The sequence below is a fragment of the Brassica rapa genome, chromosome A03, assembly GCF_000309985.2.
Source record: "Brassica rapa cultivar Chiifu-401-42 chromosome A03, CAAS_Brap_v3.01, whole genome shotgun sequence".
Classification (NCBI taxonomy): Eukaryota; Viridiplantae; Streptophyta; class Magnoliopsida; order Brassicales; family Brassicaceae; genus Brassica; species Brassica rapa.
In genome coordinates, this window is record NC_024797.2 from 33630098 (window position 1) to 33702186 (window position 72089).

At 38.1% G+C, this 72089-nt stretch overlaps 7 protein-coding genes across 7 annotated transcripts; 2 read left to right on the top strand and 5 right to left on the bottom strand.

The window, feature by feature from the left end:
• Positions 1–12263: 12263 nt before the first annotated feature.
• LOC103862712 lies at positions 12264–29624 on the top strand. Its single transcript, XM_033287973.1, has 2 exons — positions 12264–19536; positions 19681–29624. Exon 2 carries the CDS (start codon positions 25050–25052, stop codon positions 26913–26915), a length of 1866 nt encoding a protein of 621 aa, XP_033143864.1. The 5' UTR covers positions 12264–19536; positions 19681–25049; the 3' UTR covers positions 26916–29624.
• LOC117132802 lies at positions 27526–38820 on the bottom strand. Its single transcript, XM_033287972.1, has 2 exons — positions 33712–38820; positions 27526–33611 (listed from the first exon to the last, which is right to left on the bottom strand). The coding sequence occupies exons 1-2, from the start codon at positions 33794–33796 to the stop codon at positions 31576–31578; spliced, it is 2121 nt and encodes a 706-aa protein (XP_033143863.1). The 5' UTR covers positions 33797–38820; the 3' UTR covers positions 27526–31575.
• On the bottom strand, positions 27712–28239 carry LOC103849471 (uncharacterized protein At4g04775-like). Its single transcript, XM_009126223.2, has 2 exons — positions 28066–28239; positions 27712–27990 (listed from the first exon to the last, which is right to left on the bottom strand). Exons 1-2 carry the CDS (start codon positions 28237–28239, stop codon positions 27712–27714), a joined length of 453 nt encoding a protein of 150 aa, XP_009124471.1.
• LOC117132683 lies at positions 30278–31136 on the bottom strand. The gene is made up of 2 exons (XM_033287498.1): positions 30495–31136; positions 30278–30391 (listed from the first exon to the last, which is right to left on the bottom strand). Exons 1-2 carry the CDS (start codon positions 31134–31136, stop codon positions 30278–30280), a joined length of 756 nt encoding a protein of 251 aa, XP_033143389.1.
• A 1121-nt stretch (positions 38821–39941) lies between the features above and the next one.
• On the top strand, positions 39942–41290 carry LOC117132684 (protein FAR-RED ELONGATED HYPOCOTYL 3-like). The gene is made up of 2 exons (XM_033287499.1): positions 39942–40592; positions 40673–41290. Exons 1-2 carry the CDS (start codon positions 39942–39944, stop codon positions 41288–41290), a joined length of 1269 nt encoding a protein of 422 aa, XP_033143390.1.
• Positions 41291–49818: 8528 nt separating this feature from the next.
• LOC103849461 (CSC1-like protein RXW8) lies at positions 49819–54795 on the bottom strand. Its single transcript, XM_033287971.1, has 11 exons — positions 53849–54795; positions 53606–53752; positions 53391–53454; positions 53098–53307; positions 52374–52562; positions 51972–52270; positions 51573–51849; positions 51030–51305; positions 50673–50906; positions 50418–50595; positions 49819–50332 (listed from the first exon to the last, which is right to left on the bottom strand). The coding sequence occupies exons 1-11, from the start codon at positions 54127–54129 to the stop codon at positions 50190–50192; spliced, it is 2298 nt and encodes a 765-aa protein (XP_033143862.1). The 5' UTR covers positions 54130–54795; the 3' UTR covers positions 49819–50189.
• Positions 54796–63324: 8529 nt separating this feature from the next.
• LOC103849474 lies at positions 63325–65355 on the bottom strand. Its single transcript, XM_009126227.1, has 3 exons — positions 64324–65355; positions 63841–64255; positions 63325–63707 (listed from the first exon to the last, which is right to left on the bottom strand). Exons 1-3 carry the CDS (start codon positions 65353–65355, stop codon positions 63325–63327), a joined length of 1830 nt encoding a protein of 609 aa, XP_009124475.1.
• Between the last annotated feature and the right edge of the window lie 6734 nt (positions 65356–72089).

The following is a 72089-nucleotide window of genomic DNA, read 5'->3' on the forward strand; positions in this document are numbered from 1 at the left end:
TCGCGGCTATGCTTCCTCGCAGAACACAAGTTAAGGCAAATCACGACTTCTGCAGCTGTAAACGGCAAGCGCACGAAGATAGATCGATCTTCGACCAAAAGCGCCCCGGGAAAAGATGAATTGAAATCGTCTACCAACGCAAACGCATCGGACGTCGAAGCTCGACACAAGGCGGACATCGCGACATCTACCGCTGAGTAAGAACACTCGCGGCATGAAACAGAACTACGAGATGGCTTGATCCTCGAAAGGGGTACGTAGGCAGTTCGTCGAAAGACGAATTCAGCTATCCCCCTCTCTAAAGGGGGGGGGGGGGGAGTGGGTGCGTATACTCATATACTCCCACTTAGAAAAATCTTCATTATTGTAATCGAGTTTTTAGAAACTTCATAAACTTTTACTACAATATACGTTGTCCTTTTTATCAAAAACGTTTACGCTTCAGTAAAACAAAAAAGAAACTTTCAGGACACGCCTGAAAACGTTAAGACTCTTGTCTGCGGTCCCATCCGGCCCAAAAATCGTAAAGATTATCATCTTTCAAACACACAAAGATACACGTATAATCCCCGAACTAACTGCGAGACGTCGCAAAAGTTTAAATTCGAGGATAATACTAACAAATTGTCCGAATGCGACTACCAAACATCTTACACCCCGTTCGTCGATTGGCCCCAACGAACATGCTAGCCGTCTTAAACAAACGCAATTCGATCACTCTTTTGATCTTCAAAACGTCCAGCACAAGGGCAAAAGCGCGCTACAACAAAAATCCGAAATTTTGGTTTAGCACTTCCAGTTGACTCTGAGAAGATGCTCGATTCGTACCATACAAGTCATATAAGCCGAGAACCTATCGCGGACTTTAAATCGGTACGAGTCAGGAAGAAATCGCAACAGGAAAAACGATAGCCGGCTAGTTACCGCACAAACCTTAACCGAAAGTAAACCTAGGTCTTGCCCTAAACCCAACGCTCTGGTCTCAAACATCTCAAGGCATGATATCTTAAAGATACGAGATCCTAAACCATGTCTCTCCGTTCGTATCTCAATGTTCTCAAAAATCGTAAAGATGGGTAATTCTTACGAAAATCACGAACGAACCAACAGATTGGACGTCTCATCGGAATTGAATATGAGACGACAACTCATATTTACTTCGAACCTACTCGGGAAAAACTCGAAAAACGAAACATTCATCATCTAAATAAACCGCGTAAAGCGGCAAGGGGATTCAAAGCCACCAACGGCCAGTCCCGATAAGCAATAAAAACGGCCAAAAAGGGCCCATACAAATCTCTCGGCCACACTCGGCCATAAACATAAAACAGAAAGACGAACATCTTTCTTTCGATAACTACTCCACCGCTCATAACCCAAAGTCAAAGTCCCCGGACAACGAAGCACCGAACGCAACCGCGGGACGATCCACTTCCTCGCCACCATAGGGAAACCCGGTCGAAACCTCCTCGGTATCAGGGGAAACCGGGATGGAATCCCAGAACCCTTGAATCCGCTCGTCGATCGGAGGGATAAGCGCCTCAGCGTGGGCGTGTTCATTCATCCCACTCTTCATCAAGCTCATTTCGTCCTTGAACGCATAGTCATCGGCTTGCGTCCTCCAAAGACTTCCGACCGAACCGCGGCACTCACGAAAGTCACCCACCGAGGTAAAGGCATTCTTGAGGTTCCCATACTCAACCTGGAATTGAGAGGCACGAGTCTTCATCACCTCGACGATTTCCCTTTTGCCCTACCTTTCCGCCTTGCGGATAGCCCACGCATGATCACGAGTAAGTTGCGCCTCTCGCTCCAACATCTCGCCTTGCACGCGAGCGCGATCCTGCTTTCTCCGCTTTCTCCGCTTTGAAGCAGTAGACCATGGCTTCTCTATGGCCCGCCTCAATGGCCGAGCCCAGCAAGCTCAGGCCCTGCAAAATCGATTGACATGTTATAAATATATACATAGGACAATCACCAAAAAATTCTCAAAAAAAAACTAACCCCATTGATGATGCGAGATCCTTCCGCAATGACTCTCGGCCTCGCCGATTCCTTCGTAGGAGGAGGAGCATCGAAACCTGGTGGCAGATCAGCAAAGAAATCATCGAAATCCAGAATAGGGACCTCGCTCGAACCACTCCCATCGCCGTAAGCAAGGTTTGGATCCCATCCTGGAAGCATAGAGTCATCCATCGAAAATTCTATGTCGCCAAGATCGACATCTTTTCCCTTCCAAGAGCTCGACTCCGGCACAGCTCTTGGAGCTTCGACGGGATTCTGGTCGTCAGGTTCGGAGTCACTTCCCGTGTTCGCAGCCGAAGCAGGTCCGGGTTGCACGAATCTCAATGCCCTCTGAACCCTCTTCGGCGTAAAAGAAGTCCAGAAGAAAGGACCGTTCCTGAGAAGATCTCTCACCGCAATGATGTCCTCAGGGAACGGAGCAAGAGGGTTGATGAAGGGACGATCATTCGGCAACCTCCGGAACAGTGGAATGCAACTCTCTTCGACGGACGCAGCGTCTATACGAACAAAGAAAAAGAACTTCTTCCACGAGTTGAAGTTCGAAATGAACTTCTTAACCACTGACATAAATTTCTGAGGGACCAACCTATGCTTATCCGTATCTGTGACAAGTTGGAGCCTCAAAAGCGCTTCATAATGATCGACGGAAAGGGAAAGACCATGCTCGTAGCTTAGGATCAGGATCCCAATGAGATGCTGAATGGCGAGGGGAGTCAACTGACTTATCGCAACTTCGAAACGGTCCAACACTCGGACGAGAATTTCGGGTATTGGGAACCATAGACGACAACGCATGACGAACACCTCATAGCAAGTGAAGTAACCCTCTGGGGGGCTGTTAGCGCATTCCCCGCGGCAGGGAACCCGGAACTCCACAGCATCCGAGATATGGTAGAACGATCGCATGATCGAGAGAAACTCGTCGGTACTCCTGCTTGCATCCCCTTTCTCGACTCCACGATGGATCAGGACCGGGAACGACTTCTCCTTGGGAGGAGTCATCGAACCGTAATGAGCAACCCACCATGCCTCGTTCTCGGCGGGATGTACCGAGTGAGGCACGAACTCCATCTTCGGAACAATGAGCTCTTCATAAGCACTCGCGGACGAAGACCCTTTTTCGCAACATTTTTCTTGCTCGACATCTTTACACTTCTCTTGAGAAAATAGAGGAAAAGGATGGATAGAAAAGAAGATTTTCTTAAGAAAGATCTTAGACAAGAAAGTGAAAAAATTGTGAAACAAGTTACCTCCCTTCTTATAGGCATGAGGATTTACTATTCAAGCTCGGACTTTCGGATATTAATTCCATCCATCACGCCTAACTTACCAAACATGCCTAACCGCACGCTAGGATCCTACGGTGCATGATCCTAACGGGCTGGGGGGCTAACTGTTGGGGTCAAAAACGGTCACGACGGAATTACCACCCGAAAATCCTCGGAGATCGTATTTCCGAAAGAGATAGTAAAAAGATGATACAAATTTCGTAAAGTATAACCAATACAAAGTTTTTACGAAGAAGTATCCTTTGAGATTCAAACCGAACAAACCAAGCTCGATCACCACGCATACACGCCGTCCGGTCGCTATACAGCAACCAAACCCGAGCCAAGCTCGGTCGCTACGTAGCGACCGAGCGTCCGTCTCGCTCGGTCGCTACGTAGCGACCGAGCTCGAGCCAAAGCTCGGTCGCTACGTAGCGACCGAGCGATCGTCCCGCTCGGTCGCTACGTAGCGTCCGTGTTCGAGCCAAAGCTCTGTCGCTACGTAGCGACCGAGCCATCGTCTAACGACCGAGCTCGAGCCAAAGCTCAGTCGCTACGTAGCGACCGAGCGATCGTCCCGCTCGGTCGCTACGTAGCGACCGAGCGATCGTCCCATTCGGTCGCTACGAAGCGACCGAGCTCAAGCCAAAGCTCGGTCGCTACGTAGCGACCGAGCACTCGTCCCGCTCGGTTGCTACGTAGCGACCGGGCTCGAGCCGAAGTTCAGTCGCTGTGTAGCGATTGAACTCTTCCGCACATCGACAGACATCAATCCATTCATTCTAGTCAAATCTTCGAACGCTATCTCCCGAAGACTGTAGCAAGCTCAGTCCATGTTTTCCGCTATTCCAACTCATCGATCAAACTTCGCGGATGAGAAACCGCGGAAAATTCGTAGTAAACATGTCGAGTCGGAAGACGGTCCAAAGGGACCTAAAACACGACTCGAGGCCCATCCTACGATTTCCTAACCCAAAGCCCGTAAACTGCAGCACGGTTTACGCTTGGCCCACAAGGAAGGATAAATGTCAAGTTTCCGCGGATAAATAAGGAAGTTTTGAAGATAATTGTGAAGATCGGGAAAAATGGAATATCTCCATTTTTATGCTATGACGGCTTAAGGGCAGAAGAGTAAAAGCGTAAACCGACCTTGGAGCTAGTATATAAGGAGTCCTAGGCGAGGAGCATGGAAGAGAACTTTTTCAGAGCAAACTTAGCACTTAGAGCAATTTAGGCAATTTTCTGTTTTTGTTATTTCGAGCTGCGACTCAATTAGGTTTAGCCGTCTTAGGGTTTTCCTAGTTTCCTTATTTAAACGGAAATCGACGGTGTAAATTTCGGTTCCCACAAGAGCTTTGGCCGCAAAGGCTGTCAGCGAGTTACTTAGTTCTAGCGGCCTAAAAGCTCAAACCTAGTTGAGTCGCAGCTCGATAACAAAAGACGAAAAAGATACGTAAAAGGTTTTTGATTGATTTCGGACTGAACCTTGTTAAAGGCTGCCTACGTACCCCTTTCGAGGATCAAGCCGAACGTAGTTCAGTTGATAGAACTGGACAAGAGATCGAACTGCCTGGGCGAGTTTGTCTAGTAATTGAGTGCCAGTCATGGAAACCTAACTTGTTGAGAATAAAGCCTAAAGTTTCTAAGTGCAGAGAATTCCGAGTCTAAAAAGTTCTCTCCCCATGCCTCTCGCCTAGGACTCCTTATATACTCGCTCCTAGGTCGGTTTACGCTTTTACTCTTCTGCCCTTAAGCCGTCATAGCATAAAAATGGAGATATTCAATTTTTTCCGATCTTTGTAATTATCTTCAAAATTCTGTATTTATCCGCAGAAACTTGATTACTATCTTCCCTTGCGAATCAAGCGTAAACCGTCCTATAGTTTACGGGATTTTGGTTAAGAAATCGTATGATGGGCCTCGAGTCGTGTCTTAGGTACCTTTGGGCCGTCTTCCGACTCGAAGCGTTTACTGCGACTTCTTTCGATAAAGAACGAACTTTCGGCGGTTTTATCCGCAAAGTTTGATTGAAGATTTAGAATGGCGGAAAACATGAACTAAGTTTGCTACGGTCTTCGGGAGATAACATCAAAGGATAGACGAGAGTGCATCGACTGGTGTCGAATCGACGTTTTGGAAGAGCTCGGTCGCTAGGTAGCGACCAAGCGAAATAGAGACGCTTGGTCGCTACATAGCGACCGAGCGGGACGGACGCTTGGTCGCTACGTAGCGACCGAGCTTGGCTCGAGCTCGGTCGCTACGTAGCGACTGAGCGGAACGGACGCTCGGTCGCTACGTAGCGACCGAGCGGAATGGACACTCGGTCGCTATGTAGCGACCGAGCTTGGCTCGAGCTCGGTCGCTACGTAGCGACCAAGCGGAATGGACGCTCGGTCGCTACGTAGCGACCGAGCTTGGCTCGAGCTCGGTCGCTGCATAGCGACTGAGCGGGACGGACTCTCGGTCACTACGTAGCGACCGAGCTAGGTTCGGGCTCGGTCGCTATGTAGCGACCGAGCTGTGTGCATGCTTGGTCGCCGCGTATCGATCGAGCTTGGCTTGTCCGTGGTCCGATTTCCATACCCGAGCTTGTCCGTGGCCGATTTGGATACATGTCCGTTGCCCTCGGACAATGGGTATTTAGTGATTCGATTGAGATTTGAACAAGATTTTACCGCAAGGCTCTTCGTAAAGATATCTTTACGAAGATTAGTTTTCGTAAAAACGTTCATGCTGATTTTTACGGACTTTCAGACATTGATTCCGTTGTGCCGATTTTGACCCCAAGAAATCACATGGGACTGCGATAAAGAAAGTGCTGCGTTACCTACAAGGGAGCATCTCAAATGGGTTAGTGTTCGATAATTCGGCAACAAAGCTACCAAAGATCGTGGGATATAGCGACAACAGCTATAATGTTGATCCAGACGATGGTAAGAGCACAACCGGTCACATATTTTATCTAGGAGAAAGTCCCATTACGTGGTGCTCTCAGAAACAAGAGACATTCGCCTTGTCATCATGTGAAGCTGAATTCATGGCGGGCACAGAAGCGGCAAGACAAGCAATATGGCTTCAAGACCTATTAAGTGAAGTAACCGGCCAGCAAAGTGAAAAGGTGGTGATTCATATTGATAATCAAAGTGCAATTGCTTTAACAAGAAATCCAGTGTTTCATGGGAAAAGTAAGCACATACATAGAAGATATCATTTTATTAGAGAATGTGTGGAGAACGGGCAAGTGGAAGTTGAGTATGTACAAGGAGATAAGCAGAAGGCTGACATACTAACAAAAAGCTTTAGGTCGAGTTCGGTTCAAGGAGATGAGAGACTACATTGGCATGAAGAATATGGCGATGAAGAACTTTGAGCTTAAAGGGGAGAATGTTGGATTAAGCTCAAAGATAGCTTGAGAGCTAAGCTACCTAATCCTATAGAGTTATATATAAGGAGATGCAAAGTACGTTGCATAACTTATGAGTTTGAGAGCTTAAGGTTTTTGAGATAGTTTTCCTTAAGAGATTAATAAGAAGAGTATCTTATACAAGTTGAGTTCATAGCTTGTGTTCGTGAGGCATTGATATCGTGTGACTTGATTTTTATAGGCTGGAGTAGGTTAAAATCTTCCATATTCAGAAATATGGAAGGTTCTCCTTATCGGAAGATTTCTTTTTTCTCGTGGGAAGGGGGCGGTCCCTGGGACCGGACCCAGAATACTTCATAGCGGGGAACCGGGGTGCCTCCTAGCGGGGACCCAGAGGCCGGTGTCTTGTCTGGGGTCTGGAGAAATTCAATACCTGAGTATTTTTCCCCAACATTTTTCCATTAAGGAAAGTTGTTTTCACATCCATTTGCCAAATCTCATAGTCATAATGAGTGGCAATTGCTAGGAGAATCCGAATGGATTTAAGCATTGCAACTGGTGAATAGGTTTCATCATAGTCAATACCATGAATTTGTTTGTAACCTTTAGCCACCAATCTAGCTTTCTATATCCGTATATATCCATGTCAGTTTTCTTCTTGAAAATCCATTTACACTCAATGGTTTTAACACCATCAGGTAAATCAACCAAAGTCCACACTTTATTTACTGACATAGAGTCCATTTCGGATTCTGCGGCTTCTAGCCATTTATCGGAGTCTGGGCCCATCATAGTTTCCTCAAAGGACGTAGGTTCATCACTCTCTATTATCAATAAATCACGATGATCTGTCACCCAAACCCCATATCTAACAGGTTCGTGACGTGTCCTTTCAGACCTACGTACTTCAGGTTCCATAGGTGTAGATTCAACGACTCTTCGTAATTCTAATTGATCATCTTCCTGAGAGGATGAAACATTTTTCTATGTTTTTCGAACTTCTTCGAGTTGTACTTTACTCCCATTGTTCTTCTTAGAAAGAAACTTTCTCTCAAGAAAAACGCCACTACGAGCAACAAACACTTTGTTCAGTGGATTTGTAAAAGTAATAACATTTGGTTTCGTTGGGATAACCAACGAAGAAGCATTTTTCAGATTTTGGTCCAAGCTTATCTGTAAACATACGTTTGACATAAGTATCAACCCCAAATTCTTAGAAAAGACAAATTTGGAACCTTTTGTCCACATCTCATATGGAGTCTTTTCAACTGATTTTGATGGACATCTATTCAGCGTAAACGCAGACGTTTCTAGAGCGTATCCCCAAAAGGATGGTGGAAGATCTTCATGACTCATCATAGATCGAACCATATCTAATAAAGTTCAATTTCTCCTTTCTAACACACCATTCCATTGTGGTGTTCCTGGAGGAGTGAGTTTTGAAACAATTCCACATTCTCTCAGATGAACATTAAACGCTTGACTCAAATATTCTCGACCTCGATCAGATCGAAGAGCTTTTACTTTCTTGTCAAGCTGATTTTGTACTTCATTCTGAAATTCTTTGAACTTTTCAAAAGATTCAGACTTATGGTTCATTAGATAAACATAACCATATCTACTGAAGTCGTCAGTAAATGTAATGAAGTACTGATAGTTTCCTCTAGCATGTATACTCATTGGTCCACATACATCAGTATGTATAAGTTCTAACAAGTCTTTGGCTCTTTCACCGTGTCCAGTAAAAGGAGTCTTAGCCATTTTACCCAATAAACAAGATTCACATTTTTCATATGATTCATAATCAAATGAGCTCAAAAGTCCATCACTATGAAACTTTTGAATGCGTCTATCATTTATGTGGCCCAAACGACAATGCCAAAGAAAAGTCTGATTCGTGTCGTTAGACTTGAATCTTTTGGTACTGATATTATAGACATGCATGCTTTGGTCTAGAATATAAAGTTCATTCTCTAATGGATCGTTACCATAAAAGATATCATTACGATCAAAGGAACAACACTTGTTTTTGATCGAAAACTGAAATCCTTCCAAATACAAACAAGGAATGAAAATAATATTCCTACTTATAGCAGGTACATAGTAGCAATTCTTAAGTTCTAAAACCAAGCCTGAAGGTAAAGACAAGTCAAATATTCTCACGGCTAATGTAGCAACTCTTGCTCCATTTCCAACTCTATTGTTGCTTAGGCGATTCATATTCATACATATATGAGCACCACAGCCGGTATCCAATACCCATGAAATAGACCCAGAAATAGTAACATTTACTTCTATAACATAAAATATCTCTAGACGATGTTTCAAAAGTCTTTTTCTTTTTCAGATCTTCCAAGTAGGGTTTAAACTCTTGTTTGAGAACAATTCTCGGGTTTCGATACCAGTGGAGGAAATTTGATCCATTTAATTTGTCTTTCTGAAGGGCATATTGGAATGAAAATGGGTTGTTAGGAGTTAACATTGCTGGAATAGAAGAATAGCGAATATTAATATGATGTTCAAGATTAGAGAAATCTCAACAGTTAAGAAAACTCATATTATATTCAAACAATTTCTTCAAATGAATATAATAATCCAAGATCCATATTTCACTAAAATTCGAGTGAGCTTTGGCTCATCGCCCAAATGTTTAGCTATTTAGGTAAGCAACATTTTGCTAACTATATCAAATATAATTTTTTGTTGTCAGACGACATCTTATGTCTTATCCAACCTATGTCTCTAAGCCCAAAACCGTTTTGATAGCCTAGTCAAGTAAACCAATCTTATATTCATATGGTAACTGTTACCATCTACCTCCCTTATGTAATTGCAGACACCTTACTTTGGCAAGCCCATCTTACAACAAAACAAGCCTTGATAATTGATAAGATTGGGTAGACATCAAAAGTACTTGAAATTAATTAGGAACAAATTTTAATTTAATTTTAACTTATATTTAAAATTTATATCTAATATAAATATAAATATAACTAATACATATCTTATATGTATTTTAATTGAATTAAATAATTAATTTAATCTAATTAATATAATTAATTATTTATATATTTGATTTTATAATTTAATCTAATTAAAATCTGATCAAACGACCAAACCAATTGTATTAAACAACCTAAACCAACCGTTGGTTCAATTGGTAATATACACATCTCATATGTGTTTTAGGTTAATTTAGAAACACGCATTCAAATATTACAATAACTAGGTGTTTTGTCCGCACACGCATGCTTAATTATTTTACAAATATTTATTAGTTTATTTTATATTAATTCGAAAACCAGCATAATAACTTTATACAAATTTAGTTGATTAATATTTAATTATGAATTTTTTATATGTTATTTTCCTAAATTTTATAATTGAAAACAAAAATTAAGATAACAACACAATATATAAGAATTATCTTATTTAAAAAAAATCTAATATTATGAATAAGATTTTGTTTTTAATATGTAATTAAGATAACAACAAAATATATAAGAATTATCTTTTTAAACATTAATAATAATATTATTGATAGAAATTCATTTTTGATTATATAGTTAATTATATATAAAATTCATTAAGGGTCTTAAATTTTATAATTAAAAATATGTTTTAAGATAACAACAAAATATATAAAAATTATCTTTTTAAAAATTAATAATAATATTATTAATAAAAATTCATTTTTTATTATATAGTTAGTTATATATAAATTCATTAAGGGTAGTATAGATATTAACCACTCTGTCTTTTAATGTGAAACTTTTATAATTGAAAAAAAAAATTAAGATAACAACACAATATATAAGAATTATCTTATTTTTTAAAAAAATCTAATATTCTAAATAAAATTTCGTTTATAATTATGTAATTAATTATATATAAAATTCATTAAGGGTTTTAAATTTTATAATTAAAAATATGTTTTAAGATAACAACAAAATATATAAGAATTATCTTTTTAAAAATTAATAATAATAATATTAATAGAAATTCGCTTTTGATTATATAGTTAATTATATATAAATTCATTAAGCATAGTATAGATATTAATCGCTCTAACTTTTAACGTGAGAGCTCCGTTGTAAAAATAATATGTTTTAAGATAACAACAAAATATATAAGAATTATCTTTTTAAAAATTAATAATAATATTATTAATAGAAATTCGTTTTTGATTATATAGTTAATTATATATAAATTCATTAAGAGTAGTATAGATATTAATCACTCTAACTTTTAATGTGAGAACTCCGTTGTAAAAATTTACTTCGCAAATAATAATATAGACTAGTAATCAATGCAGTAGTTGAGATATTTTGTAGTTGTGTATGCATATGATAATGCGAATTACAGTGATCAGAATTTTAAGAATCTCGTGAGCAGTCATATATCAAACCCATAAAAATACATTTGTAATAATTATTACGAAACAATCAATGTTTAATAAAAAAAATAACACACATATTTTCGAAGTTTAGTTATACTTATATATCTGACGTGTATTATTACTGTGTTATTTATATAGATTTTTTATTTTTGTAAAAAAGATTAAAAAGATGTGGAAAAAGCTGTAGATTGAGATGGATAAATTATCTTAGATCAGATCTCAAGCGCGGGAACATAACTCTAGAAGAAGAAGAACTCGTTGTTAAATTGCATTCCACATTGGGAAACAGGTACAATTCTTATTTAGCTATTTCCAAAAATTTCGAATTTACTTTTGGATTAATAATGATTGAAATCGATCGGTCAAATAAGCAAGGCTTAGTGTTAAACTAACTCTCTTAGTTTAAAGATCTTTATGTGAACAATTTACAGTAGATAATAAAAGTTACAGTGATAAAATAAACTATTCAATGTTGTTGAACCGTCTTTTTAATTGTCCATTGTGGGTCTCCCTCTTGAAGCTTGTATAACCCTTGGTTGATTTCTTGTCAGACTATTCTCTGAACTCCTATTCTCTTTTAGCTGAGGCAAACAACATGTACTCTCTAATAAATGTACACTTCACTTTATCACATACGCCCTAACTGGAACGTATACATATCCATGTGATATTCTAAATATTAGAAAAGGTTTTACTCTCAAGGTTCTAAAATATTTTTAGAATCTTGAAAGTATAACCCCCTAGTTAGCATATTCAAAATCTCCTAAAGTATGTGAATAACTTTTTCAAAAAAAAATAAAATTTAGTTCTTCAGGAAAAAAACTTCTTCAAAAAATATCTGAATAACTTGAGTCACTGTCACCGTTATTGTTGACATTGCTCGAGTGATATTCTCGTATATTATATTATTTTGAAAAACAATTTGTACATCATATTCATAATTTTAGTAACAATTTATTTGATTAATATTTAATTATATAATTTATGTTTTAAATTTTTTACTAAATTACTCTTTCATATAACAATATAATATATATTTAAATTTTTTTTAATTATATTTTTAAATTTTGATTAATTCAATGTTCTATTTTTAATTATATAATTAAGAATTTTGTTTGATTAATATTTAGTTATATAATTAATGTTTTTATCTTTTTACTAAAAGACTTTTTCAGATAACAATACAATATATACAGAAATTATCTCTTTTTAAAATTATATTTTCAGATTTTAGATAATTCTTATTATTATTAATTTTAATCAATTATCTAATCAAATAAATTAATTTTTTTTTTTTAATTTAGTTACACATTTTATTCATTAAGGGTATAAACGATATTAACCACTCTAACTTTTAACGTGAGAGCTCGATTCCAAAAATTTACTTCGCAAATAATAGTATAGATACGATTGCCTCTTGAAATTATATGTATGCAACATGCAACATCTGTACAACATGAACAAGATCATCACATGACAACGCGTATATCTAGATATTCTTAATCGGTTAATTATAATAATTGGATTGATCACATCAAACAAAACTACAATATAACTTCTTTAAATTAATACTCTATAAATTAATATACACTAAAAATATCTATAAAATAATATAATCTTATAGTTCCAAATTGAGTTTTTGGTTCAATTAGTATATCGATAAATTAATATCTTTATAAATTAATTAAAAAAAATTATAGTTTTGGTTTAGTACCAACAATATTAGTTTTTTTTTTTAACTCTTGTGATATTTTATAAAATTAATGATAAATCACACACACTAGTAGAACCAAAACAACAAAAACAAGAACATATTTAATTCCACGCAGCCGACAATCAAACGAGAGTTTCCATAGAACCTGAATAAGCACGAGTTGAAACCATAAGAACCAGAGACTTGAGGAAACCACAAACCATATAGGCCGAAACCACAATCTCACAGGAACCAACCCGGCAGAAACTACAACGCCAAAACTGAAGCAGACACAGAGACAAAAGCCACTAATAACACATCTGCAACAAACCGCCAGCGACCATGAAAAATCAAAGCACAAGATCAAAACTTGAAACTCGAAGAGGGGACAACAACTAAAAGGATCAGCAGCTTATACACGCGGACCCAACAATATTAGTTTATAGAAGTTTAAATGTATTATGAATTAACAAATAACCATGCATCTTTTAATAAAGAGAAGCACTAACGCTTAATGGTTATTTTAACAACATATTGTTCTTACGCACGAATCAGATTACGCTTCTGCGAAATTCATAACTACGCCAATTTAATTATCATTGAAACTATAAGATTATTTATTTATACCAAATTATCGACTAAATAAGATCTGATTTCAGTATTAAGCAAGTAAGCTCTGATACTACTGTAGGAATTCATACAGGTTTATAACGTTTTATAAATCTACTTATGAATTCAGTTTGCCTAGAATCTCATGTCACTAATGAAATAAACTTAGATCTTAGAGTTTCGAATATATCTGGTTATTCTGCAGCGGAAGGACGAATAAACCAAATCGAAATTTCTAGCACTACAAACGTCGTGCCTCTATTGTATCCACACACACAAACTAGATCGATACGGGATGCTAGTACTGTTGAGACTTCTCTCAAGAACTCACGAACACTTCATATATATAATTAAGTTGCAGCCAAGGGAAAAATGTCCACATATCATAATATGTGTTTGGTATATACATGTAACCTAAATCAATTAGGTTTGCTTATGGGCTCAGCCCATACTTAACATTGCTCTTTTAATAATAACTAAATTTTGATCTGTGGTTAAAGCGCGAAATTTGATTCTTTGTAAATATATTATTTTATAGTTTATAAATTTTATATTATATTATGGTTTATGAATCATTATTACTGTTTTAAATTTGTATAAAAAGAAATATAGATGTATTTCATTATGTATTTTATATTATACTCTGATTTTTATTTACTATACTGAATCAATTTTCAATAATATTATAAATTTTTATATAACTGTCTCTCAATATAAAGTTTTTTGGCGGTGTAATATTTTTTATTTATGAAACACCTAATTTATAAAATTCGAATTGGATTTTTTTTTTGCAAGAAAATAAATATATGGATTTAATATATTGATTGGTCTTTGTAACCATTTTATATTTGTAACTCATTTTTAAATTTTATTTGAATACACTTAAAATACAATTTGTATTATGTTATATTTATATATGGGTCATATGTGTATGTATGGTCAATAAAGTAATATAGAATATAGAATTTTCAGAATCATTGATAAGTATTAATTTCAAATTCATTTTACGTGGTAGAATATAGAATATTATTAGAATAATTGATAATCATTAACTTTATAATTTTCTCATATTTTTTGTCAAATATTATCTAGTGTGGAATCAAATCTTTTGAAAGTACAATATCTATATAAATTTTTCTACAGTTTCAAAATATATATGTAATATCTATAAAAAAATACAATATCTATATTAATTTATCTACAGTTTCAAAATATATATGTAATATCTGTTTTCAACACTTTTTAGTGATGTTTTTCTATTACTATGACTATCAAACATGCTATTGTATTTTTTTGATTGATGTCTAATATCAATACTAAAATGAAAACGTTCATATTTATTTATTGACTATATTATGCATATCATGTAGTTGTATATTAATAATAACATCAATAGTTCAGAATATTATAGTCATATATTAATTATAAGTAATATCAACTTACGATTTGAAGCATGTATTAATTTGTTTTGATGTTTGTCTTTTAAGCTAATCAATAAATTTCTAAATTGTCCAACATGAGTATATATTGTGAGATATGAACATTAATAGGGGAAGTTAGGTTTAGTTAGTGTCGTTTGTTAGTTTTAGGAAATTTTGGTTTTTAATTAATTAGGAAAATCGTATATGATATTTCGAATATTTTCCAACTTTTAGTTAAATTTAATTACAGTGGCATTATCTTGTAAATATTTAGAAAAACTCAGAGTTAATTCAAATTTGTACTTTTGTTTTAATAGATTAAACTAGATTTTGACCCGCACGTCCGTGCGGGTGTGAATTTTTCGTTTAGATTCAATATCTTTGGTAAAATATATTTTAAATAGGTATACTTGTTTAATATAATTTTTTTTACGATAAATTTATTCATTTGTTTCTATTCATGAATTGCATAAGTCATTTGTTTATATAGTTTCACAGGATTTTCATTTTTTCCTCATTTTTGATACCATTATTCATGCTTATATTTTCTGAATTTATTGGCAAAGTGGGTCACTTTCAAGTTTGTAATTCAGGCTTTGGGTCGCACGAAGTTTTTATTCGGTAAATGGGTCGCGTGTATTTGTGACCCTATGCAACTTGAAAGCAAAAGACGAAACGATCCTTTCTCCAGCTGCCGAATATCGGAAGTGCCACTCCCCTCCCGAAAAACCCGGGTCATTTACTTCGTCGTCTTACCTACACTGGGCGGTAAACGACCTTCTGGTAAATTCTTTTACTGTGAAAGACTGAGAGGACTGTTCGACTTTCGACCAAGATCCACCTGAATTCCCTAGCCTGTCGCAGCCGTTGGAGAATCTTCCCCGGCGATTATTAGACCCCAGACGACGCCTGCAGTGATGACGAAGTCCAAGCAAAGTGAGACAACCGTTCGTCGCCAGACCAGATCGGCTGGCGAGGAGCTCCCGGAGTGCCCTCCTGCGAAACAGCAGCGCTATCCGGGTATGTGTTTCGTCCACCTCCATTCATGTGGATTCCGTCTTTGCATGTCATCGGAGAGATTCTTTAGTAATGGTTTTATGTCCTCGCTGTGAAAAGCTATTGTCTCTTGATTAGTCGACACCGTTTTGTGTTTGAAGCCATTTATTTGAGTTATCGATTTTTGTTCGATTTGTAGATTCTGGATCTGAGGACGGCCCCGGTGGTGGTGATTCCTCAGGGGGACAATTCTCTGATGGGGTGCCCTCATCTGTGTTTCCCTGGAGACTGTTCACATATGGTGCGTACCCGACAAAGTTGCGAGTAAACATCTACTCAAAATCACACGTCATCGGTTCTGTTGCTGCTGCTCTAAAGGGGACGGATGCGATGGACACTTTGATGGCTTCCCAGTTTCGGGGGGTGTTTGAGCTTCCCGTTGTACGCTGCCAGAACTCTACGAAGCTCATCGGCTGCCTCCTCAGCCGACAGCTAGTTACGGCTCGCAGACACGAGTTCTGGTTCACCTTCGGGCCCCATCCACTCCGTTTCTCGCTGGATGAATTCCGAGACGTTACAGGTTTGAACTGCGGAGCTTTCGATGTTCAGGATTCGGAAGCATCTGAATCTGTTCCTCCGACGATGTGGAACAAGCTCTTTGATACGACTGTCGGTAAGATAACAGTCCTGAGTGTACTGCGCATGTTGGGAAATAAATATCTAGCTGTGGAGAAACGGCTCCGTTTGGCTCTGATCGCGTTGGTTGATGGTGTTCTCTGCCCCAGTAGCAAAGATCTTAAACTAACGCCCAGGTACGTTGAGATGCTGTCCGACGTTGAGAGCTTTTTGGCGTATCCGTGGGGTCGAGAGTCGTTCTTGACGACCGTGCCGCGTTTCCTGCCTCCCCTTGTTGTCGCACCACGTTCGAACCCACTGCAAGTGATGCGTGATCGGCTATCGCAAAAGACAACAGTTTGCTATGGGTTTCCACTTGCTCTGTAGTTGTTTCTTATTTGATGTTGTGCCTCTGTTATTGGAGAAAATTCCCGACGCAGGGAACACCGCCACTTTCATTGATTCCCCCGGAGCTTGCTCTTCGCCGTCGACTATTCTCACAGTCAACGAAATAGTCGCTGTCGAGGAAGACCCAGACGTAAGTTTGTTTTCCCTTTGTTTTAAATACAGCGGATGCAAAAATACAGTGAAGTAAAACGGTTACGGCTTTTGGTGTTAACGTGTCTTCCATTGCTTTTTGCCTGTCTACAGCTCTCTGTCCACTTCACCGTGATTCCTGATGAGGAACGGCTGATGTTGCTGGACCAGAATGAAGATAGGCAACTAACTTCTTTGGTGCAGAAGTTGCTTTGTGGGGAAACATTCAAACCTGAGGATTTTCCAGGTGGTGACGAGTCGTTTTCCCCCAAGTTAAAGGTTCCAGACGCTGCGCAGGAGGAGGGAGCTTGTCCTACTCCCGTACACCAGAGAAATTTGCGACCGCGTAATGCAGTGCCCATTGAAGTTGAAGAGATTTCTTCTTCTGGAAACAGCGGAGAAGGGAATCATCAATGCTCAGAGAGGTGTACGCATGAAAATTTAAAACATTGGATATCCCAGCGGTTTGAGGGGATGGAGAACAATATTGAAGAGTTGCGGACAGTGATTTGCAAGAGTTTGGGTCTGCCCGAGGGGAGCAAACGCAATGCTAGGAAGAGGAAAGCGATCGATGATCCGCAGGTGTGTCGCACTCCGTCTCCTGATGATAGTATTGTGAGTGAAACCAAGGGGCGAAACAGGAAGGGGAAAAAAAGAAAAACGGTTGGCACTCGGCTTGTTGTGAAAAAACGTTGCCTCGGCGTCGATCTGGAGGTGGAAAGGAGGTGACAAAGGTTGTACGCCGAAGTTATTTTTTCACATAATATACAAATTCGTGGTCATTTACTGTCCTGACACCTTTGCCGTTTTCCAGGAAGTGAGAAGAAACAACCCACCCTCATCAGAGAGAGATAGTGGTCACCAGAATGATGATGATCATGCAAACGAAAACGAGTCTGACAATGCTCGTTTTCCACCATCCGGCGGAAACAAAGGCGATCAGGTAATGTGATAGATAGTTTTATTGTTGTGTTATTGCTTAGACTTCTAACCCAACGCTGGGGGGATGGTCAGCAGCAAGAAACACAATCGAATGCCCTCGTCCTGTTTGGAGATGTATTAGATGTTGAGCCTGAGTCCTATGTGTTACCAGCAGAGGTTTGTTTGCATCTTAATTAGTTGTGTAGTGTTTGGCTAAGTAGTGGTAATAACAATAGTTGTGAATATTTGCGGATTCCTACTACCTTCCAGCATGCGGTAACCTCCCCGGGGGCATGGCAGAAAAGAAACCCAACGTACCGGTATGAGCAAGGCTCCCCAGTCGCATGGGAGAAAACAAAGTCGAACTGTTACAGTTCGGTTGGTAGTGTACGCTCCTTTCATCCTTCATGGGATGGAAACCCCTCCTCGAAATCTAAGGTTGCATCCACCGGAATTGAAACGTATCCGCTACGGATTATATCATAGACAGTAGTTATATCTGTCACATTAAGTTTGGTCTGTTAATGTTGTACATTACTTGAAGTGCGTTATTAACGGATTTGATGCAGGAAAGAAGTGCTCCAAAAGGTGGGGAGGGCCTTCAAAAATGGGGAGGTGCTCCACCGGTGGGCTATGAGTCCGGTCAAACATCAAATCAGAATGATGGAGAGAGGCTTGAACAAGTCTCTGGTCCTATGGGGTTTGTTGAGGCACTTGTGAAGGAGATCAACTCTGAAATCCTAGGGACCGACGAGGTAGTTATATCTTAGGAAATGGTTTAGGTCTGTTGTTGTTCGACAATTCTCAGAGAGCGTAATTAACTGATTTGAAATTTCAAGAAATAAGGGCACCGAGGGGTGGGGAGGGTGCACAGCCAAAAGAAAACGAGTCGGTGGCTGCCCGCATGACACCACTGGCCGGGATTGACTTTGCGCAGGTGATGTGCATTTTATTATTGGTGTACACATCCACATTTTATTTTTGGTGTACACATGTTGACATAGGTTACTGACTCCATCTAGAAAACGGGTGCCGACAACGGTGGTGAGTTCGTTGAGGAGGATCCTGACGGTGGTGAAGAAGCGAGGACGGCAGACAAACAGTCTCAATCTGTTGACTTCGTTGAAACATCAAATATGGAGTTTCCAAAGCCTGTGGAGGTGGTTGGAAAAATTGCTCCTCCCAAGGCGGGTGTTGAGGCAAGTGTTAAGGAGATCAACGCTGAATTACAGGGGACGGAGGACGAAGAGAGATATGACAGTTGTAAAGACGACATGTCCACTGATAGCCAGATACAAGAGAACCGACGTGATCTGTGTGCTGAAACGGATGCGGACTCTGAAGATGTGGGCAGTGGTGGTAAACGGTATCGCATGAGATCCAGCAAGATTTCTGGAGTGTACACCCCTGACCCAAGGGTGAAAAAGTTGTTTAAGAGCGAGGAGAAGGTTGAGTATAAGCCCATTGCCAAAACGAATCGAGCACAGTTTAAGAAGTTTGCCAAAATTTTGAGGGAAAACCCTGCGCAGTAAGTTTCTAACTCTTTTTAAGGTTATATACATAAACTCGTGCATAAGTTCATGATTGTTGGTTAAATTTGCAGGATGTGGGATATCGCTACCGGTCACTCTGTGTGTAATCGCTTCTTCCTTGAAATTGCTGAACCGGGGAAATGGATGTCTGACGAGGTCTATTAAGCTCTGCATCATCGTCACATTATACCTTTGACAGTCACCTTATGTAACTAATATTTGTTACATATTTTTTTGGGACAGCACATGCATGTGATAATGAATATGTTGTGGAGGCGTCGCGGGATTTATCTACAGAAGGAGAGGATGGTGATCTTGGATCAGTACTTTATAAAAACCATTCAGTCAAACTGGAGTGCCTTTAGCACAGACAATGATAAGCTACAGTTCGAATGGGGGAAAAACGTAGCACAGTATGTGACAGGAAAGAGCAAGGGGCAGAAAATGAAGTTGGGACTTGGCTGCGATGTCGACACCGTGTACACCCCGATGAATTGGGGTGGAGATCACTGGGTTGGTCTCGGCATTAAGCTGAATGAAGGTCATGTGACGGTATTTGATTCCTATGTTCCTCATACTGAGATCGAGGTTGCGGAAGGACATATGTGTTTGGTTGTACAGTCGTTGCCTTATATATTAGAAAAATATGCAGGGCATAAATGTTATAAGGTGAAGGAAGGTCTTCGAATTTACTCTTGGAGCCGCGCAGAAGGTATTTATCACAACAAAAGGGGTGGCGACTGTGGGCCATGTGCTGCCAAGTTCATAGAGATGCATGTTGCCGGCTTAACGGAGGAAATGAGTCGGATTACCGAAAAAGAAGTTGACAGATTTCGAGAGCAGTATGCAATGGACTGCTATAAAGAATTCGTGGGCGTTGCTAAAGTAAACAATGAGTAAACTTGAAGTTGTTTTCTTTGTCAGAATGTTGTTCGAACCCAATGATACTTATGTTTGTGTGAACCGAATGGAACTTAATGGTATATTTATGGTGTGTTTGTGTGATTATGCGTTTATGATCCTCGAGAAACAAAAAGTTTGACGGTATTGACTTTGCTATTTGTAGATATGTACACCTGAGTTAAAATGCTGCACACCAACTACATGTATTGACTTTGATAGACCTTGTAACCTCGTACACCGTTGTTGTAATGTTGTTGTAACTACGTGAAACGTTTTGCTTGGTTTTTAAACCTCGTACACCGTTGTTGTAATGTTGCACACCAAGTCATAGCTGTTCATGGTAATGGTTTATGTATAGACTGTATAGACCAGTATTAGATTTTGTCTTCTTACTTTCGAAGGTATACATCATTGAACAAAATGATTGCGAATGTTATTGTGTTATAATTAGAATTTTTCGTGATGTTTGTTTGTATTATAAAAAGTCACATCATTGAACAATATGAACTACATGTATTGTCGGTGGTAGACCTTGTAACGTTTTGTGTACAATATAAAGTGAAACGTTTTGTTTGGACTTTAAACATCGTACACCATTGTCGTAATGATGCACACCAAGTCTTACATTTCACACCAACCATATGTATTGAATTTCTTAGACCTTGTAACGTTTTTTGTATTATATTATGTAAAACGCATTGTTTGGTTTTTAAATCTTGTACACCGTTATTGTAATATTGTACACCGAGTCTTATCTTTTCATGATAATTGTATAAGTAAAGAAATGATAGACCGATGTTGGAGTTTGTCTCCTTAGCTTTGAAGGTATACGTCACTTTCCAAAATGACAGCGAATGTTATTCTCGACAACGGAATTAGAGCAATGCTTAATGTGCTAATGCATTACAACAAATAATAATTACTGTCAAGTGTCGAAGGCCGGAAAACTCGTGGTGCAACGAAAATCCCAGAGGAAAAGACCAACCTCTTTGATCCAAAAGCATCGGTTACACATGTCTTCAGTCTTGCTTAACTCCATCTGCCAGAGATCCCAATCGAAATCCAACGTAGGTGCACAGGGGCAATTATAAAAAAGGGTCGATCTGTTGACATGAACACAAACTTCTTTGTTAAGAACCTCTCGTTAACGACCGGCACCCACGGAACATCATCCATTCTAACAAGCCATCCAATTGTACCAACTGCTTCTCTCGTAAAACTAGCGAAGCATTCCTCATCCTCCCAGTAGAGTTTGCGAGTCATTGCATAGGTATACAACGCTCGTTCGTATCCAGCATCCGCTGCTCTCTTTATCAAAGCAAGACCTTCCTCGTGGCGTTGTAGGGCATAGAAATACTCAACACCCTTGATGTAAAGAGTACTTGGGTTTCCGACATCGTAGCATCTTCTCAACAACGTATCACGCAAGCCTGTCCACCAAGGGTATTTATACATATCAAACGAAGAATAGACGTCAGGTGTGTCTGCCAGCGCACGCATTGACTTACAAGTAGATCTGAGTCTATACAGATCTTGAAAGGAATTTTTTGCGACGCAGGAGACAATCAATTGTTGGATTTCTGAAGAGAGATCTAGAAAAGTGGTCTCTGCCATTATAGCCAGATTGTGTTTTCAGCGTTGTGCAAATGATGTCCAAAATTCAGTAATTATAGTGAGTGGACGGAGGCAAACGAAGGGTTGTCTATTTACGACGGTCACGCCCGTATAAGTCATTATAGCTTGGAGACGCATTGACCCTATACCGAGACAAACGAAATAATGGATTTTTTAATTGTTTACAAGTACATTATGGCCGCTTTAAAACATGATTTGACAGTGTTAGGTTTCAAATGTGGGTGGGACAATAAATTCTCGTATTAACCTCACACGTTTTCTTTACAAACCTGTCTATTAAATTTCTATAATCCCTCTCATACCTACCATAAAACAGACCACAAAAAAACTCCAACAAGTGACCCCAATAGTATGGAAGCTCACGTACTCCCAAATCTTCTCCACGAAATTGTGTGCAAAATCATTGAGCTTGTCGGAGAGGAATCATTTTACAATCTTGGCCCTTTTCTGCGAGCTGGAAAACGCGGTTACGCCCTCGCACACGAGCTCTCAGTCTTGAAGAAGTGCGATGTTAGTGAAATGGAGGACAGGTTCGTCACACGTCAAATACGCCAAGGTTGTCAGTTCCGGGAGTTTCATCTCAAGTGTGTCAGTGCTGGCAACAGAAAGGCAATCTACTATGAAGGTCTCCTTACAGCACCGAACATAGGACTTGAGGAGAGTATTAAAATATTGGAACCAAATGTCCCAATGCATGGATTCTCAACCCTAGTTGTCGCCATATTCAATGTTTGTCTTGGCAACGACAAGGAAGCGAGCAAAGTGTTTCAGCTATTCGCAGCATATCACCATGACCTTCGATCGGATGAAACTTCTGAAACGGGAGAATCCATAGAGAACCAATTGAAAGCCTTTGGAGCGGAAGACCTGAACTGCAACAAATATGGGGAATCTTTCAAGTTCCCGGATGATGGCTTAATCAAGACACCCAGGTGCGTGTATGGCCATGATTAGGCAGACAACTTAAAAGGTGTTTGCAAAAACTGCAGGCTATTTTGGATTTGCGTCAACATTTCAAATATCATTTAAATATTATTGACAGGGAAATCTCTCTGGTTTTCTCCTATGTCATTTATGTTTTAACATTTGCCATTTCCTCCCAAATGTAGTTCCTCGATCCCAATACTACATTTAATTTCTGTTGGAACAATACCTTTGCAAATTTAAATAACTAATTCATAGGTTATAACACATTAGTTGTCTTCGTAACCAACATTACAAAACTGCAACACGTTTACAGCAGATGTTGAGATACTAAAATACAAGCTTGCAGGACAAATTAAACATCTCTTCACATATTTAGAAACCCGTTAATGATGTCTTCTTCTATTTCTGCATTTTTGCCCAAATCACTCTGGAGGTGCGAGATGGTCTTCTTCAATTCCATGATAGTCCGCTTTTTTCTGAAATTTCGTCTCTAGCTTCAATCAGAGCTTCCTTTTGCCATCCGAAAGGTTCTTCCTCATCGATCCATTGGAAAAACCCACAATCAAGTGGACTCTACAAGATAAACGAAATGAAAACCCTTTCCATAAATAACAACACAATACTACTATTCTACCTTCCAGCGTTCACACCCGTAGAACCTCCGACCAGGATTTTTGTCTGTCTAAGATTTACATTTCTTCGCCGGCAACGCACAGAAACAACGCACATCGGTTTCATTACCCTTTCCCTTTCCCTTTCCCTTATAGCTCGATCTGCCACCAAATTCCATATCTCTTCCCAGTTGGAGAAAATTAATGAACACCAAAAAAGGACTGAAATCGAATTGGAGAAAATAATTTTGGGAAGAAATGTAAATGGGTCGGGTTTAGGGTTTTGAATGGGCCGGATTTTTGGGCAACCCTGACCGATATTTCAATTTACTTTAATTTGAATTTTGAAATAAAGTGCACAGTGACGAGCACTTTATCCAACTTCGACCTAATAACATCTCCCTTTCTCCTTTCTCCAACTTCGACCTAATAACATCTCTCTTTCTCCTTTACCAGCAAAATTCCCTCGATGTCGACTTCCAACAGCTCGGATGGTGCCTCGTATGTGGACATGCTTTACGCTGTGAACGACTCCAACTTTGGAATCCCGTATCGTTGTCCTTGCGGAAGCGCAATTATCATTCAGATCTCTACAGAAGCGGCAGCCATTCCGAAGAAATATTTTGTATGCAAAGATTTCAAGGTGAGTTGTAATTTTTTATGTAATTGTTGGATTTGCTTCCAAAGATTTAAAGGTAAAATCATATTTCCAGAATGACGGGTTGCACAGAAAGCAAGAATGGACCGCCGCAATCGAAGACGAAACCCGACGTTTGAAGAAAACAGTTGACGATCACGAATCCAGGATACGTAGCTTAGGTCGTGTTGAATATCGGATCGATCGAATTGACCAAAATGCCCAAAAAACGACGGTGAGATTGCACACCTTGGTTATCAGATCCACGAGATGGAGAAAGTCTTGAAGAAAAATGCTGAGGAGATTGCATTATTTAAGAAAATTATTGAGAAACTTGAATATAATATCTTGTTGCATTTATTTTGTATTATCTATTCCGACAGACATATGGTGTGCAACTTTTATATATGGTGTGCAAGTTTTTTATTGGGGAAGACGACGTATTTCCCCACCATAACTATCACATAGTAATAAATGTACACAATCTTTCATCCTCATCCCAATTGCCCACTTTATAAGCATAACAACCTATTTCCACACAATATGAAAGTTCGAAACTCGTTTCCACACAAACTTTGAAAAACGGACTAATACCGACAAATAGCGGTTTAAAATTGGTTAGTGTTCCCTAAACCTAAACTTAAACCAATGGCTAACTTAAGTAAACCCAAAACGACCCGATTACGACCCGATTAGAGATCTAAACCAGATTAAATCAACCTAATACCAATTGGATCTAATAAACCCACCCATGACCCGAAAACGTAAATCTTTTGTTTCTCTCTGGCGAAGAACGTCGCTGCTCTTTCTCATCCACCTCGTTGCTCCTCTGATTGTTCTCTCTGAGGTAATTTCGAGAATTCTATCTCTAAATCTCTCGCTCTCTCTCGCTCTCGCTCTATCTCTCTCTCGTTATTGTATTGTCTCTTTGTCTATGTCTCTTTCTGATACTGACAATGTGTTTCTCTGTTTTGCAGGAATCGAGAATGGAATCATGGACTAACGTGAATGTTGAGTGGAATGATGTACCTGATTTCGACCCAGGGACTACCGATTCTCCTGATGTTGATTCTTATTCTCCTGATGTTGACTCTGATGGTGAAGATCGCAGAGAGCGCAACGACTACAACATTGAGAAAGAAGCTTTCAACTTTGTTGATGAACCTCAAGTGAAGCATAACTTGTATCCAGAGACAGAAGATGATGAAGATGAAGAGGGGGAAGAACTTCAAAGGACTATCTACAGGCGGCGCAATGATATTAGGAGAGGCAGTGGGGAGTTGTATGTAGGGCAAGTGTTCATCAGTGGAATTGCATTTAAGGAAGCAGTGCTCGACTATGCTCTGAAAACGGGTCTGAACATCAAGCAAAATAGATATGACAAGACAAAGATTGCCTTTGTATGTGAAGGCAAAGGTTGCTCTTGGCGCATATACTGCTCATCCTCAGTAAAGTATCCCAACAAATGGCAGGTGAAGATATTGAAGAAGGATCATACCTGTGTTCCTACGGGTACTTGTGAGATGCTCAAAGTTCCACAAATAGCTCGCTTGTTTGTTGACAAGATCAGAGAAGAGCCAGAGTATTTCATGCCCATGAAGATTGAGGAGCTGGTTATGGAGAAGTGGAAGCTCAGTGTTAGTAGGCCGCAATGCCAACATGCTAGGAACAAAGCGCTCAGATGGATTGAAAGAGAGTATGATGAGCAGTTTGGACGGTTGAGGGATTACTGCGCTGAGATAAGAAGCTCGAATGTTAATTCTTCTGTTGAGCTTGACTGCCTGAGAAATGATGATGGGATCAAAGTTTTCAACAGATTTTATGTCTGTTTTGACATTCTGAGGAGGAACTGGAAAGAAACGTGCAGGCCACTAATTGGAGTAGATGGTTGTTTCTTGAAGTCTAGGATGAAAGGACAGCTTCTAGTGGCTTTGGGTCGTGATGCTGATAATGCCATTTACCCTATCGCATGGGCTGTGGTGCAAGTAGAAAACACCAACAATTGGTTGTGGTTTGTGAGAAAGATCAAGGTTGATCTAGGACTTGATGAAGGAGAGGGTTATGTTATGGTTTCAGATCGTCAAAAGGGATTGATTGCAGCTGTGAAGAGAGCACTACCGCGAATTGAGCATAGGATGTGTGTTAGACACATCTATGGCAACTTGAAAAAACGCCATGGGAAGAAACCTGAAATGAAGCTAAAGCTTTGGAACCTTGCTTGGAGCTACAATGATGCTGATTACAAAGCAAATCTCAAAGACATTGAGCGGTATGATCAAGATGTTTATGACGACGTGATGAAGGCAAAGCCAAAGAAGTGGTGTAGGGCATTTTACAAGCTTGGACCTTTTTGTGAAGACGTGGAGAATAACTCAACTAAATCTTTCAACAACTCCATTGGTAAAGCCCGAGACAAGCCCTTTGTACCTATGTTAGAGACAATAGCTCGCTTGGCGATGGTTCTTATAGCGAGAAGAGATGTAATCTGCAGCAGCCACGAAGGGATTTGCACACCGTATGTCATTGAGATGCTTGAGAGTTTGCATGAGAAAGCCTCGAAATGCACGATTCAACCTTCCACCAACCAGACATATGAATCTACTAGTAGTGGCTGTGCGCATAGGGTGAGCTTGGAAAATAGAACATGTAGCTGCAGAAGATGGGAGATTACAGGGATCCCTTGTGAGCATGCCTATGGAGTTATGCTGAAGAAAGGTTTAGAGGCTCAAGAATTTGTGGTTCACTGGTTTAGGACGGCTACGTGGAGGTGTACGTATGCTGAAGGGATTGTACCTTTGCGTGGAGAAAGTTCTGGCCCGTAGGACCGGAACCATCTATAATTGAACCTGAGATCCCAGATCAACCAGGCCGTAAGAAGGTGACTAAAGCAGATAAAAAGAGAAAGAAGGGAGTCAATGAATCACCATCGAAGAAAAAAGAGAAGTTCTTGAAGCGGATCATGCACTGTGGGATATGTGGTGTTGCTAATCATAACTCCAGATTCCATAAGAAGAACCCAAAAAAGGTATGCTTTACTGTGTTTTCGGTTTTGATGTGTTGTGTTTTGGATTGAGTGAAGATTGTTGTGTTTATTGTGATATTTTTTCAGCCTTTTGTGAGTGGTGAATCATCTCAGCCTGAAGCCTCACAAGGTGTTTTCACTCAAGCCACTCAGCCTTAGAAGTGAAGAAGAGAAGATGGATGTCAAGAAGAGAAGATGGATGTGAAGATGTGGTCGAATTTTCAATTGTTTAATGGTCTTTTTTGAGGTTCTAGGACCTTGTTTCTCGGCTTTGATTCCTTTTGCACGTTTTAGGACCTTGAATCTCGGGTTTTTGGACTAGTTTAATGGCTTGTGACTCTATTTTGGTGTGTTCTATGTATGCTTTAGACTCAATGTAAAATATTTTAATGGCTTATGACTCTATTTTGGTGTGTTCTATGTATGCTTTAGACTTTGATTCTCTCTTTTTAAAACAACTGAAACTTTTTAAAATAACATACTTGGAATCATCATCCTAAACAGAACAAACACTTAACAATACAACCATCATCGACTTAAAGACTTAAACATAAACAAACTGAGACAAACATCGGTTTTGAATCAACTGCGACAAGCTATATAATCTTAGACAACACAACCATGGTCAAACATCCTAAAACAACAAGCACAAGCGCTTTCTTCACCTCGCATTTAGCTTCACTCACAACATCTTCCATTCTTGCACAAATCTCAGTCTCTATCTTCAATTCAAGCTCTTCAAACTTCTTCTTCTCTTCTTCACCACGCTCAGCAAGATTTGTTTGTTCAAGTTTCCCTATCCTAAATGACAATGCTTCAACCTCATCCAACAATGCCTCATCAACCCATTTATAAGTGTGATTATCATTACTCAGCTACAAAACACACAAAAATTCGATTTTGACTTCAAACACACAAAAACTCAATCACATTTATAGCAAGAAACTAACCCTTTTCTCTGCTGCAAAAGCACACCGGAAGTATCTTCTGTAAGGATTTGCGGTCGACTTTGACATCAAAGAGACAACCAATTCTCCACACCAACATCTCTTCGGCACACCAACAATGCGACCTCTTGCTCGCGCGCTACTGGCTCCACTCGAATTTCCAGATTCATTGCTCATACTTTCTGGGTTTTTATTCGTTTAATCTCTTCTCTGTTTTTTATTTTATTTTTAGGGTTCTAAGGGAATGAAATCGATTTTGGGGGTTTTAAAAGGGTTTCGGGTCGATCCTAAGTCGGATCTATTTTTGAGTTGGATCGTACCAGTTTCAACCGATACGAACTGGTTTACTACCGGTTAAAGTCGAAAACCATTAAAACCAATTCAAATCTTCGTCTGTGTGGAAACGAGTTTCGAACTTCCATATTGTGTGGAAATAGGTTGTTATACTTATAAAGTGGGCAATTGGGATGAGGATTAAAGATTGTGTACATTTATTACTATGTGATAGTTATGGTGGGGAAATACGTCGTCTTCCCTTTTTATTGACGTAATAGTAACCAACGTTTCAATTGACATAATAGTATCCTACGTTTCAATTGACATAATAGTATTCTCTTCGAAAGATTAGAAATATTAGTTGGTGTGCAACAATTTAAACACAATGTACGTAGGATAAAGTAGTGTGCACGAAGATTACCACCATCCAACAAGTCTTAACGCCACGTTTCAAAGTTTGGATGACCGGTGGATGCCTTGAAGTCGCTTAGAAGAAGACCAACCTCTTTTATCCAGAAGCACCGGTTACACATGTCTTCAGCCTTCCTATTGTCGATGTCCCATAATGCCCAATGTCCGTCCAATAGAGGAGAACAAGGACAGCTGAAAAATATCGGTGCGACTGTTGATATAAAGACGTGCCTCCTTATGTGGAAGTAGTCGTTATGGTCCCAATTCCACAATCCAGCCGAGGATCTTACCAGCAGTCCGATCTTAGCGACGTAGTCTCTTGAAAATCCCCTGAAGTGGTCGCCATCATCATCCCATAATTTGCTTGTCATGGCGTAGGTATACGAGGCTCGCTCAAATCTAGCATCCGCTGCTCTCTTCATCAAATCAAGACCCTCAACATACATATTTCGCCTGTAAAAATACTCAACGCCCTTGATGTAAAGTGTACTTGGGTTTCCCTGGGCATAGCATCTTCTCAATAGGTAACGGAGCCTAAACCCGCGGAGCCTCCACGGATATTTAAACAAATCGAACGAAGCATAAACGTCTTTATCGTCTGTCAATGAACGCATAGCCTTGCAAGTAGCGCGGAGTCTGAAAAGATCTTCGAAGGAGTTATGTGCCACGCGTTTAACGACTAACTCCGGGACCTCTGTCAGGAGGCTGAGTATAGGGAATTGTTCCATTTTTAGGAGATTTCTGCTTATACGTTACGACTAGAATGTGTCACCGCTTCCAAAAATCGAATAGGGTCAACCCTATTTATAATCGAGGTTTACATAACAAACAGAGATGAAATGATGTGACTAGCGAAGGAGTATCATAGGGACGAAACGAAATGATGCAAGATAAAAATACTTAACCGTTTAACGGGTATGAGGACAATTAACTGTTTAACGGGTATGACAATTGTTTACACCAACTTTCATTCTTCAATACCAGTTACATTGGGCCGAATGATGCGTCGGTCTTACCACCGAAAGAGTACAAATACATTATTGTGGACTAAAACTGTGTTTCCGATTGACTTTTGTATTAAAGTCTATCCATGTATACAACATACTTTAAATAGTTAAACGTGTACAACTTATTCTAAACGGTGTACAATTCATTGTGTAACTAAATTGCAGACACTATTTATTTGTGTTTATATATTATATTTATTTCAGTATATGGTTAATTTAGATAGAGGTACGTTATGTAAGGATATAAGCGGCAGGTGTACGGGTTTATGATTGAAATCTATGCAGGTATACCCATCTCGGTAATATGATTAATTATGATTGCTTTTAAAATCTATAGTTAATTATGATTGCTTTTAAAATCTATGCAGGTATACCCATCTCGGTAATATATAATACATAAATTTAGTTAATATTATCAAAGGTGTACATTTTGTTGTTGTTAAAGTGTAGAACATATTGTAGTACACATATAAATCTAATACATAAATTAAGTTGATATAAATCTATTGCCATATTTCTGATCATTTGGATTCTCGACTTGACTCGGACTCGCTCCGGTGATGTTCCTCAAGGTACTCCTTATAGTCTTCAAGATCAACCTTACTATCGGATTCATCATCGCTCCCTCCGACTCCCTGCGGAACAGACCCGTCTCTGTCGTAAAAAGCATCATTGTCATCCGCCTGGCCGGGATCGTCTTCCCTTCGTTCGTTTGGTCGTTGGTGGATAAAGATCAACCGTTAGTATTTCGGCTGGCACTTCAACATCCTTTGGATCCGGAACCGGAAGTATGATACCCCTAACTGTTTTAGCCCATGTCTCTTTGAGATGGTGTTTGCAAACAAACATGCTGTACTGCATATTACGGTAAGAAGCAGCAGCAATGGCATGTCGGCATGGCAAACCAAGCTTTTGGAATTCGAGGCAAGTGCAAGTTCGTTTATCCTGATCAACCGTGAAACCAAAATTAGTTGGCATGTGCGTAACTTCGAATAACCAAGTCGAACATGGCATAACTAGAAGGCCCGTTGACAGCACCAGCTGTTCGACCAGTATCTTTTGAATATTATCTGGAACATTTCCCTTCATCTTACTGATCTCGCTGCGTCTGCTCACAGACCATGTACACAGCTTCCGGCGAATAAACTCGAACAATGCCATTATAAGACTATCATGAGCGGGCAGAAGAGCATTATTCAACGATTCAGCAGCGTTAGAAGTCATCACGTTAAATCTCTCCCCTTCGAAATGTGAACGTGTCCATAGCTTCTTGTCGATCTTCTCCAAATAATCCCAGCATCTCCAATCCGTCAGTTTAATAAGCTCCATTATCTCCTTACACTCCGAAACTCTGAACGCTTCCCCAGCTCTGCCAACCATTGCTTTCTGTTGCAGCCCCTTATACTTATCCTGAACGTTACGATGGAGGTGTACGAGACAAATACCATGGTGTGCACGTGGGTACCGTTTATCTTTCGCTGCGAAAATTGCTGCGCATCTATCTCATATTATACCTAAATCAGAACCATCCTCTACAATAGTAGATAACCTCTCGAAAAACCATGTTCAAGATTCTGTGTTCTCGCTTTCCACTACTGCGAAAGCAATCGGGAATACGCGGCTGTTAGCATCTTGTCTGCTGGCACTTATCAAAACACCTTTTTACTTTCCAAACATGTGGGTGCCGTCCACCACTAGCACCTTCCTTAGGTACTTCCATCCATCGATGCATGCTTTCAGGGACATGAACGCATACTTAAACCTTGTTTTCCTTCTTTGTCTTTTTCGGTTTTAATATCTGTGATTGTTCCAAGATTTGCTAGCTTGAGTACATGGAAGTACTGTGGTAGCATCTTGTTGAATCCTCCTCTGTTCCTTGCGCAGATGCAATCGCTAGTTCTTTCGCTTTCCAAGCTTTCCAGTTTGAGCATGTATAGTTGAATTCCGTTCGCAACATTTCCGGAAGTTCCATAGAACGCGGCCCAGAGTAAAGCCTCTCGTATTTCGAACGCAATAGAGCTGCAAGCACTTTGGCTGTACCATGTTTTTTATACTTCCCTCTAACGTCGGCTACACATACATGATTCAGAATTGCCTTTTTAACCAGATAAGTTGGAGAATCACCGAGTTGAACAGCCACTACTCTCCAGTTGCATTCTTTTTCGTAGCATTTCGCCGTGAGTCGGCGTTTGCAATGCCTGAGCTTAAACGTGCACACCTTCGCAATTGCGTAGATAGCCAACGTCAACTTGCACTCCGCTTTGTTTTTGAACGTCCTTCCCACGTATATGTCAGAGTCCTCCTTGCTGAAGTCAATGTCAAGAGGGTTGCAGCTGCTTCCATCCATTTCATTATACACACCATCTACATCATTATATCCATACATTTCTGGTACTTGTATGCCTTTCATGAATGCTTCTCCACCCTGAACTTGTCTAGTTGCGGTGACAGGAGGATCAACATCGTTCTTATCTTCGAGCTCACGGTTGTGCGTGTTATATTGTTTTGGGGGAGTTTCGAGACATATGTCACCACTTTCAACGGCCTCTGTTGCTTGATTGGGCGCACAACCAACGTCTGTAGGAGTACCACTCACATTATCTCCGACTTTCGTCAATACTTCTTCACCTTGAAATGCGGCCGGCTGGGGAATAGGAGTGTCAACAACAGCATCATCATCATTATCTTCAGTCACCCGGGTGTGTTTGTTTTTAGATTGAGAGGGCGTCACAAGAACAACATCAACACCTACCTCGGTCTCTATTACTTCTGTGTCCAATCTGGAGGGTGATCCAAGATCTCTTGCTAGATCGGTGATTTCCACAGAAGAATCGTTATTTTTGGATATATATCCACCTCCACGTGATCGTTGCTTCTTACCACACGCCGATTTTGCAGCCCCTGTGCCACCAATACCGCCAGGAGGCCTAATACCCTTACCACCAGACTGTCCACCACTTCTTCCTTTGCCTGGACCTTCTACAAAATCGTCGTCGTCGTCCGTCACGCAATCGTGTCTACAATAATCATGCCAGCCATTGTAGTCGTAATCGCTATCATCGCCTTCATCTTCTGCAGCAACATCTTCGTGAGCTCCTCCATTATTTCCATTCTCCACTGAAACCTGTTCAACACTTAGCGTTCTCGTATCTTCTATGAGACAGATTTGTTGAGGCAGATTATCTGACGCTGTTTTTACTGCGTCTTCTTCTTCGACTTTGCCTTCCTTATTCTCTCTTTTATCCACTGCCAAGTCATCTCCACAAACATTCCCCTTTTCTTGCTCGCAATTCTCTGAATTAGCCCCACTGCCGTCGTCAAGAGTTTCTCCGCTTTTGTCTTGGTCCTTTGACGTCGCAACCATGCCACCAGACTGAGAGTTGCGTTTGTAGCGTTCTTCGATTTGCTTAACTTCCATAAAAAAAGCAACATCTTCATCAGGAGGTCGAACGGGTGCATTCATTTGGACCCGTATTACTCGTTCCGACCTTAGAAATATCATTTCTCCTCCAACACTTTCTCTTAATGTTATGAAGAGATTGACGGATTTGTCTGCCCGGTGAAGCGCCTTGAAAATCCTGAAATCTTTGTCCGTTGCTATCTCGACGGGAGAAGCCACTAGGCCCACCATTTCACTCTCTCCATCATTTAGCCAATACGACATCTCGGCTGACACTTCCCTTCCCAAAAGCCCATACGCAGCTAGAATACACGTTTTTAACTCCTCAGCACCTCTAATTCTGGACGAATCGAATGCTCTACCCATTCTATCATTGTCTATCTTGAAATCCCAAGCTCCATTGTCAAACATTATCCACCTCCCAGCCATAACCACAATGCAAGAATTACACAGACCTACGGTCCAAGCATGAGCAGCCGTTAGGGTCATTTGCCAAATAGAGGAAGCACACAATTGTAAAAACAAATACAGAAACTTAGAGCTCAAACTCTGTACCTTCGCCGGTGTTGGTCCTGATTTCCTTACTGCCTGTGCCACCACTACTTGACCCGACGTTCTGACCACCGCTAATTGTTTCCATCCTTTTCAGTTACGGTGGATTAGCATCGACGGCCTCAGAGGATGGGAATATCTTCTTATCGTAGGGTTGCTTCTTTTAGTTGTACACCAGTTCTTAGCTTCTTCTCACCGTTACCCAGTTAGCGTTTTATAACATGTTAGTATAATTAATATTACCACAAATATCAGAAAACAGTAAACGGCGGGAAAAGGAAAGGTTAATATTACCTTTAACCTTTGTTACCGGTCAGTCAAAAAAATAAAAAGAAAATAAAATCTCGACCTCACACGTGCGAAAACTTCTGGGCCGCTTGGATCGCTAAGTCTTAGGATCGTTTGGTGTGGGTCACTTTCAAAAGTTTCATGGGTCACGGCCCATAACATGACGGGTCATAAGGCCAAATTCGTCACCGATTTATTTCTCTCCCCCCTATTGGCCCGTTTCGACAATAAAAACTTGCAGCGACCCACTTGGCCAATTAAAAACTTGAAGTGACCCTATGTTACAAGCAACTCTATCTTTTCTAGAAAGACATTGTCACAAATACATTCGTTAAAAAACAAAAGACTCTTCTATATTTATTTTATAAATTTATTAATACAAATAATTATTTAAATAAAATAATTATATAGTTATAAAATTATATATATGCTTTCAAATTCGAATTTTCTTATAAAAATTCAAAATTATTTTTTTCTAGTTTATTTTGAAAACTTTTAAAACTTTTTATTAATAATTTTAATTATTTATTTATTTATTAAAATCATAAACCTCACAATCTAAAGCTTCACCTCTCAAATCTAAATAATAAGTGTAGATTAGTTAATCTTAGGGTTATAACTGTATATTTGCCTCTTTAAAATTAAAGGTAAATATGGTTAAATTAAACATTAAAAGTGGTACTAAGAATGTAGTATAGTGAAACCTCTATAAATTAATAATGTTGGGACAACACCAAAACAATAATTTTATATATTATAAAATTATATTATTTTATAGTGATTTTTAGTGTATATTAATTTATAGAGTATTAATTTAAAGAAGTTATACCGTAGTTTAAACAATTTCTCATATTTTTATTGAATTATATATTCTTTGGCCTAATATTTATATAAAATATATATGTAGCATAATATTTAAAAATAATTTTATACTTAATATATATTTTAAATTTACATGTGATTACCATTTTACTTATCAAAACATAAAAGCAGATGATCGAATATATTTTGGTATTCGTATAATAATATTTGATCATTTGCTTTTATATTTCAATTTTCTTTTAGGAAATGAAATATTGAAATCTTAAGAATTTATGTGGTAGCTATAAATCAGGTAAATTGACGGTTAAAGATTAACTATGTTATATATATTGAAAATATTTTGTGAAAAATAAAAAGATGGGAGCGTTCAAATTTTACTAACCATACCTTAGTTTAAGAATAGTGGTTATAGTTATATTAACCAAATATATGTATGATTTACAAATTAATCTTCTACTGAATCTAACTTTTAACAATGGTTTAAGCAACAAACAGTCATTTTTTCATCAACAAAGATCCCAAACGGTTTATTTTAATAAAATCGATCAAGTACGTCTTGTGTGTCTAAGTTTTGCTCAATCAAATTTACTTAATGGCCCATTACAACAAATATTAAGAGAGACTTACCTAAAGCCCGATGGTTGTAACAAAGATAAAGAACAAATTTTAAAATATACGCCAGTTACACTATATAAATATATTTCAGTCTGATTTTTAGAAGTCACTTTTTTTTTTGATCAAATTTTAGAAGTCACTTAAGATTTCACAATGTTACGGAAAGAACATAAAAAGCTTCCTTTTCTCTTTCTCTGAAATACAGAGGCGCGAGAGAAAAAGAGAAAACCGATGAGAATTAAAATTATTATTAATGAAGGAAAAAAGGAATGATTTCTTCTTTGTCGGCAATATTTTTCATTAGAATTGGTAATGGACTACATGAGATCCAAGTAAAAAAAAACAAATTATAGAGCCCATAACACAAAAGCTGTTTCTGATAAGTGTATCAAGCATCGTGTCCTTCATGCTGAAAACATCATGGCCGCCGGAGCTCTTTGCCACCGTGAAATTTTCCGATTTCGGTTTTGCTCTTTCTTCACCGTAACAGAGATTTGGAACTTCACGAACACTTCTCTAAACTCCAATACCAATTCAAGCATATCATCTCTTCAGTCGCCAACTTCTTTCAGCTCCAATCTTCAACAGCTATCCCAAGGAACACATCCACGTCTCCGGCTTAATTTTGACCCAGAGATCTTACACCGCCCACTAAGGACTGCGGTAAAGCAGATGCAATGTTACCCAAACAAAGATAGAATATTTAGTTGAAGAGATGTTGGTCGGGATTGAGTGAAGCAATAGAGGGCTACGGCATGCTTTCCGATTATAGATCGGAACCGTTATTACATCGACGCAAGATTAAAGAATAGAAAATATAACACGAATAATTGCTCAGATTTAGGTCGAAAACACCACAAAGTATTGCTAAGCGAAGAAAAAAAAATCGATCTAGATGTTAACACACAAAAAGAAAGGGAAATAGATTTATCCTTCCGAAAGATGATAGTTTGATAAGAACGATGAAATATCGAGAGAAACCTCTCTCTCTCTCTAGAAGAGGGGAGAGAATCAAAAGAAAAGAGTGATCTAAAGCTGTTAAAACGACTGTGTTGTGATGACAGTGGCATAGATTGGTAATTATTGAGAAAAAATCAGAGCTATTTTTTATTTGTACTTTTGTTTTAATATATTAGATGACCATCATTATTATTTCAAAGTAATGTGACCCTCTTTTTTCATCACGTATGTGAATATATATACATATATTATATCATATATAATATTTAGTATGAACATAACATATATTAGTGATCCACTTTGCTTAGGTGTATGATCATGTAACTATGTAAGATCATAAAATAATATTAATGAATTCTCAATTCATAGACTAGACTGTAAACGGTTTCTACCAAAACATTATAATCAACTAATATTATATGACGGTTAAATCTGGACGTTACGAACTTTAACTAGAGTAGAGTAAGTACAACAGATAGGACAGAGTAAGTACAACAGATAGGACATTCCCAGCACCCTTTCCTTTAGTGACTAACACAGATCTGTCCTTGTGCCCCAGATCTCACTTCTCTACACCACCAGAAGGTAAGCTGGTGTCATCACCAGACCCAAACCATCGTTACTCTGAGTTGGTAACTCGTCCACCACGTGTTCGATGAATTTCTCCCGTGGGTTTTTCTTTGTTGCTGTCGATTTCAACTCACCGAACGTTTGAAACAGCTACACTCGGTAGTCTCCTTCCATGGCCTGAGCTCAGAATCAACCGTAACTAGCTTGAATGAACCGGATCTGTCCTCGCCTTCCCGATCTTTCGCTACTCTTTTGCTGACGCGGCTTCACTGGCGTTAATGACGGAGTGATATCTCTGGTCGGGGTTGCTCAACGAGTTCTGTTTCGCCTGCATCGTGAATAGTGCCATGGCGATCCATACTTTCGCAAGTTCGATCCACCAACACCTATAACTTATGTAGCTCCGCAAGAATGGCCACGTAGGTAGCTTCTTCACAGTCGAGAGGATTCAAAGGCTTTGATACCATTTGTTAAGTCTGAAAATGGATTCTAGGTCAAAAGATGAAGAAGATCGTAAGTGAGAGAAACGAGCTTCAGCAAATTGTATTTGCCTGATTTTTAATATCATTTTTATAAATGAAACCAAAGGAGCTAACTCCAATTAAGTAGCAAGGACTTAATTTAAAACGACAAAGATAAATTCCATAGAATGTCTCTAGCGATGTCTTTGCTCTTCATTTCCATTCTCTAGTCACTTTCATAATTCTCATCGATCATTTCCAGTCTAAGACCATCTCCATCTCCACTCCATAATTTACTGCAAAATGGAATGGGAAATATAGTAATGAAGAAACAAAAAAGTGATTACTCTATAAATGGAGTGATTTTTTATTGTTTGCTCATACTCCATTTTCCACTCCATATTCGGAGTAAATTATGGAGTGGGGATGGAGATGAGTCAAGTGCTCAGGTACTCTTAATGAGGGAAAAAGTGATCTAGCGTACTCTCATGTAATCTGCCATACTCTTATCTGTTTTCCTACTCTTCAACTCGATGGTCAAAGTCGAAAGTGCCCCTCTCTACTTGACCAATGAAAACCCTCTCTACTTGACCAATCAAAACGCTCCTTTACTTGACCAATCAAAAAAAAGCGCGGTTTATCTCTCTCTCCTGTCCAGGTGGATTTTCTTAATTAGTTTTAATTTTTCTCCCTCCTCCCTAATTGTTCTAATTGTCTCTCTCGGCGGACGGCGAAGAAAGCGAGAGAATGAAAGCTAGAGCGATCATTCGGAGTTTCTATTGTAAAGGAGATTGCGGCGAGCGTGGGTGCTGTAATTGACCCCCAACCCAGGTCAGATAAACTTCAGTTAAAGCATTGTCTTGCTCTGTATCTTATAACTCAATCCCATCATAGTGGACTCGAATGAATGAACTCAATGCGGCTCGTTAGGTTGGGATTTTTAGACAGTAGATTTCGAATATATGGGTCTTTGTGTTGTCAATTGAGAGCTGTATGGTGTGTTTGTAATCAAAGTCAACAAGAAATGTCGGGAATCAAAGCTGAAATCCGGAATTAAAAGGGTGAAACTGGGTAGACTATAAAAGTGTAAATAGGTGAAACTTTACTGTCGAGAAAAAGTGTAAACAAGTATAATTTAGTAGGACTTTAATAGCAAAACTGTATAACTAGGATTAACTTTAATTGTATACTTTTATTTGGTACAACAGATAATGGGTTATTCTTCTACAAACATACACTTTGACTATGATGGACAATATGCGAAATCTAGAGATGATTATGAATGGATTCCAAGCGATGGTCGTTTGTATGGTATATCCTTTAAGACATCATCATTGGATGAGATCACTTATTCCTGTTTGAAGGAGAGGATATGCAAGAAGAAGAGCATAGATCCGTGTTTAAAGAGGATGAATCTGAGTTACATTCCACTGGTAGTAGAACCTAAGAGGCAATCATATATTTTGGATGATGAAGATGTGTATGTGTATCTGTCATCAGTGGATAAAGAGGGAAGAAGAAGTATTTTGCATGTAGAGGTCATCGAAGATATGGAAATAGTTCCAGTAATGGAGCAACAATCAGTAGTTGAGAAAGAAACCTCATATGGTGGGATTACCCGAAGTTGAAGGTAATCAGGGTGCACTCACTCTATTTCCTCGCATTGAAGAAGCAGAACTATATCTGCCGGGGGCTGAACGGGTGGAGAATGTTGTTATAAATAGAGAAGCCGACGAAAGGGGCATTAATGTTGTTAATGGAGAAGCCGGCGAAGGGGGCATTAATGTTGTTAATGGGCAAGCCGGCGAAGGGGGCGTGGACAGTGAGGGCGACGTGGATAACTCTATGGGTGTTCGTCCTAGTTCGTACTATGTTGAGCTCCCACGTGTTGCAAAAGAAAATCCAGTGGTTAAAGAGTGGGAAGATGGTTTGGGTCTTCAGTTGTTTCAAGAATTTGAGAGTAAAGAAGCTGTGAAAGATATTATTGATAGAGCATCACAGGAGAACTGTTTCGGAATCAGTATTTGCAACTCGGACAGGGGTCGATATGTGGTGAAATGTCGGGGAGCTGATGAAGGTTGTAAATGGAGTGTGAGAGCAACAAAGATAAATAATTCTGAAGCGTTCTCGATTAGAACATACAAGAATATGCATTCATGCTCTCGCGTAACTTCAAGTACTAGAAAGAAAAGGAAAGTTACACCAAGATGTGTTGCAGCTATAGTGCACAAGGATTATCCAGGACTATATGAGACACCAACAGCGAAAATCCTAAAAGGTCTGGTGCAAAGGAAAGTGGGTGTGGAAGTGTCGTATACGACATGTTTGAGAGGAAAAAAACTAGCTGTTGCGGATATTCGTGGTGATCCCGAGTAGGGATATAGAATATTGCCTGCTTATTTGTATATGTTAGAGAAGACGAACCCGGATACAAAAACAAGTTTGGTAGTGGATAAAAACAACCGGTTCAGATACCTATTTGTTGCGCTGGGAGCCTCCATTGAAGGGTTTGAATACATGAGGAAAGTCATCACTGTGGATGCAACTTTCCTGAAGACTATTGAATGTGGTTGTTTAATTATTGCCACGGCTCAGGATCCAAACCTTCACCATTATCCAATAGCCTTTGTTGTGGTTGATGGGGAGAAAAACAAAAGCTGGAAGTGGTTTTTCACGACGCTGAAAACTGTTATACCGGATTCGACGGAATTGGTGTTTGTTTCAGACAGAAATCCAAGTCTGATAAAAGCTGTTGCTGAAGTGTATCCGATGTCTAAACATGGGTATTGTATCTGGCATATATCGCACAATGTGAAAGGTCATGTCAATCATGGCAGGGACGAGGTTGCACTACTATTCCGAAAGGTTGCATGTCTTTATTCAGAGCCTGAGTTTAAAAAGCAGTATGACGATTTTAGGGAGAGGTATCCATCGTGTGCTAGGTATCTTGATAAAAGTGTCGAAGTCGAACGGTGGGCGAAGTGTCATTTCCCCGGTGCTAGGTACAACATAGACACCTCTAATTGTGCGGAGTCTTTGAATGCGGTATTTGAAAAGGCGCGAAGGATGTCTTTATTGCCTATGCTTGATACAGTTATTGAGAAAATGTCTGAGTGGTTCAACAGACATAGGAAGGATGCAGCAGAAGGACCGTCATCTCGAAAATTGGTTCCTTTGGTGGAGAACAAATTGCATAACAGAACACCAAAGGTTCTAAACTTACAGTGACTCCGCTGAACACTTTTCAGCTTGAATACAGTGTTATTGGAGCAGACGGGAAGACTTATTCCGTGGATTTGCAACATAAAACGTGCAGTTGCAAGAAGTTTGATATAGATAAATACCCATGTAGACATGCAATAGGCGCTATCATTAAGTGTTTGAAGCATGATAGACCATTACAGTTGAGTGACATGTACGATTTCATTTCGAAATATTACTTCATTACACTGTGGGCCAAAGCGTATCGAAGGACTATATATCCAGTCTCTCATATAACTCATTGGATGGTTCCAAAAGAAGTCGCGGCGGCGAAGTGTCCTCTACCTCTAGACTACAAGAAAAGAAAGGGAAGACATCAGGAAAAAAGACATCCTTCGGCGGGAGAAAGTCGGCCCCGTCCCCGTCCTAATAAGTATATCCCGAATAGGGGTCTGGCTAGCTATTTCAACTGCTCGCAGGGAACTGAAGGAACTGAAGGAGCTGAAGGAACTGAAGGAGCTGAAGGAGCTGAAGGAGCTGAAGGAACTGAAGGAACAGAAGGAACTGAAGGACCTGAAGGGACTCAAGGAACACAAAGCACTCGAGGAACTGAAGGACCTGAAGGAACAGAAGGAACTGAAGTGTTATATGAATGTGAACCTTAGTGAAACCTGATTAAAGTGATTTCGTTTTATGTTTGTAAAACTTGGTGAAACTTTCGTTATGTAACCTTTCGTTAGTTGATGATTTATATTACAGTTGCGATGACATAACTTATCCATGTTCTAGGAAGATGACGTGACGTATTCAACATGTTGTGAAATCCGAAAAACTTCGAGTGAAAAAAATATAATCTGGAACACATTTTCTGTCGAATGGGAAGGGAATACATAATTGTTAGCTATATTTTTTGTATACACTACCTCGTGGGATTAGAAAAGTTACATATGTCACGAAATCAAATTTTATTCTACATGAGCACATCTAAAACGTTGATAGAAAATAGAATATATCAGGTATAACCATAAAATCAATCATCTAAGTACAGTAAAACCAACAAAATCGGAAAAAAACAGAAAAGTAAAACTTTAAAGGTTTTTGTATAACTACAAACTAAGTGAAACTATAAGCACGAAAATCCTTCACCAAAAAATCCGCGCCCAGTTTTTTGAATTTCCCACCCATTTTTTCGATTTTTGACTTTCCACAAAATCGATGCGGAGGCGACGTAGACGTGTATTAAACCCGCCATTTACCTCAGCCAATCTCTCTCTCTACTATTCAATCTCTCTCTAGATTTCTCTCTACAATCGGTCCCTCTTCTTTCTAGATTTCTAGGTTACTCAGAATCATGACTCATCCAGCCGAGGAGTATAGGCAGATGAAGGCTTGGAAGAGAGACACCAACATGCTTGGCTGCGTGGCGGATGCCGAGTGTGGGATTCCGACCAGATGCCCTTGTGGGGGGACAATCATCAACGAGGTGTCTCGGAACCTGAAGTATCCAACCGATTTTGATACTTTACCGGGGAGAAAATACTCCACTTGCAAAAATTATGAGGTAATCTATGGAAAACCCCCAGATTTTTTATTGATACTTTCGGGTTTTGATACATTCCCCTTTTACGTCTAGAATGATGGCTTCCATTTCCGTCAACCATGGGTCTTCGGAGTCCAGGAAGAGGTTGAAATGTTAAGGAAGCGCGTGGATGCGATGGCTGCAGAGATTGCTGAACTGAAGTATAATCTAACCCGTCAGAATCCCACCACTCCATGAGATGCGTCCGGTCCATGACATTAGTCTACTATCTGTTGTTGTTGTTTGCTTGAGATTCTGATTTACTAAGACTCTTCGTATTTACTAAAGTTTCCCTATTCTCCCTCTTTCACGATCTACGAAATATCATAAATTCACGAAGTTACACTAAGTTGAAAGTGAAACTTACACTAAAGTTTTCCTATTCTCCCTCATTCACGATCTACGAAATATCATAAATTCACGAAGTTACACTAAGTTGAAAGTGAAACTAACACTAAAGTTTCCCTATTCTCCCTCTTTCACGATCTACGAAATATCATAAATTGAAAGTGAAACTTACACTAAAGTTTCCCTATTCTCCCTCCCTCTTTCACGATCTACGAAATATCATAAATTCACGAAGTTACACTAAGTTGAAAGTGAAACTTACACTAAAGTTTCCCTATTCTTCCTCTTTCACGATCTACGAAATATCATAAATTCACGAAGTTACACTTAGTTGAAAGTGAAACTTACACTAAATTTTCCTATTTTCCCTCTTTCACGATCTACGAAATATCATAAATTCACAAAATTACACTAAGTTGAAAGTGAAACTTACACTAAATTTCCCTATTCTCCCTCTTTCACGATCTACAAAATATCATAAATTCATGAAGTTACACTAAGTTGAAAGCGAAACTTACACTAAAGTTTCCCTATTCTCCCTCATTCACGATCTACGAAATATCATAAATTAACGAAGTTACACTAAGTTGAAAGTGTAACTTACTAAAGTTTTCCTATTCTCCCTCTTTCACGATCTACGAAATATCATAAATTCACGAAGTTACATTAAGTTGAAATTGAAACTTACTAAAGTTTCCCAATATATAACATAAGTCTTAAATACCAGTCTTCAACATGAATATCCTTCAACATCTAACAAGAAAGTCATACAAACCGAATAGAGTTCATCCACATTAAAACAACCACATACGGAATTCACTCGGTCTTCTTACCTACTTTCTTTGTCTTCTTAGCTGCTGCCTTCTTCGTAGCTGCTGCCTTCTTCTTAGCTGCCTCCTTTTCAGCTGCTGCCTCCTTTTCAGCTGCTGCCTCCTTCTCAGCTGCTGCCTCATTCTCAGCAGCTGCCTTCTTCTTAGCTGCCGCAGCTGTCTTCTTCTCAGCAGCTGCCTTCTGCTTCTTTTCACCTCTGGTGCTCTTCTCTGCTGCCCTGCTTCTTAGCTGAATGGGACTCCTCACATTATCACCACGGTCCACCTTAACCTTTTTCACAGGAACTGCTTCTTTGCCATCATCTTTTCTCGATCTTTTTTTTCGTGTTTACAGACTCTGCTGCCTTAGTCTTTAATTTTTTCTCGGCCTCCACAGCATGTGCATACATCTCCGCATCATCATCATCCATGTCAACATCACCATATTCCCTCTGCACATCCTTTGAAATATCGAGAATGGCATCTTCAACATCATTGTCACTACCATCATCTTCGTCTGGCTCGTTATTGTCACCACCATCCTCTTCCTCCGACTCCTTATCCCCACCCACATCACCATCCTCTTCTTCTGACTCGCTATTGTCACTACCATCACCATCATCTTGGACCGCCGGATTGTCACTTCCGGGAACACTCAACCTAAGACTTTTCACCTCCTCTTCTAGAAGACCTAGCTGCGTAGACAATGAAGTGACTTTTTCCTTCACTCCCTTCATAGCATCTCGAACTGCATCTCGGACTGCATTCATAAGCCGACCTTCCATCGCTTTTAAAGCCTCAGCTCCAGGAGTAGCTCCAGTAGCCTCCACCGAATCTGCATGAGCCTGACCAGATTGTGCATTATTCGATGGTCCTCCGATAGGATTGGTGGGACCTTCAATCTGACCTGTGCGAGACTCAAAATCCATGCGGAACTTTTCTTCAAAGAAAACTTGTTTCTTCTCTTTCCGTATTATCTTCGTCCAACGATCAACTGCTGCATCATCGGCGTCATCGGCCCAACAACTCTCCTTGTCCATTCCTATGGTTTCCAGAAGTTCCTCCTCAGCTGATGTTGCTACCAAGATACTCTCAATATCCTGTGGTAAAAACACAAAAAAACTAATTACTTTAGTTTCACCAAGTTTTCATAAGTCTCATAAGTCCCTTCTCCACAATTCGACTACACATAAAACATCAATTACCTATGTATTATTACCAAGTTTATCGTTCACAGCTTTCAGTCTGAATTCCTTGGTTCCACTTTTCCGTTTGTACTGCATCTTGCACATCCGCGGACAACCTCTGCTTGCACCATAAACATCTTCTCGGAAATGGTTCCTCAAGCTTGGAATTGGCTCAAAGGCCAACAACTACCAACACACAACAAAAAGACATTAACATCAATTAAACAACTATGTTGAAGGGAGCTTGAGAATACCTCCAAAGGGATAGGAAAGCTTGTAAAAACCCAACTCGTCGGCGCAACCCCGTCGCATTTCTCCAAAAAGCTAGAGACATCCTTCAAGTTATGTTCGAATGCATACCGCCCCCAAGGGAACGTTACACACACATCTAGGTCATCAACAACACGCAGGAAGAAACTGTCCACAGGTGATGCTTCCTCACCACTCTTTCGGCCTCCGACAAGGATGCTGGCTAAGAAGAACATAACGACCATCTTCTTACGATCCTCAGATGGCTTTGATTTCATTGCCAACATCTGCTTCTCCAGGTCAGCGTATGTTACCCTTCTCCCTCCAAAATACTTGTTCATGAATGTTATACCACCCAACCTCTCATGGTTGGGGGGATACTCATGGCAGTATAGACCAGAAATGAGTCCTAATTCTCTAAGAGAATATCGGATTGGGACGCCATTAACGACAAACCATAACTCATACTTCTTCGCAACACATGCTGATCGCAAAACGAGAACCCATATTCCCATCCACTTCTGCTTTCGGTTTTTAATATGGAAGAAATGTTGGAATTGTGGGTGCTCTATGAACCATTTCACCTCCTTCTCTTTCAGGATCGTTTCAATAGTTGTTATCGCCGTGTCAATGTAACACTTTCCTGAAAAGCTTTAAAGACTTTTGATATTCGCTTGAAGGAAAGTGCAACTTCAGCGGTCGCATGCCCTCTTCTTCGTCATCTACAACCTGCACTCAAGTGAGAACCGGATCACGTACGACATCTTACAACCATCAACATATAGTTTCACAAACTTCGACTTAGTTCAGCAATCACTAACTCTAAATTCCACTTAGTTTTCCACACTTATCTAATCTTTCAAATCATCTATGTAAAAGTTTTCAATTTCAATACTTACCGAATCTGCATGCGACTCAGTTTCATGTTGTCGACTCGGAATTATCGCAGCTTCTTCGTCGTTTCTTCGGGGCTCTATTTCGTCTCCGATTTCCTTCTCTTTTTCTCCTTCCTCTCCGACTTCCTTCTCTTTTTCTCCTTCCTCTCTGACTTCCTTCTCTTTTTCTCCTACGTCTCCGCCTTCCTTCTCTTTTTCTCCTTCGTCTACTTCTCTTGATTCCTCCCCTTCATTTTTCTTACTTGATTCTTCCTCTTCACCTTTTCCACTTGCATTTTCTTCGCTTTCATTTGCATCTCGGGGACTTTGGTCGGTTCCTGGGGCGACAGATTTGTCAATAATCCTTGGGTTTGCTTCATCTCCGGAGAATGAACCCATTGCCATTTCATCTCCTACTACACTACTCGAGCCGTCTTCTTTTGCCTTCGTATCGTCTCGATTCATCATGATTTGGGTTTTTGATTGTCGATTGAGGATTCGAATTGAGTAGGGTTTTCAGAGAGATTCGAAAAGTTTTCAGAGAACTCGAAATTAAAGAAATTAAATTCTACAGCTATTCACTTAGTGGAGTACTTAGTGAGAGGAGGGGAAACGTTTTGATTACGTTTTCAGGAATTCAATTTCTGGAAGTGGATATCCGATTTGTTTGGGTCGGTTCTGGGTCCGGGTTTGGATAGTCCTAGGTAAAGTTATAATTATGGAAGTTTCTCTTGGTTTCGTTGTCTTTTAATAAATTTTCTAATTTAATTAAAGATATATTAAATTCCAAATCCGGTCAGTTTCGGGCAGGAGTATCTCAGCTCTTTTTTTTCGGGCAGGAGTATCTGAGCGTTTAATTCGATGGAGATGCCCTAACTCACAGCTGTATCTTGCGAACCTTTGTCCACTGATATCCCTCCTCTCACACATTAACTTTTTACCCTAAATGAACTTTTTGGCTAATTTCTAATAGTAATATTTTTTGTGCTGCTGAAATATTAATTTTTTTTTGTTATACAGTGGTATTTTGGTCCCACAAAATTGGTCCAAACTAGTCATGTGTTACTACGTGTCGGTCTCCTATCCCTAGCGATGCCAAAATATTAAATCTCCAGTGGCCGGGACTCGAACTAGTAAAAATACTAATCTACACATAGGATGGAATATCATATATATATATATATATTTTTTTTTTTATTAACAAGAAACACATTACATCTTAGAATTTTTATTATATTAAAAATAATTAGTAAACAAATATTAACAAATTCTAACAATAATATCATAGTAATTAGATTTATTAGTTAGGTTTATCTTAAAAGTCTATTCTTTTCAACCACAACTTCAAAAAGCGCTTAATTTGAAACCTAAGTTGCTTTTTTTTTTGTAACACCAAACTTATATTAAAAGTTTAAGGAGCATAAGAGTTTACAACTGAAGCAGAAGATCTCGAAGCCATGCTCGACGGTACAAAGAAAATAGAAAACATTATGAAACATAGATAGATAAAGCCTATAAGAGGCGAGTCAAGCTCAGCAAGATGAAGAACCCCATGGAGAAGTTTCACCTTAATCTCTAAGGCGATTGTTCGCAAGAACAATTGATAGTCGAAATCGACGTTGATACACCAATAAGAAGCGGCTGGAGTGTTACCTGCCAAGAGCTTTTGGTGAGAAGCTCCAGGACCTTGGGCAACACCGAGAAGAAGAAGTCCTATATGACTGGATTTGATACTAAAGTTGACACGATCAGTTCTAAACTCAACAAAGCTTCTCAATGAGACTAGGTGAATCTCAAAAGCTAGCTTAGCCTTCATAGGGACGCTTAGGACAATGGAGTAAGATGACGGACTGAATGGTTTAATCGTGTCAAAACCTCGGACCTCAACATTACCGTGTCGAAGCCAATAGTTTGAAACAGAGATAAACCTGAGCATATTATCATCACACTCGTTCTGGTTGAGCTTGTTTGAGCAAACGTCGGATAAGAGGCAGAGCGTTTCAGTACGGTCGAGTCTCCTTGCACAAGACTTCGGAGTAACACTCCGACTTGTTGGAATGAGAGCACATGGCAGTGGAGAAGGAGATATCACAAGGAACACCCCATTAGGGGGACGGCTAGGTGAACCGGAGGTACGCAAACAGATTAGTACTAGATGCATTTTGAGGTACAGTACCTTCTTGTCCTTGAGACTAATAAGCTGGCTAGACACGCCAATCACAAAAATTGATGCCATCCTGCAGGTTTTGGGCTGTGAAGTAATGCAGCTAATGGGCTCTGATGGTGCTGTATAGAGACGGCCGCATTGGGTTATTGACCACAGAAGGAGGATGTCGACGGTGAGAAAGCTGTAGTGGTCGTTTGGAAGGGATGCACCAGTAACTAGGAGAGGTCTGTTGCCAAGGTAGAGGAGCCAGTGAGCAGAGGACAAGGAAACAGCTTCCTGAGAGTCCTTGATAACTAGATCTCGTCGAGCATAACAGATAAGGTACATGGGTAAGAGTTGAGCATCGACAAAACAAGTCACTCCCGATACTTTGAAAATCAAAAGCCAGTCCTCAAGACTTTGATTTGTTGTGTACTGGAAGGAGACTAGCTTGAAATTGATGTTTTCTTCAACCCAAAAGCTCACTTCTACATCCATATCTTGCACAACTATAGACAAGGCCCTTGCGGCTAGGTTTAGAGATGAAGTTTGGTTTTTAAACTGAGTGTTCTTTGTCGAGAGTGTTTGGAGATGAAGATCAGAGACATCAGAACTCACAGATCTGAAGTTCATCCTCTTCACGTCATGGCTCACAGAGCTGGGACACGGGTTCCCGGCGGAGTAAGAGCAGAGACAGTGGTGAGAGGGAGTGAAGTTGAAGCAGACTGTTTGAGATTCCTTAGCAGCAGCAGAAGAGGAGCAGGCGAGAAGATGTACGGCGGCGACGTGGAAGAGAGCAACGTCTGGCAGGTCTGGTGGTTCCGGAGGAATGACAGGAGAGAGCGAGATTCAAGCGGGGCGTTCAAACACGGTGACAGCAGCGGATCTGGAGGAGGCCGGAGACATGACGGAGGAGTAGTCATCATCATGGCTATGGAGAGGAGCAGAGCTGCTTCAGTGGGAGGAGGGAAGAGCGGCGTGGCTGTAGCAGGGGAGATTCATCGGAGGCGTCTTGGGATGCGGGCCTGAGAGAGTTTTCTCTAGGGCAAACTCGCATTTCTCCAGAATGTTATCTTTTATTTTGAAACCTAAGTTGCCTTATGATGGTTTAATTATAATTAAAAAAATTTAGACCCTAGATCTTCACCGATTAAACAAAAAGATGAAATACAAATTTTAATACATCAACTATCAATATAAATATTAAAGTTAGATAATTTTTAATATTAATTTAAAATCTATATATAATCTAAAATTTTAAGTTTATAAAAAATTAAACATTTGGGTATACATATAATACTCCGCACAAGATGTATGTATGCACCTGATATGAATATATTTGATATTTACGAATCACATATCATAATTTATATTTATAAAATCACTAAGCAAAAATACTCTTGGAAATTTTTAACTATTTTCCAATATATATATATATATATATATATATATATATATATATATATATATATCACATAGTCATTTTTAATCTAATAGTAATCTTCACAGAAAATCATTGAAACTTAGTACTATTACTAATTATACTAAACTAAGTATTTTATTTATTAGGATAGTATATTTTTGATATTTGTAATTATGTAATATGTTTTTAATTGTTAAACTGCTATTACATTTGATAGTTAATTAGTCATAAGTATGAAAATACATATGGTTGTAACCAATGCACTAGTTATATAAAATAGTTTAATAACTCTTGAAATTGCAATCCCCTCATATGTACCTGTTGGGTTCAAACTAGTCATACCCTTATTATCTATGGATTTATAGGAATATTCAATATTCACTAAAGTTAATGTTTTTTAAGTTTTTTTCTTTTGAAACTTTTATGGAGTCTATATAGCAGTGCTACTTAGTTAATGAAAGAAGAAAAAAAATAACCAAGATCATGGGAGTAGTATATTCATCTTCATTTCTTCAACTGAAGCTGAAAATTTATTTCTCTTTTTTTTTTAACTTAAGGCTATGTTTACAAAATAAGGAAGATCAGAAGTACGAAGAGCTCTTTTGCTCTTTTGCTCTTAATTATTCTATTGAGAAAAGTTGAGTACTAATACATTTCTTCTTGCAGCAACTATAAAATGTACAGCTTTATCTTTAAGCAAGAAGACTCTACATGCTTTCTCCAATTTACTCCTACAGAATTTGTAGGAGTTTCAACTAAAGAAAATGAAAAATGTTCCAATTCAACTTTTACCATTATCTTTCTTTCAGTCAGTGAGTGTATTCCCATTTACCATTGGCTCCTTTAGAAGCTGAGCTTCTTCAACAGAAAATTCTTCTGCTTAAACCCCACTTTAATGAATTGGAGCCCCAGTGATTGAATAGCACTTCAAATCATTAATTAAACGTTCTAGTTCAGTTTGTGGAGCTCGATCATCTTAGGGGTTAGATGTTCTGGCGAAGAAGCACTGGGACATGACTTAGTGTCATGTTCTTGACCAGATTCATTTCCCTGGAAGCCCCATAACTCTTTAGCTATGGCGTCCCCTTCCTCTGTAAAACAAAGTTAGAAAATAATGTTAAATCTCTCATACGCTAATCAAGTAAACCAAAAAAAAACAATGGTCTGAATTCAAACCTGGCTTCAATTTCTCAGGATCTGGTAACTCCAGATTTGAGAAAGGAGTACTGCTTTCACCGTTGCTCGATGATTTCTGAAGGTGTAATGGTATTTGGGAGTATACACTATGCAACTTTTTGTGTAACTCTTCCATCCTTCCTGTCATTTCATCAGCTCTGTCCATGTCTATAAGAACCTGAAAGAAAGAAACTGATTTATGAAGCACCGAACATAGTGTGAACATAAAAGCTATTGGTCACATATTGATCTAACCTGAGCAGGATGCTTATGGAATATTGGCGCAAATCTATGCCGGCAATACTCACTAAAGAGCAGAGTGAGGAGAATCAACGGTATGGTGAAACCCGAAGCAACGGTTGATAGCTTTAGTCCGAAAAAACCCAAAGCAATAATCTGTGTCAAGATCAGTGAGAAGATTGTTGTGTTGTGAAAGATAGGCCAGTATTTTCCACCGCTTTCGTACTTCGTAATATACACGTTGAGTATCTGCAAATTGAGGGTATCCAAAAGATCATGAGCCTGGCAGTACAAGTTCAGAAATGATAATTTGAATACTTAACTGTGGCATTATGTTAGAGAGGTCAGAGAAGGTATGGATTGCAGACTTACCTGATTTTTGTATATTAGATATGCAAGGAAGAAGTATATCAGCAAAAACGGTAGAATAAGTGGCGCTATGACTGAGTTGGTGAAACCCAGGAGCCCAAACAAAAGCAACCGAGGAATTTCGGTATGGTATGGGAACCTAAGTGTTTCGTATGACTCATCCTTGTTCGTTGAAATAGCTTTTGCTGCCAGATTCCATATAAGAGCCATAGGTTGCATTATTTCACAAGCCAAACTGGCCCAACCAGATGTGAAACAATAGGTCGTAAAGAAGCCAGCCTGCATATGTCAACGATTGAAGCCATATTTAGAACCAATGAACTTTTTCTTTCTAATAAACAATAAACATGTGAGGTGCTCAAATTATAAATCGAGATGTGTGTAATTCCTCCACTGGCCTACATATTCTCCAGTTTATGGTTTATCGATGTGCAAGAGAACACTACATACAATCTGATCTTGGCAAAATGTAACCAAACTATCTCCAAGTGACTGTAGAAGCTTAAACACTGGCAAATACTTATGTTTTTGTGAAATGTATATTACCTGTGTCGGCACTGCTCTTGCAAGTTGTGCAGGTATGTCTCTGACACTAGAGAAGACATTCAGTTGCCTGATAACAGACCCGGATAAAATATTCACGAAGAACACATTCCAAATGGTAAAATATAAGATTTTGATGCATGCACTATTCTTCCTTATACTCCGTGAAATACATCCCTCCAAGGCTGAAAAATACATCATCAGTGGTGGAACGGCATAGAAAAACAGAATCAGTATCACACTGGGTAAGTACCCTGTGATGACCTGGTTTATAAACTTCCTGCAAAATAGTTTGAATGGTTGGTTAACTTTAAAGATGTTACAAGTTAAAACCAATTAAGAACATATATATATCTCTAACTTTACTTTCCTTATGGTTTTAAATGTAAATAAAGTACTCACTTCTTCAAGATGCCTCTTAAAAACGGAAATGCATGAGACAGCTGTTCCAACTGAGTCAGACCTTGAATGAAGGTCACAGGAATAAGAAACACAAACATGAAGGCAACTGCGCCAACAAGAGTTGCTATTCTCCGTATCCAAAGTTGTCGATAAGGTATGTTAAGATTCCTCCAATACACATCGTGAGGTTCTGGAGCTAAGTCCGACACCCATAACATAGGATTTGATGATTGTAGAACCTCTGAAACAACAAGTGCATCGTAGCGTGTCTTAAAAAACACAAAAGCAGCTGGACGTTCCTGCAATTGAGCAGAACATTTTGTGGCTTTAGTTAACTATGACTTCCATACAAAGAAGGCAGTGTTACTTCTAAGATCAGGGAAAGTCAGAAGAATTCCTTACTTGCTCTGTTGTAGTCACAGTCAACTCACCAAGCTCCATTCCTTTCACACTGTCACCTTCATTAGATAGGATATGAAACGAATTTGTGGCTGTAGGTCCTCCACAAAAGTTACATGGAGTCAAACTCGGTTTACAACTGATTTCAGGAGAAACATGTTTTAGACTCAGGCACACCCTCTCTGCATCATGCTGAGACAGAAATTGTGGTAATCTAAAGGTCAAAATATTTCTACAATATAGAACTTCAATCTCAAATATGTTTCTAACTATTTCTGTTTTTATTCAAAATGAAAGCGCTACAGTTAGTACAAGAAGATCCTTTATATCCGATAATATGAATCTAAACTATATACCCGTTTAGCTGATACTCAAACTAAATTTAACCATTATATCTACTGTTCTATGTAAGATCATCCATCTCTGCATGTATTTATGAAATAAATAACCCTTTATAACATCTAATCATCACATTATACTTCAGAACCATGAAGCTCTGCACCAACTACGAAAGTTATTAAAATTGAATGCCGAAAGAAGAAGAAGAAACAAACACAACATAGGCAATATTTTCAAATCATATTCACAAAGAGCAATAACAGAAGTGTATAACAAAAATTCTTTCTGACAAGGTACACCAAGAGGTTACCTGCATCCTAAAAAGAGCTTAAAACCCGACAGACAACAAAATAAACAGACCACTGAGTGGCCCCATGAGAATACATACCAGCAATCTCTGAATGATGCCATTATGGTAAACCATCTGGTGGGACAAATAGCTTGATGAATAGTAATTTATGAAGTATTTGCTCAGGGTGTCGCTGTAAGATTGCTCAGGATGCCATGGAATAGCTCGGATAAGAACGGTAAATTGACTTGGCTTTGGGGCAGAACTAGTAATATGTCCAAGCCTCATTTTGGCTATGGTCCTATACTCCTACAGTAAAAAGATGTTTAAGAGGAGGAAAGGCAAAGTAGAGAAGAACCAAGAGGAACCAAGAGTAAAACAAGAGGTCTCACAAAGTAGAGAAGAAGACATGCTGCTGAAGTTATAATGTACAGTGCAAGACAATGAACCCACAGCCTAAGCGTAAAGTTGCAAAAAAAAAAAAAAAAAAAAAGAAAGAAAGATCAGCACTTCACGCACTTTGTATAGAACAACGTTGAACTATAGTTCCTCACAGAGAAAAAGGTAGAAGTGAAAGCTACACATTTTAAAGCAAAATCACGATTACCATTTTGAACCTTCTTTAAGATTTTCGATAGTGAACACTTCGGATGACTCCAAATGAATTTCCTTGTGCATCCTCGGTTGGCCATAATAATTTACAGGCAGCACAAAGGCAATACAAACAACAGCAGTAATAAAGAAAATACGAATGCTGCAAGAAAAAAAAAAAAAAAAAAAGGTCAAAATAGTTGTGATAATTTATGAAGAACAAAGAAAAAGCATTTGGGGAAGGAGAATTTGCAGTAACCTGAAAATGACCATCCTGAGGAAAACAACAGCGTCAAGACCAGCAGCAGTTAATAACTCATCTTCGCTAGTTTCCCATGCTTTGACCAGCCAACTTGGAGAAGGCACAAACCTTTCGTACCAAAAAGGATCATAACGTCTAGCACCTCCACAAACAAGCCTTCGTCCAAAATAGACACAGTAATTGGCTGGCTGTTTCCTAAGTACGGAATAAAGTGAGAGAAGCACAATGCATATCGAAATGTTGATCCCAGCAGATGTTAAAAGAGCTGCAATCTCCATCTCAAACCCTCCTCACTAAAAATTGGCAGGCAGAGAAGAACTTCATAAGCCTATTCAATCAGCAAAGAAACTGTAAGGAAAAGACAGACAAATACGAAGTTTAAAACTCTTCATTGCGGAGAGAGTAATCTCCTAATTGGAGAAACGTGTTGTATGTTGTTGAATGGGGGAATTGTTGTTACCTATGCTTAGCTTAAAATCCATATCTTAACGGATCTAATAAACAACAACCTCAACAAGAAAGAATACATAATAAGCAGTACCTAAACTACAACACTAATGCTCTTAGATCCAAGTAATCAATTTCTGTTTTCTCCGTACACAATTCATTTTCTTCCTTTCTCAGACTCAAATTCCATTGTTACCTTTTCGAATCAAAGCATTACTACGATAGAGGAAAACATTAACCAAATCCAAAAACAATACCAAGTGAAACAACGAAACAAGAGATCTTCGCCGTGACAAATTAAACGCCAAAACTTTGGTTTGACTTCCGAGAAATCAATCACAGGACGAGAGAGAATACAGAAACCCTAAGAACTCGCAGAGAAGAGAAACACAAAGAATAAAATAAAAAGAATAAAAATGACACCAAATTGCTTTTTCAATTCCAATCCCGCGAGGAATTCGCGTTGTTCCAGTTCATATCTTATTAAACGATACATGAAAAATAAATAAATAAATAAATGAAAAATGCGATAATATTATTAGGTGAGGAGGAATGCCACGCTGTGTGGCCGGCGCGAGGCGGGTGCCACTGACACGCCACGTGTCAGAATGGTAGCGGTTGTTGCATGGATATGTGAGAGCGACTATTCTACCATTGATTTTAATGTGTTGGTACGATAATGACACGTGTGGACCACAATCATTTCCGTGACGCTTTTTCTTCTAACATTCAAGTATTATTTAAGACTGGCGACAAAATAGGAAGGTTAAGGTATGTGTTTTTCTAGCAGTGATGACATTAAAAGTTAGATTTAATATCTCTACTAGATTCTGAATCTGATCTATATTTTCAAAACGTGAAATTATAATTTAAATATTTTCTAATATATTATATTTTTTAGATAATACATAGTTCTGACTTTAAGAAATTACATAATAATATATAATTATAGATATAAAGTTTAACATATGCTAACATATTTGGTTATAAAAATATTATATAAATTACGAATTTAATCCATTCTAACGATGGATGATATTTTTTTGTCAACTTCATTATCTAATATATAATATTTTTTGATAATACATAGTTGTGACTTTTAAAAAATACATAATAGTATATAATTATAGATATAAAGTTTAACATATGCTAACATATTTCTTTATAAATATATTATAAATATTATGAATTTATCCCATTCTACCGGTGGATGATATTTTTTTGTCAACTTCATTTTGTTATTATATTTTAAAAGGATAATACAATAATTTTTGCAACCAAAGAGAATGTGCATAGAAATATGAACAGATGACAAGATTTCAAATTATTTTTTGCAAGTATATCTGCTGCTTGGTTTATTTTCCTGTTGACATGATCCAATGAGCATTGTGTTAAGCATTACGGTGGATGATATTTTACTCATCTATTTAAATGAAAGTAGTGTTTTAAAAAATAATATAGGTTAATATATTAATTTAATATAATTTTCTTATTTAATTTCATATAGTAATTGTATTTTCATATAATAAAGACTAAGGTTATGAAAATTTATAAAATTTTAACATAGAGTTTTTTTTGTTTTATAGTAAAGTTTTTGTTACTATAAATTTATAATATAATTATGGTTTAATCATGAAAATTTTTTGTAGGATTTCATTTTTCTCAACATATTTTTTATAATTAAAAGTAATATATATATATATATATATATATATATATATATTCACATCAGATTTGTCATTAATATATTTAATGAATAATAAAATATTCAAATATTTCTAAATAACATATTTTGTAAATAATACTTGAACTAAATGTTAGTTTTGTACTATAGTTATGTTTTAATAAGATAGATAATTGAACAAGTATCTTTTGAAAGTATCATCATACTATTAATTGAAAACACATTTAATATTATAATTTGATTGGCTGATTAAATTTTAAATGTGACTTTGCAAAGGTGATGAGTCATATGTGACTCATCAAAACCTAGGATCAGTCTCTCTAAACATGTTGACTTGGCTAATGCAAGATCAGCTTCTCTAAACTGTTATTAATTACCCATTTCTCAATCTCGATTTGTGTTAATCTATCATCAGGTTGTTCTAAAAATTCCCTAATGTTATTATCCTCTAATCTCAAATAATAATTTCAAATCATAGTATTGAAAATTTTGTTTTATAAATTTAAGTTTCATTTTTGGTTTAAGATATATATATGTGTGTGGTTTATATATACAAAATTGGATTAGTACTATTGATTTATGATTTCATGTCTGCATACGCTATCCATTTATATACATATAGCATTAAAATTTATATAGTTTAGGGTTTAGAGATATGGGACTACTTTTCTCGGTGGGCGGGATGATCCGTCGACAGCTTCTAGCTCCGGTGGTGTATCTGCACCAGATTCGTCCCTGAGAGCCAATCTCAGGAAATACCACCGCAGACGACGACTCACCAGTCTGTGCCTCTTCCTACACCTTATGTGCTTCCTCCACCACCGTGTGTGCCACCACAGCATCCGCACCATCCTCCGCAGCATCAGCACATCCCCAAAATGCTGCCCCGGCTCCTGACCCTCCTGCAGCACCTGCCGCAGGACTTCATCTGGACTTGATGGTGCCACCGGATGCTCCGTATGCCAGGTATACGGTCGAGGATCTGCTCCAAATGCCTGGTCGCGAAGGTTTAACCATCATCGACCACTTTAATTCAGTTATATATCTAATTTAATTGTCCGTCAAAATTTTACAGGTTTAAGACGGACAAGGACCTTGGAAAATCTGTTTTGGAGACCATCAAGTCATACTTCAAAGAACCACATCCGAACTGAAGTCTTACACCTGACTATGTTCGAAGGGCTTGGTTCAAGTATTTTGCGGTAAGTTTAAATTATTATAAAAATCATATTTTCAATTTTGTTTATTTAAATTTTAAACTAATCATTTTTTGCAGAAAATGGAATTGGTCTATTGCCGTCAACGAGAGAGTCAAGGAGGTTTTCAACCAAAAGGCGATGGATCACCTTAAGAACAATGTTGGTGACTGGAAAGAGAAATGGCGGTTTCACGAGGATGCTGCAAAACCGACGTTCATCAGCGACTACGTTTGGACAGGCCTGAAGGCCTATTGGATGAATCCTCGCAATATTTGCACGTCGAACAATTGCTCAGTGGCCCGGTTGACCCCTGATTCTGAAGGCAATTTATCGTTGCCCCATACTTCTGGACAGACTCCACACGCCGGAGTCGCCTTGATGATGGTAAGTATTATTTATTTCTTAATTAATTTTTTTTAATTAATAAATAATTTAATTAGTTACTAATGCATAAATTTTTATAATTTTTGTACGTAGGCCACTGAGGAAGGAGCACCACCATCCCTTTCTCAACTTTACAAGAAGACACACAGCCATAAAGATGTCACATTTGTCGATGCTCGGGCAGAAAGGATCCACAACGAAATGGAGGCTTGGATCGAAGAGGTTCAGACCAGTTGTCTCAACAAATACGGATGCCCCACCGGTCCAGTTGTCAACCGTCGAGCAGGATAAAATTTTTGAACATGTAAATTAATATGTTTATTTACATTTTTTATATATATTTTTTATATTTTAAGATATATTTACTAATAATAAATCATACTTAATTATTTATTGAAGATTATCCCGAAGAAAAGGGGATGGAAGGTCAGGATCGGTTCGGTGAACGATGTTCCTAGGGCGATAGCAGCTTACGCTGCTACAAGGGAGGAGGAACATGTTCGGCTCCGTGCATATTTGACAGCTGCCAACGGAGTCATCTCGGAGCTGCAGACCACCAAAGAGCTTTTTGCGAAAATGTTTGACCTCGTCGCGGATTCAAACCCGGTGCTTGCGCAGCAGTGGCGGAATGTACGTCCCCGCATTCACCGCGACCCCACTCATGAAGAGCAACCGGAGTTAGAGAGACAAGCCGAAGTCAATAGTTCCCAGCTCCGCGACGATCTTAACCTTCATTAGATTTTTTTTATGTACGTATTTTGTGTTTCTATGTTTTCTATTTTGGATATTACAATATTTTAATATATTAGATTTTTTAAAAATTAGAATTAAATTTTTTTTGTAAAGTTTTTTTTCTAATTTTAAAATTTTTTGAATAAATATTTTATTTAGTATTTGAATATCAATGTAATATTGTCGTGGAATTTACGACGTGTTCACGTCGAAGTCGATGTAAGCTCGCCGTAGCAATTAAAATGACATTACATCGATCTTCGAAGTGAATTCGTCCTAATGTTTACGTCCACGAAATCATGTTTTTACGTCAAACATGTCACGTCAATATTACAATGAATAATTACAATGACTTTACGACTAGAGTTGAGGATGTAAGCTTACGTCTACTTTACAATGACTAATGTTACGACGAATTAACATATACAGTGTTTCGTCGTAACTGTACGAAGATTTTACGTCGATGGCCCGTTACGACGAGCTATTAACGACGATAGTCAAATCGTCCATAAGTCGTCGTTATTGGCGTATAACGACGATATAACGACGATACGTGCAGTCTTTATGCCTTTGTTTTCTTGTAGTGATATATATTGTTTGATCCTACAACTGAACATGTTGATAATTTCATAAATATGTACATATAGTGAACTCATGATCATGTTTTAAGTAGAATGAATATGAATTAGATGTTTTCAATCAGGTATCATTTGGTAATTATTTAGATATCCACATTAAGTTTTTCTCGAGAAATTTTCAAAAAGAAAAAGACTTTACCCGGTATTTTAGAGTCAACATCGGTAAGTATTAACTAAATCAGTTTTTGTTTATATCTTATTGATTTTTTCGTATATAACCATATATGCCGAGTGTTATATTATATGTAGTTTGGAAAACGGGTTGTTGTGTCACCATCAAAGGGACTTCCAAAATTGGTATTATTGGGGATGAAACACATGTAATCTGAAAGCTCAGGAATATGGAGAATTTTCTGGCGATGATGGAACTCAGTCGAAGTACAACTGTAAGACGTGTAGCGATGTTAATCTGGTTTTCCAAAGGAACATTCTATTAGATATGCGTAGTTAGTTTTATAACATTACTAGAGCTTGGTCCACGTATCCGTGCGATTATTTGTTTTTTATTTTATTATAAATAAATATTTATTTGTATAAGTGATAATATATATTTTAAAATTTACCCGCTTAAATAATATTTTAATATGACAAAACACAATAATTTTATATTTTATATTGATTAATTTTATTTTATCATGTAAACCATTAATTGGATTATCAATATTTTTAGAATATGACATGTATATCCACGCAAATGTATTTTTTATTTTTTAGGGATCAAAATTTTATGATAATGTAAAATAAAATTGTTGTATATACTAATTTTTAGTAGATCAAAATTTTATGATAATGTATAATAAAGTTGTTGTATATACCATTTATTATGTATATATGGAATTAATAAAAATAATTACCATATAATGTATATATTTTATTACGAAATGTATTTATTTCCAAACACGCATATATCTAATAAAATAGGAAAATAAAGAATAATAAAATCTAGTTTTATTAGTTATTGTTGCCATAAATTTTTATTTAGAAATTCATTAATTAAAGAGGAAAAGAAAAAAAATTCCTAAAAGGTATGTTAAATTAATATCTTTAGTGGCATGCCATTGTAAATAAGTAAAACTAAGGGATATTTTATTTTTGTATTTTTGTTTTAATAGATTAGAAAAATTATATAGCTTAGTTCTGAGTTGCTTAAATTTATTGTTGGAAAGATAATTATTTTTTAAGGTTTCTATAAAAGGGGACGATAATAAGTTTGGAAAATCACGTTATGTTGTGGATTGTTATTTGGATGACCAAGACATTACTGATAATTGGCTTGAAAATTCCTTTCAGATATTAAGATCTTTATACTTTCTTTACACATCAAATAATTCTTATAATTGACTCTTTATACTTACAAGTGCAGCTTTTAATGCTTACAAGTGCTGAAGATTTTTCTGAATCATCTCTGGCCGATACACATACACCAAAATCAAAGAATGATAACCAAGGAATTGATGTTAAAGATCAACGATTAGTTGCAAAACAGATTAAAATGGAAAATAATAAATGATTTACTGGTTTTTCTGTTGTTGTCGATTTTAATGATTTAGCTACTTCTATTTGGTTGTGATTGTTTCAAAGTTTGGTATTTCCTACTTTAAAATTCAATAATGATGATGTTTTGGTAAATTTATATCTTATTATGTTTGAATTTTGTTTTTTTTTGTAATACATGTTAATTAAAACTATTTATATAGTTTAAGAATTCACAACAATATCTAAATTTTCTTGCGATTCAACTACTCTCACCATTTGATCAAGTTTCCAAAGATAAATGTCAAGTTCGGAGAATAGATGTGAAGTTTCTAAAGATAAACACTAAGATCAAAGAAAAATGGAATATTTTCGCGAAGCGATAAACTCGACTGAGGGCAGAAAAGGAAAGAGCAAACCTTCACTAGGAGGAGTATATAAAGACGTCGAGGTTGAAGATGCAGAATGAGACTTTTTACACATTCAGAGCAAACTTAGCATTAAGAGCAATAGGCAACTTTCCATTTTTGGTTTCGAGCTGCGACTCAACTAGGTTTTCGTAGTCTTAGGTTGTTAGAAGTAGGGAACTCGCCGGCAGCTCTCGCAGCCAAGGCTATGACCTTGTTGTAACGCTCATACGCAGATTCAGAATAAGACATCCTTTGCTTTCTTTTTTCGATTCTCATATTTTATTCTGTCTGTTTATTTTGTGTTCTGATTGCTTGGCGTGTGGTTTAGCAGATATCCGGGATCTCTGGGAAATTTAGGATTTTCTATCTTTCCTAATTCAATGAAAATCGACAGTGCGAATTTCGGTTCCCAGAAATACCAGGTTTTAATACATACAAAGAAATCATTCAGATAAACACTAGTAAAAATGTTATAATAGAAGATAATACTGAAAGTAATACCGTATTTTATATGATGCTCACTACCACAATAAGAAATTACTTCACTGATAATATATATATATATATAATGTATTTGCAGCTTATCAAAATAAATACGCAGTAGATAGTGAATATGATCTTGACCATGATAATTATATCAATGCTGATGATTATAAAATTGGTCAGTCATCTCGGCATGTTGTGAATAATGTCAATTTACGTAATATTTTTTGTACCAATCGGAACATCTAATTTTCGTGAACATAAGTCATAAAATGGGAAAAATATATGTTCAGTACATATGTAAACAGAAACTTAGTATATTATTCTAGGGTTGACGAGCTATTTCTCCATAAGAAGTATCGCATAGCACTATATGTCTCACAAACTATAATCCCGTGCTATTTCCCCTGAAATAAAAGTTCGAATCCTATTTGCCCACATATGTTGGTTTATACAAAACCAAATAAGAATCTTCAATACCGGAGAGTAACCCGAAATCACGACCATAACTAAACCAAACAAAAATCCGACCACAATTTTACCCGACCAAAAGTAACACCAGAGAAAAAAAATTTGATTCGACGCTTACATATTCATAAACCCAGAACACAAAAATCTCCAATTTTCTGAAAATAAAAATAAGAACACTAAATCCTCTTTCTGGGTGTTTGAAGAATCATAACGTCAGTGTGCGATTCCTATCAAGAATCTACTCGGATTTGGGATTGAACTAAGAACAATCTACTCTTCTTTCTGTTAAAACTCTAGTCTAAGCTTCTCAAACTCTCTCCTACGAAGAAGAAGGAGATACAATATGTAAATACTAATGGAGAACTCTCTTTGATTGGCTGAGAGACTAATGATCACACGTGCCTCTCACATGTCTTGTATATCACCTCGAGTCTAACCCTCTAAACCATTTAGAGTCTTCATCACACAGTAGTTGAGAATAAGATGACATAAACCTTCAAATCTCCACCTTGTCACTGATCGTCTCATGCTCTTATCTAGTCTTGAATTTCCCCTCCAGTACATGAGAAAACCTGCTCATCTTCTGACATCCTTGCAGTTCCCTGCATCTACTTGCAGTCTTGAGATTCCACCTTCTCAGCTTCATATCTCCATGGATAAAACTCATCCAACTTCTTATCTTCTGAGAAAACTTGCCCATTTGAGCTTCCCTGCTTAACTTCCAATGCTTCTTTGTAACTTGAAAACGTCCTTGCCGCTTCTTTTAAACCACAGCTCTAACACAAATTTTGCCTTCAAATACTTAAACAACCACCAACAAACCAGACTTGAACGAACTCAATAAACTCTAGTCGTGATATGTATCACACCACCATTCCCGACTTGTAACGTATGAGTCAAATCTTTTGTAACGTATGATGCGGAAGAAGTACGGCTTCATCTCTCTGACTGTAATCCTCATCATTCAAACAATTGAATGTTATTACACGTAAGCTCGTTATCTTGTTCTCGTACTGTAGCAAAAGTTTTTATGATGTTTGTAATATTTTTTTAAAAAATTAATTAAACTGCAAATATTTTAGTTCTGATTAATAATTTAAACTTGAAAATAGACAAAGAAAACATAAACATAAAAACCGACAAAAGATTCAAAGATTCATAACTTAGCACATAAAAAAAGTAAATACCATAACCAGAGAACACAAAAGCCGACAAAAGATAACATAAACAAGTCGAAATAACATAAATCCACAAAAGTTGAGACAAACGTTCCTAGATATAACACCATAGATAATATAAAACAAAGACCAACCATCAACCACCTTCAGAACCAGCTTGAGAAGCACCTTGAGAAGCACTTTGGAGAAACACCTTGAGAAGCACCTTGCGAAGCAGCTTGAGAAGCACCTAGAGTCGGAACCTGCTTTTTCATATGAAACCTTGAGTTATGATCAGCTTCACCACAGATTCCACAATGATAATCCGCTTCTTATGCTTTGGTTGCTTCTTGGTTGGAGACTCGTTAACACCCTTCTTCCTTTTTTTATCAGCCTTAGTTGTTTTTTTTCCCTGGTTGGTCTGGATCAGGCGGAATATGAACATCAGGAGCTCCTGTTGCAGGCCAAAATGGAGCACCTCTCACAGGGACAAGTCCTTCTTCATAGTTCTTTCTCCACATAGCTATCCGGAACCACTGACATACAAACTCTTCAGGCGCAAGCTTCTTCTTCAACATCACAGCATATGCATGCTCACACAGGATGCCGCAGATCTCAAACTTCATACAAGTACAAGTTCTTCTCTCCAAGCTTACACGGTATGTACAGCTACCCAACTTTACCTCATACATGCCATTAGTGCTTCTTGTCACTGTACACTTATCATCTTTCTTTTTCTCGGGTTCAGGAAATTCTGTCACATAAGGTGTACAAATACCTGAAAAAAATATAATCAAAACACAAGTAGTAGCTTAAAAACCAGACCAAAACCCCAAAAAAAAATCAGAAGCTTAAAAAGTAGGCCAAAACCAAAAAAAAAAGAAAACATAAGCTTAAAATCAGAAGCTTACCTTTGTGACCACGAGATGTTGCAGATCTCTTTGCAATCCGCACCATAGCTAGTCTTCTTATCGTCTCTAGCATAGATACAAATGGTTTCTCCCTTGCCTTCGTTATAGTACTGTTAAAAGACTCAGTTGAGTTGTTATCCACATCTTCACAGTAAGGCTCCATCTTGTAGAAAGCTCTACACCACGACTTTGGATTTGTCTTCACAACATCCTCATAGACTCCGATATCATAACACCGAATCCTATCCAACCTTTGTTGATATTCATCTTCATTGTAACTCCACGCTAAACTCCATATAAATGGCTTCATGTCCTTTTTACTCCCATGGTTTTTCTTCAAATTCCCATATATGTGCCTAACACACATCCTATGCTCTATCTTGGGATGCTCTTGTTGGACAGCACTAATCAATCCCTACAAAAAACATTAATCAATCGTCAGACATACATATCATAACCATGTTTAAAGCGACCATGTTTTACCTTTTGACGATCGGATACAAGAATGAAACCATCACCATCCTCCAGTTCCAAGTTCTTCTTCACCATCCTTACAAACCATAGCCAATTATCTGTATTTTCAACTTGAACAACACCCCAAGCCACTGGATAAATTGCATTGTCGGCATCTCTTCCTAATGCAACCAATTGCTGTCCTTTGATCTTGTGCTTAACAAAGTACCCATCAACTCCAATCAGCGGTCTACAAGACTCTTTCCATGTTCTTCTTACATTTTCAAAACAAATGTACATCCTATTAAATTCTTCTTCTCCTTTCTTATTCTTCAGAGTATCAATCTCCACAGTTGATTCTTTGTTTGATTCAATCAACTCGGCTGCGTAATCTCGAAGACGAGAAAACTGATGATCATACTCACATTCAGTCCATCTCACTGCCTTATTCCTAGCTGCTTGACATTGAGGCCTCGAGACAGTGATTCCCCATTTCTCCTGAATTATTTCTTCAATTTTCATGGGGATAAAATAATCAGGCTCTTCTCTGATTTTATTAACAAACAACCTAGCGATTTGTGGGACCTTAAGCATAGAACACTCTCCATTAGGCACACATGAATGCTTATCAACAAACACCCTCACTTTCCACACATTATCACTAGGAAGAACAGACGCATAGATTTTCCATTCGCAGCCTTCACTCTCATTGCCACCAGCACACTTAAAACCAATTTTATCCTTGTCATACCTGTATTGCTTGATATTTTCGCCTGTCCTGAGTGCATAGTCGAGAAAACACTCCTTAAAAGCCACTCCATTGAAGAAAGTCTGCTTCTTGTACAACATTCCATCACCTCGTTTGATAGGGCGCATAATCTCAGCACTTGGCTTCTTTTTCAAGCCTTTCTCTTCCTCGTGATCACTGTCTGGACATTGATCATGGCATATTGAAGGCTCGTCAGCGAAGTCTCTAATCAAATCTTCGATTTCGTTTTCATCTCTATCTGCAGCTTCTTCATCGAAATCGTCATCCTCATGGGGAGTAAGGAGTAACGCCATTGACAAGCTTCGATCTTATCTCAGCTACTTCAATCTCTCATTTTTCCACCAACTTCGATTTCGTTTTTGATTCTCTTTTTCTTTTTGTCGTCGTCTTTGTTTTTCTGTAAGTGATACTTATGATTTTGGGGATTTCTAACCCTAATTTTGATTTGGTGTTACTTTTCGGGTCTGGGTAATGGGTTAATGGATTTTCTGGTTTTGGTTTACTATTGTTTGGTTTAAGTGATAAAACAGACCCTATTCGAGTCATTAATTGGTTCAAAGCTGGATTACCTTTCTCTCTGGTTAAGTTTAAGAAGCATTTAACAGCACAAATTAATTTTATGGAATTTTAGCTCTTGAACTTTTATTTCGGGGGGATATAGCACGGTTTCATAGTTTTGTGGAGAAATAGGATTTAAACTTTTATTTCGGGGGGAAATAGCACGGGGTTATAGTTTGGGAGACATATAGTGCTATGCGATACTTCTCGTGGGAAAATAGCTCGTCAACGCATTATTCTATTATATGCTGTCAAATGATCTTCTCTTATATTAATGTTTTCTTATAAATGTTATAGGTTATCCAGATGATGGTTATCCTACATATGATTGTGCTTTTTGTAAATATCATATGTGGTACGTAAAAAAATAGGAAACCAAAAAAGTAATCTAAACCGACCTTTACTATGTGTTGTAACAGGGGAAAGATAGTTATCTCAGCTTCTCGAAATTCTCCTCTAGAGTTGGTACATTATTTATGCAAAATGGATGCTTTGACTAAACACTTCCTTTAGTTTATTCGAGCATATAACATGATGTTTTCATTCACATCACTGTGAGGAAGAATTGACCATACGATTAACAATGGTCGATGTCCATATGTTTTTGAAATAAATGGTGAAAATTATCACCTAATGGGTGACATGTTACAGAAAATGGTGAAATCCAAGTTTCTGCAACTCTACAGATATGATAATATTAACGAAATTTCAAACAGTATCAATGCTTAAGGATAATCTGTTCAGTGTGGAATTCATGATTAGAAATATATTTTAATCGTAATATATGTTACAATATTAAACTTACCATTATTACTTTTCAGGGTACTGGAGCCGACGTATCAAGTCTGAAAGACGATATTGTTTGAATTTTGAAGAAAATTTTGGACGATCAGAATCCCATGTTAAGGCTTTCAGACAATCTAGCGACAGATTTGATGTCGAGTGAGGTGAAAATTTTAAGCTAAGGTTGATTGATTGAAGAGCTCCATAAGGAAGAACACACAATCTGCCTACAACTGATCAGGTTGCAGCACTTACTCCTGGAGACTTTATCATGAATATAGAGAAACGAGATATTATTCTCGAGACAAACACATGTAGATATCACAGAATTAGCGAAAAACTAACATATTTTCCTCTTCAATGTCCTATATTGTTCCCTTATGGTGGAGATAGTTTTCCTCTTGACATACCGATTGGTCTTCAAAACACAACCGGTAGAAAACGTAGTCTATCACAATGCAAGAGTTTTCTTTACGTATAAAATTCTGGAGAGGTATTGTGAATCGCGAACTATAATCAGATCAAGAAGGTTATTTTAAAAGTTTCTTATCGTTGGATACACAATGCTTGAATCAAATCGTTTACGTTACGTTTGGTTTAATCAGAAAAAGCTTCCTTGCAATAACTATGAAAATATTAAAAAGCCTTTGCGGCTGATGTCGAAACTCTAAATGATCAAGGTACGAGAATTTATATTCCATCAAGTTTTACCGGATGACCACATTATATGCATACTCACTACCTTGATGCAATGGACATATGTAGGTATACTGGATTTCTAACATATTTATTACATTTAAATTCAACCGAAAGTGGCCTGAGATTACCACATATCTTCATCATTTAAGGTTGATTATCGAAGATAGACCAGACATTATTTTTACAATTTTCAAGATTAAATTTGATGATCTCATGGCTTAGTTGACCATGAAAAGAGGCGGAATTCTTAGAAAGGTATTAACTATAGTCAACCCTAATAAGACATATTGTTAATTATATTATATTAACAACATATAATTTGTTTATTTTATATATGCAACAATGTATACCATTGAATTCCAGAAAAATGTTTACCACATGCAAATATTTTGTTTTTCCTTGAAAAAACCAACAAGCTTGCTAAGGGCGATGATGATATTGATTGTTTTACATCTGCGGAAATTCCTGACAAAACAAAGGAACCAGAGTTGTATAAGGTAGTAAGGGATAGTATCCTGCATGGACCATGTAGATGATATCACTCAAATTATCCTAAATAGTGAATTTACTCTCTCAAATAAGAGGTTCAATTGCAGTACTTAGGTATTAAATCCACAAGGAGCTAAGGAACCTAATAAAGCTAATGGGATTTGTTAAGTTGGATAGTTTAATGATTAAATTGTAAATTTTCAGTTTTGTTGAGAAAGTAATTGCTCGATTGATTGGTTGAGGTTTTGGTGCTTAAAAGGAAATAGCTAGACTTAGGGTTTTTATTGAAAATTTGAAATTATAATCTTACAGATGCCTAATGAGTTGCATGCATGATAATGTAGAGCTCAACTACGAAACAACAAGTTCTGGACTTGTCTATTAACTAGATCTAATGACCCAAACAAATGTGTTCAATCAATAGCAAGTGTCGATCGATTATCCTATAGGGATATCGATCGATATACCTTTCATTCCGTCGATCGATGGATAATCGATCGACGCACCTCTAGTTAAGCTTTATGCGCGGGTTGAATGATGCTCACTAGATCAGCTATCGCCTTACTCTAGCAAGAAACTTAGCTCAATTAGAATGGTTTCAGGATGAGAATGAAGCTATCCCTTTTATCTAACAATCCTAGGGCAAGTTCTAGGTAGCTAATCTAGCATCATGTATTAATGACAATCCTAATGATTATTATCACAACTCAGCAATCTATAGTTGGAGCTAATCCCTCATAACCTATTTAAACCTAAAATCTAACAATGAAACTACTCAAATATGACCAAGCAATTCATAACATCAATTATGTAAGAAAACATCATTAGAATAGTAAATATACATCAATGGAGTTCCAATCACAAATATAACTTTGGATCTTTTCTCAAATCTATCAAAATCCTAAAAACCTTTTGCTGATAATAGTAAAACAAGAAACACAAGAAAGCACCATTTGCCTCTAACATGGTGGCAAAGCTTATATAACTAGGTTAAAACTCGTTAGGGGTAATCTTGTAAATTGGTGAAGACTTGGGCTTCAATTCGGCTGCGACCAAACGGGCTTTCTGTGTGTTTCGCTGTCGATCGATATTCTGATGTGAACATCGATTGATATTAGTTCGTCAATATTGACCGATGCTCGAGTTCGATGGTCATCTCGGGTGCTTGCTCCAAGTATCTCCAAAATGCTCCAAAATCATAACTTATCTCTAAATCACTCCTGATCTTATAAATACAATAAATAGACTCTATAATATAATAATTACTAGTAAAAACACCTATAAACCATGGGTGAAAGTGAGTCAAATCCATGGTCTATCAACTCCCCTAGACTTATCCTTTTGCTTGTCCTCAAGCAAAACAAACAGACAGTCTCTCTGAAAGAAGTTTGTAAACAGCAGAGACTCACACAATTTTAAACTTAGAGTCCTCACCTCTACAATATTGCAATCAATATCTAAGAAGTCCTAATCACAAAAGAACATTATACCATATTCTAGCTTAGCAACCAAATTCACCTAGATAATAACTTAGAAAATATTGTCTGACATTCCCCTCTACCAACCTCATTTCTTAGCATACATAAAAGTGCATGCTTTACATTGAGGGTATCAATCACATGATGCAAGGATTTTCAAACAAGTATATGGACCTGCAGCTAAACATTAGTTCATATCCTCTCTCTCTACTAATTTTCTCTCTTAGTCAAAGTCTGCTTATATTTGCAAGATCATTGACCAAGATTAGACATGCTTCCATGAATCAAGCCTTAATGGTGGTTGCCACCAAGTCCTGTTCACGTTTTTTTGACCTATATCCTAAAAATTATTTGTGAATCAAGCCTTAATTGTTGTAGCCACCAAGTCCTATTCTAATCCTTTACCTATAGAATTCTTATGAAGCAAGCTTTAATTGTTGTAGCTACCAAGTCCTATTCGAATCTCTTCCTACTAAATCTCTAATAGATATGTATATATATATATATATATATTTAAAATATTTCGAAAATAGAGAGAAAGAGGGTGATAAATCTATCTACACAATGTTTTACCTTCCCGACTTGTTTGAAGAATCCGATCCCATGTATACCAAGTCCCAAGATAAGCAGTTGTGTCAAGTTTTAGTGTTGGAGGTCAGCTTTGGTTCCATGAAACAATCTCAGCAAGTGTAACATAGTTGACACGTTGATCCACTTTAGTACCTTAAGTCTAGAATGATGCTAAAGAGTGGTTAGATAACAAGCAAAAATCTAATATGTTCATTATCCCCTTCTTGACTCAATAAAAACTTTATGTTTGAAAATATTTTTAAAATTCATGAATAAACTAATATCAGTAAACCTCCCCCCAGACTTAAACTACACTGTCTCCAGTGTAAACTTAGTCAGAGTTATGGTGTTAATTAAATCATAAGTACTTAATGTAACAAGTTAGAACAATATACCATATCAGAATGATTGTCGACCGATGTAAGGATGTTTATATCGGTCGCGACAGGTTGAGCTCTGTCGATCGATGTCGACAGTGTCTCGTCGGTCGATACTCACGGCAATCATCTACTCGTATCTCTCTCTTATATATATATATATATATATATATATAATGACCTGCAATAATTAAAAACCAACATAAATAGTAGATTAATAAAAACCAAATAAATATTACCTAATAGTAGATTGCCTTCCACTCAGTGCTTTGTTATAGTCAGTTAGCTTGACTTTGGAAGTGATTTGGGCTAGTGATGTTGAAAGATGGCACTTGTTGCGAAACAAGTCTCCATCTCTTCTTTGCGCTTGTTGAACCATGTACCAGTGAAGTCTCGCATTGCTTCATCTCCTCTGCGCCATTTGTCCTTCATTATTGTAGTTGCATATTCTATATTCTGCATTCTATCTCCAAGACTCTCAAGAGTGAACTGATATCTCATAAGTCTGGCGTATGTGTCAGCTGAGATCTCCTCTCCACGGTTGTGTGTATCAGACATATCTGATGTCACCTTTTGTACTAGCCTCGCTCGGTTTGAAGCTTCGTCGACCGATGTCTGTCCTTGAATGTCGGTCGATTTATTGTTGCGTTTGTCGATCGATGCTGATGCTTCTAGTCGACGGGCAATGTAACTCCGAATCTCCACTAATTCCCCTTAAATATCTTCTATATTGGAAGTCAAAGCACTAATGCTAAGATTCATTTGGAAATAGATGTCATCACATCTCCTATCAAGCCTCTCTTCTGTAGTTTCCAGAGCTCTGTAGATCCCTTCTACCAACAGATCTATCTCCCCCGCGTGTGAAAATCTGGTTTAGACGTCATCGTATGTGAGTGTGGTGGATTGTTGTCGACCGATGCTTGTAATCGGTTATCGATCGATGCTTGGAAGTGGCTGTCGATCGATGCTTGTCGACGTCTGTCGATCGATGTAGGGCGAGAAACGTCCATCGCATGTTGAATTCTGGCTATGTCTTGCCTCATCTCTTCCATGCATGTAGTTAGGCAACTGATACTATCATTCAATGGATAGTTGACTCCATCAAGCTTCATCTTGAAGTCTTCTTTGTTCTTCTCTTGTTTTCCGCAGATTCCATAGAACATCTCATTGATCTCGTCCTTGGTGTAGATCCCTGGTACTAGCTTGGTTTGAGTGAATGAGCTAGCATGTTCTGGAAGACAGATGTAGTTGGGGTCATATCTCGAAGCTCTTTCCAAAAGTATTATGATATCTTTGTTGTGAACGCGAATGGTGTGTCCATCTACGTCTCTGGCGTATCCCTGCTCATCTCTGTAGATTACATACACATCCTTCTCTTCCCAGTAGAATTTCCTAGAAACGAAAAGATCAAAGGCTCTTCTGCCAAATTCAGGACGTCTGTCGACCGATGTTGGAATGTCAACGTCGATCAATGGTCGAGTAGGGTGTCGAGACCTCTGTTCGAAGCGTTTATCTATGCCACCAGCTGTGTCATAGAACTTCTTTGTAACCTTCTGCTAGTGTTCTGGAATGGTGTGTTGTTGCATGAAGAGGTTGTATGCCCCATTAGCTGTCTGAAGGATGTCTGCAATATCCTCTCGAGATACGTGCAGTGTACGTATCTATTGCTTTTGCATAGCCATCTGGGTTTCTGAAAATACCAATTTCGTCTGGAGTTAGATACTGGTTATCAGATATTTTTTTTCTTACAATGGTTTTTGGTTTTGGACGGCTGTCGATCGATGTTGTATGGTTGATGTCGATCGATGTCGAAGGATTGATGTCGATCGATGGAGGTATCGTTATGTCGATCGGATGGCTGAAATGTGTTCTTTTCCAAGAAGCTTCTGCTCGTTTCTAATCTGTTTCATTGCGTCTTTGCATGTTGAGAAGTTTCTCATATGTGAAATCCTCATCAAGTTCATCAACTCCTTGATCATGGTATGATGTCTCTACTGCCTAACTTCCAATTGAGTAATCTCCGTCTCGGGTAGCGTGACGGTTGTGTCAATCGATGGGTAGTAGGCGATGTCG

Excerpts from the sequence above, each read along its gene's own strand:
- LOC103862712 (XM_033287973.1), top strand. The coding sequence starts at position 25,050 with ATGTGTTTCTCTGTTTTGCAGGAATCGAGAATGGAATCATGGACTAAC.
- LOC103849471 (XM_009126223.2), bottom strand. The coding sequence starts at position 28,239 with ATGAGCAATGAATCTGGAAATTCGAGTGGAGCCAGTAGCGCGCGAGCA. Across the intron at positions 27,991-28,065 it reads CTTTTGCAGCAGAGAAAAGG|CTGAGTAATGATAATCACAC; the intron begins GTTAGTTTCTTG and ends TGTGTTTTGTAG.
- LOC117132683 (XM_033287498.1), bottom strand. The coding sequence starts at position 31,136 with ATGGTTGGCAGAGCTGGGGAAGCGTTCAGAGTTTCGGAGTGTAAGGAG. Across the intron at positions 30,392-30,494 it reads TGCCAGCCGAAATACTAACG|GGAGTCGGAGGGAGCGATGA; the intron begins GTTGATCTTTAT and ends TCTGTTCCGCAG.
- LOC117132802 (XM_033287972.1), bottom strand. The coding sequence starts at position 33,796 with ATGGAAACAATTAGCGGTGGTCAGAACGTCGGGTCAAGTAGTGGTGGC. Across the intron at positions 33,612-33,711 it reads CAGGACCAACACCGGCGAAG|GTCTGTGTAATTCTTGCATT; the intron begins GTACAGAGTTTG and ends CTTGGACCGTAG.
- LOC117132684 (XM_033287499.1), top strand. The coding sequence starts at position 39,942 with ATGAGGAAAGTCATCACTGTGGATGCAACTTTCCTGAAGACTATTGAA. Across the intron at positions 40,593-40,672 it reads GACCGTCATCTCGAAAATTG|CTTGAATACAGTGTTATTGG; the intron begins GTTCCTTTGGTG and ends AACACTTTTCAG.
- LOC103849461 (XM_033287971.1), bottom strand. The coding sequence starts at position 54,129 with ATGGAGATTGCAGCTCTTTTAACATCTGCTGGGATCAACATTTCGATA. Across the intron at positions 53,753-53,848 it reads CTCAGGATGGTCATTTTCAG|CATTCGTATTTTCTTTATTA; the intron begins GTTACTGCAAAT and ends TTTTTCTTGCAG. Across the intron at positions 50,596-50,672 it reads TCCATAAGCATCCTGCTCAG|GTTCTTATAGACATGGACAG; the intron begins GTTAGATCAATA and ends TCTTTCTTTCAG.
- LOC103849474 (XM_009126227.1), bottom strand. The coding sequence starts at position 65,355 with ATGGCGTTACTCCTTACTCCCCATGAGGATGACGATTTCGATGAAGAA. Across the intron at positions 64,256-64,323 it reads TTGTATCCGATCGTCAAAAG|GGATTGATTAGTGCTGTCCA; the intron begins GTAAAACATGGT and ends TGTTTTTTGTAG. Across the intron at positions 63,708-63,840 it reads AACATCTCGTGGTCACAAAG|GTATTTGTACACCTTATGTG; the intron begins GTAAGCTTCTGA and ends TATTTTTTTCAG.